We start from the raw sequence: 60,948 nt of genomic DNA on the forward strand, positions 1-60,948 counted from the left end.
ACTCGCGGCATGACGGACTCCGATCCTCTCGAGAACTGGGCAAGGGTCCATGAATGCATCGGGACGTCAGTAAATTAGTTCGAGCAAAACAAATACGTGCATGCTAAATATTGGTTTCCTCACTGGAAAGCCCGAGAACTCGCAAGAGCCTTTTGGAAAAGACGCATTGATATTAGGTTGTTGCACATAAAATGGCCTATTGGGCAATCAAGTGAAGTTAGTTGCCACTTTGCTGTATCAAACCACCACCAGTTGGAGCTATTGGTGTCGGATAATGAAGTATAAATACTCCTACATTTAATCAAGGAGTCATTTCAATTTTGACCATGGTTATGATAACAGTGAATAGAAAGGTAAAAAGGATGGAAAAGAGCCAAAAACATATACTTTTTCAATATGAGTTCAAACTCGGTCATAAAGCAGCGGAGGAGACCAAAAACATTAACAGCGCATTTGGAGCTAATACGGTAAGCGAACGAACCATACGGCGGTGGTTCGAAAAATTCCGGTCAGGCGACGTAAACTTCCAAAGTGAGCCACGTGGATATCCAGGACCATCGATTGACAACGACGAACTGCGTTTGCTAGTCGAATCCGACACACGTCAGTCTGTGAGAGACATTTTTTTTTTCTTTTGGGAGTGGGGTAGGTGAATGCGTTTGCGCACAGAGTGTTGGACTCCCGCAACAGCACGCTGGCGGACTACCAACTAAACACCTCCCTGTCATTAGGGAACTAGCCTGGAACCGTTTGACGCGTTACTTCATGCCAACCCTCCCGTTCTCCCGGCTTTGGGAGCCTTCAAGTCAGGGAATTCCTTTCACCAAAGTGAGGGTAGGGGAGGAAGAGAGTTGTTGTTGCTTCAGGGAACCCCTTACCGTCCGATCTCTCCGCCGGTCGAGTTCAATCTTCTTCGCAATAAGAGGAGCCCGAACATAATGCGCAATACGATTCCAGCTGCCAGCGCTCTTCAGCATCTCTCTGAAAATGTTGTCTGGAGAGAGCTCCCCTGTGTCTGCATAAAGCTGCTGGCGGAGGTCGTCCCACCTCTTGCAAGAGAAAAAGGTGTGTTCAGCGTCATCCGCCACTCCATTGTAGAACACACAATCAGGAGATCGCGCCTTCCCAATCCTGTGCAGGTAACACTGAAAACCTCCATGCCCACTTAGAAGTTGGGTAAGGAAGTAATCAATCTCACCGTGCGTTCTGTTCAACCATGGGTCTAATTTGTCGATGAGCCCCGCAGTCCACTTGCCCCTTGGCTCATTTTGCCAAGAAAGTTGCCACTCGCTAAGGGTGCGTTGACGTTCTTCACGGGCAACCACTTCTCTTAAGTTTTCACCCTTACGGCGATAGATAGCTTTGCGCTCCTTGGCAAGGAGGGCAACGGGGATCACTCCCGCAATCACCATCACAGCCAGTTCGGAGATGGTGCGATAAGTAGACGCCACTCGCAAAGCTCCCCGCCTCTGCACTTGAGCGAGGCGTTTACGATGCACCTCCTTGTCAAGGGCATTAGCCCATACCTCAGCACCATAGAGAAGAACGGACTGAGTTACTCCCATAAGGAGACGTTTCCTAGTTGATATAGGGCCCCGACATTCGCCATTAGTCGACTCAAGGCCGCGACTCCAGCTGCAGCCCTGTCCGCTGCCGTTTTGATTTGCTTGAAGAAGCTCATCTTCGAGTCAAGCATTAAACCAAGTATTTAATCGCTGGTTTTGCCTCTAGAGTCAACTCGCCGATCGACATGGGACGCGGGGTCGGGATTCTCCTTCTGGTTAGGATGACTACTTTGGTTTTTTTCCGGCGCAAGGTTGAAACCGTGAGCAGTCATCCATCCGCTTACCCGTCGCATCAATACGCCAAGTCTGCTTCGCGCCTGTTCAACAGTGCAAGTGCCGCAACGTCGTCTACATAACCGACCAGGCGCGACTTTTCGTGTGCTACTCCCGACGTGATTTCCATCCTCTTCCTCTGGCCCTCTAGCGTCTCATAGAGTAGAGAGCGGTCTTTCAGATAATCCTTCAATATCCGCAAGAGATAGCTTGGCACGTGAAAGGAGTTCTCTAGTGTGCTCAGCATATCTGTCCATCTTACGGAATTGAAGGCATTTCTGACATCAAGCGTTATGAGGAGCACTACCCGTCGAGATCGGCGGCTGTGTGCCCCGGATCGATTAAACGCATCTACGACCTCCATAACAGCATCCACTCTAGATTTCCCTGTTCTAAACCCGAACTGCCTTGCGGATAAGTCCCCGGCAGCACGGATCGCTTCAGCGAGTCTACCCCTGATGAGCTTCTCCAGCACTTTTCCGGCCGTGTCAAGCATACACAGCGGTCGGTATGCAGACGGGAGCTCCGGGTCTCCTTTACCCTTACTGATCAACGCGAGTCTGGCCACTTTCCAGCGACAAGGAAAAATGCCCTCCTTCAACCACGCGTTGAACACTTCAAGCAGCAATTCTGGCCGTTGGCGGAACATCAGTTTGTAAACTTCCGTCGGGATGCCATCAGGACCTGGCGCCTTCCTGTTTTTCATAGTGAGAACCGCTTCTTCAAGCTCTCTCATTGTGAAAAGGGGGCAATCCACGACGCTTTCCGCGCTATTTACATCAACCCGTACAGGGTGTCTGGGGAACAATGCCCGCACAATGCGGTCCATCTAGTCGGTGCTCAGTATGTAAGGCTTGCGCAGAGCCCCAATTTTCCGAGTGACAAGCTTATAGCCAAGTCCCTACGGGTCCTCATTCACCTCATTAATAAGATTCTGCCAGCCGCGAGCTTTGCTTTAATTTATAGCGCTGCGGAGTCTCCTTTTTGCTGATCTATATTGTGCCTTTATGGCACATGCCTCCTCGTTGGCGTGCAAACTTTATGCCAAACGGCGGAGCTTATGACACTCCTTCCGTAGGTCGGCAATTTCTGCCGTCCACCAGTACATAGAGGGCTTGTCGCGCCTTGGGCCTCTCCGGGGCATGGAAGCCTCGCACGCCATCGTTATCAGAGTCATCACTGAATTTACGACGGTGTCAGCTGCGACACTACCACCCCCGGAGTGTCCCCCAACGCAGCCCTACCTGCCCCAAGAGCTTCGACGAACTTTCCGATGTGAGAGACATTGCAGAGAAACTGGGCGTACATTATTTGACAGTTTGCCCGCACTTGCAACAACTTGGAGAGGTGAAAAAGCTCGACAAATGGGTTCCGCATGCCCTTACGGAGCAAAACATGTCGTTTCGAATGGAAATTTGCAGTTCTTTACTCACCCGCAACAGATGCGATCCCTTTTTGCACAGAATAGTGACATGTGATGAAAAGTGGATATTATACGACAATCGTCGCCGATCAGCACAATGGCTAGATGCTGATGAGCCACCGAAGCATATACCGAAAGCGAGCCTCCATCCGAAAAAGGTAATGGGGACTGTTTGGTGGCCTACAGCTGGAGTTATCCACTATTTTTTTTGGCACATGGAGAAACGATAAATGCACAGAAATACTGTGCCCAACTCGAGTAAATGCACCAAAAATTGAGTATTCAACGGCCAAGATTGGTCAACAGAGATGGTGTGATACTCCTTCACGACAATGTACGACCTCATGTATCCAGAACAACGGTTCAAAATTGGAACGAATTGCAGTATGAGACTCTGCCTCATCCACTATATTCACCGGACCTTTCGCCAACCGAATACCACTTTTTAAGCATTTGGATCATTTTTTGGTGGAAAAACAATTTAGGAACGAAGAGGTTGTCAAAGTTGCCTTCGAGGAATTTATCACCATCCGACAGTTGGACTTCTAAGAAACTGGCACATATGTTCTTGAATCTCGCTGGGAGAAGTGTTTTGAATCGACTGGCACCTATTTTGATTAAATAAATAAATTTTTGTAAGCTTTACAGTCGTTGAAAATTCTAGTACCAAAACGGCCATTTCATCTGCAACAACCTAATATTGGGTTGGGGAAAAAGTAGTGTCGTATTTGTGATCGAAATTTCACGCTTTATTTAACATAGAATTATCCGATTTAACTCAAATATGCGCCGTTTTTTTCGCAAACTTGTTACCATTTAGAAGGCGACTCCATTGTCCCCCTTTATAAAGCCCCCCCCCCCCCCTCCTCATTTGCAAAAAACTCAGACAGTCAGTTTTCGCAATCCTCTTTTGAAGCAAATTTAGTAGCACCAAGAGTGTTTTGCATGGACCGGAAGAGATGGTAATCACTTGGTGCCGGGTCCGGACTATACGGAAGGTGCGATAGGATATCCCATCCGAGCTCCTGTAGCTTCTGGCGGGTCATGAAAGATATGTGAGGCCGAGTATTGTCCTGGTGGAGCAGAACACCATTTCTATTGACTAATCCTGGCCGCTTCTGGTCAATAGTCTGCTTCAAACGGTCGAGTTGCTCACAGTAGAAGACCGAATTGAGGGTCTGGCCATAGTTGAGCAGCTCATAGTGGATGACTCCCTTCCAATCCCACCAAACATACAGCAAAACCTTCTTGACCGTCAATCCGGGCTTGGCGATGGTCTGGGCCGGCTCGTTGCGCTTCGACCACGATCTTTTTCGCTTGAGGTAGTCGTACGTGATCCACTTTTCATCACCAGTCACCATCCGCTTCAAAAATGGGTCGAATCCATTCCGTTTCAGCAGTGCATCACGGGCGTTGATTTGATCCAACAGATTTTTTGCGTCAACTCGTGTGGCACCCAAACATCCAGCTTTTTTTGGAATCCAATCTTCTGCAAATGGTTCCAAACGATTTTATGGTCTATATCCAGTTCCTGGCCAATCGAGCAAATGCTCAGATGTCGGTCTACTTGGATGATTTCGACCATTTTATCGGTTTCTACGACGATTGGCCTACCAGTACGGGGTGTATCTTCGACATCCACTGCACCAGAACGAAATCGATCGAACCAACGCTGTGCTGTGCGAATCGTTATAGTATCGGACCCATAAACTTCGCAAATTTTTTTGGTCGCCTTCGTTGCATTTTTACCTCTCAGGTAGTAAAAATGTAAAATATGACGAATTTCTTCCTTGGTGGACGCCATCTTTGACTTGCTATAGCTTGAGACTGAACCCCAACCTAATATTTGCGCTCTACAAGAGACCCGATGGTCTCGTGCGAAGAGGTAGTCATTCACAGCTGAGTCGACTGGTATCCGGCGTAAAATCACGATATAAATCCCACCGCTACCAGTGAGATTTGAATCGCGACATTCCCTATGACAAGCCTCGTACTCTAACCACTCAGCTATCCCGGCATTTATGCTGGCTCTGGCTGGCGTAAATTTGTTATCTTTGTATTAAATTTGAAGTGTCCAAGTTTTTCTTTTCGACCGTACAAAATACTGGTTTTGGTTGTATCACTATTTTTCCGCCCAAAATAGTAATAACGGCAGAAAGTACACATGCAAATGTATTATTTTCTCCCCAATAATTTATCCAAGAATATAGTCTGGCTTTCGAGATATTTGACTTCAAAGTATATTGTACCATCTGTCCAACTTTTTAATTGGTTCACTGTATGTATCTATTAGGTACGTGATAATCTGCGAACCATACCAGGTAATAAATTGACGGCATTTCACAAGAAAAGGGAAATCACTCGCAATTGGCACTGTTGACTGTGTCCGCAAACATTAGCAATTCCAATTGAGTAACATGTCTGTGCATATGTATGTATGGATGTAAATCAGAATGAGTATTCCGACATCTTTAATATTCGATTGGGAAGTCGCAAGTATCGATACTGTGCAAACAACCCTGGCCGCAGCTTCGTGTTGCCTTGACGACAGCAACTGTGGGAAATGTGCAAAGTCGCAAGGCAGACGCAGTTGAAAGTGCTGCGCGGGGATGGGGTGCCTTCTGGTTCGTGATAAGGGTGGCGTGTTGAGCGAGCTCAGGAGCACGATTGCGGAACAGGACACGGAGGAGATACGCCCGTTGTGCGCGGGGCGAACGGCAGAGTCCTTTCCCAGTCCGCATTCGCCCAGTTGATTACGCCGTGATAGTTGCCGTTCGACCCGAGTCCGCTTCAATTGCCCGCGTGACCGCCCTTGCAGTTTGCTGGAGTTGGTGGCGCTATCGCCAGACGGGGTTCGCTCGCCTTCCGCCAATTGACTTCCCACCGTGGCGGAAATAACCCCGGGAGTGATACCGAAAGACGTGTGCGAGTCGAGCGGAAAGTCTTCTCGTTAGCAGAGGCGCGGAGCACGGCACACGAGCAGTCTCGGGTCGACGCCGCGAGTGAATGTGTTATCGGCGTGGCTGCTCTGGAAATTGGTGTTTGGTGGATCTCAGCTGTCAGGCCCGCGTGCTTGCGTCTGGAAAGGAACCTCCGCCGAGCCGAGACTGTGATAAGCTGACCGCGATAACTGGCCCCATAGTGTCCCGCTGGTGCTGTAACAGCTCGACCGGCAGTGAGTGAACCGCGAGCAGAGTGTTTTGCCGGTTTTGGTTTCATGTGTGAAGTGTAAATTGGTTGAGGAGCGTGGTCTTTGGGGGGCTATTCCGCACGGCGTGCATCAGTACCAAAACATCGCCGTCCCGCAGACAGGTGACCTACCACGGAAGTCGCAGAGTAAGAAATCGATAGTTTTAAAGTGTTTCCTTCTCTGTTGCGGTTTCGCATTCTTGCTTCTTCGCTGGCAAGAGCACATTGCCAAGACGGGCGTGCGACTCGTGTATGTGAATCTGCGAGTTCCCCATAAACGCGAGTCCGCTTCCAAGTGCACATAACAATTTAGATGATTTGCAATAACTGCAACCGAAAATAGCCTGGCACATGTTGACCAGGTTCCCCTCGGCGCAATTGCTTCTGCCCGACGGGTTATAAATTACCGATGAATTGGATGCATATCGCCGAAATCATTTGACTTTTTCTTATCGACAAAGTGATAACGGAAGACACCTAAACTGGTGTTAATCGCGGTAGCAGTAACACCCAATTATGTACATACATACATATGTTTGTACACACATTCAATAAGTTATCAATTCCAAGGAATTCCATCTGATATAAACTGAACTGCAAATTATCTCTGGCTTGTTTTGGGGCCTCAGCATTGATAGTGAATAAGGGAAAATAGATATTTTGTATTGGTTATGAAGGTTTTAAACGCACCTTCAACAAGACATAAGAGCGGAAAATTTCTGCCAACTAATGGTTTATAAACCTCAAATTTCCAAGGTTCTCTGGAAAATAAAACGTTATCGGTTCATTGTTTGTTTACTTGTCGGTCGCTCACACTTTGCTGGAAAGTGGTGTACTTATTGGCAGGCAATTTTGTGGAGATTTGGACCTGTTAACCCTCACATATACAATGAACGCTATCATCCTACCTTGTGTTTAATGAAGGGGCATAACTTTCCCCCCCTAATTTAGTCATGCTGGGTATTTCATCTCTCCATTAGTATCTACTTTCTTAAGTAAGTCTTAACTTTGTCATTGATTGTAAAGGAGGAGTGGTTTGGTTGAAAAGTGTACACTTACATCTATCCCCTAATTAACATCTAGGCCTGAGGAGGGTAGAGTACATTCTAGAACTCCTCCGGGTTCCACCCCACGGCGGTAGACAACAAAATCCTGCCTAACACTAGGACAACGGACGGAAGGGAATAAAGGAGAATTGCAAATTACTAAAAGAAATTGGCCCGGAAGCTAGAGTATGATGGGCAGCGGGAACCTTGGGTAGGGTAGGTAGGTATCAATGGCCGCTCCGAGGAGCCCAATTAACGCCGTTATGATGTCACAAACTCCTAAGACCGTGACTTGTTATGGGAGGAGGGAGGCAGAGTGCAGCCGGCTCGGATCTTCAGAGCCAGTCCGTAGCATTCACGAAAGAAAGTAGCTCTCCCACCCTGCAGCTAGAAATCTCTCTGGGGTCTCCAAAGAATGGTTTACCCAGTGTCCGCAGCCTGAATCTAGCCAGAGCTGGGCAATCGCAGAGAAAGTGCATGAGGGTTTCCCTTCCTTCTCCGCAGCTTCGAAAATGGAATTGTAGGGCCGAGCCTAGCGGCATGATTCCCTATGGGCAAGTGCCTCGTTCACAACGCCATAATCTTGAATGCATTTGCCCGCGTCTGGCACAGGAGCTCTCGTGATTGGGCTATGTTATAAGCGGGCTAAAATTTTCTTTGACTTGGCACAGCTCGTAAACCTTCGCTTTCTTAGGTCCGCGGCTGCTAGGTAGTGCGAGTAGACTCGGCCCTCGACAGCCGCCAGCGGAATACCGACTGTATTCGGCGAAGGACTGCTAATAGTGAACCTAGCCTTGCCAATCCATCAGCCCGCTGATTCCCCTCTATGTTCCTATGCCCGGGAACCCAGAGGAGAGTGACCTTGAGCGTGCCGCCCAGACGGTTCAGCGCGTCTTTGCACTGCTCCACCAGTCTGGAAGATGTCGTCGCGAGTACAGGGCCGTGATGGCCGCTTGGCTGTCGGTTAGAATGGCTGTTTTACGCTTGGGGTTCGAATCTCGTTCCAGCCATCGATAGACTTCCAATATCGCTAGTACTTCCGTCTTGGAATACACTGGCGAGACCTGGGAGACCATACGATATGGATTCACCGTGCGTATTCGAGAAAACCCCCGCACCGGCTCTACAGGCCATCCTTGCTCCGTCCGTAAATAATACTGCGTCATAACCTTGCAACACGACGCCGGTCTTCCACTTTACCCTGGCTAGAAAGACCACAGCAAAGTTTCTCGTGAAGTTCAGCTTGCGTGTGGCATAGTCCGTGGGGAATGCCCAGATTTCTCGAGGCACTTCGTCTAGGATGTTGCTGTGCCCGTAGGAGTTCGCTGCCCAGCATCCGGACTCACGTAGTCTGACGGCACTGCACGTTGCAACATATTTAATGTGGAGGTCTAGGGGAAGGAGATGCAGGAGTACATTGAAAGCACCTGCCGGGCAGGACTGCAGAGTTCTAGTAGCACCTGCACACGCGGTTCTTTGAATCCTATTAAACTTCATCCTATTGTATTTTTTTTTCAAAGCCTGCCCCCATACAATAGAGCCGTACGTTAGGATCGGATGCACTACAGTGGTGTACATCCAGGGAACCATCCTTGGCCGGAGACCCCATTTCTTTGCAAAGGTTCTCTTACAGGCAAGATCCTAAACAACAACCTAGCTTTAGCCTTAGTCTAGCTTAGACTACAACGACTGGCGTTTTAAGTCCAATATAACTCGCAACATTATCGTGTTTTTGCGATGATAAAAGGGAGCGCCTTTCCACCTGTTGGCACTTTCGGTCACGCTGCTCCCAGGGCAGAGGTGAGGCAGCGTCTGATGAGTTGCCTCTGCCCTGGACGAAACCGTCAGTCATTTTTGATTTTTTCAATTTTTAATGCTTGGGGTGCTACGCTCCAAACTAGGGATCCATGGACTAAAAAAACGTGGGAGTAAGTTGCTCCTCATTTAGTCCGGTCCACCATCATGTGGATGGGGACTTAGGATCCCGCAGATCCTAAACAACAACCTAGCCTCAGTTCTATGTTCAATCTCCAATGTAGCTTTGGATCCAGGGTTACACCCAGATACTTCACATTAGAGGAAAGAACCAATCTTTGTTGATTTAGCCGTGGAAGATGGAATTCAGGTATCCTTGTCTTGGTGGTGAATAGCATCAGTTGCGTATTGGTTGGGTTTATGTTGACTCCGCATCTTGCGGCCCACAGGCACACCTTTCGCAATGCTCCTTCCATGATGTCACTCATAATAGACAGAAACATCCCTGATATTAATATCACCAAGTCGTCGCTATACGTCACCACCTTCACCCCGTTGCTGTCCAATGTACGTAAAATCTTGTCCATTACTATTAACCAGAGCACCGGTGAGATGGCACCACCTTGGGGCGTGCCTCTGTTCACAGTTCTGGTCAAGTGGTTGCCTCCCAGATCCGACTGTATTATCCTGGTACTTAGCATGGATATGATCCAATGCGTGACATACTTCCCTAATCCAATACCGGTCAAGGTTTCCTTGATGGCGTTGGTACAAACGTTGTTAAATCTCCCTCTATTTCCAAGAAGGCAGCTGGGGTATACTGCTTGTACTGCAGCGACCGCTCAACCGTACCAATTACCTCGTGAAGGGCGGTTTCAGTGGATTTTCCTTTGAGGTAGGCATGCTCGGACTTAGAGAAAGGCGTTCTCTCCATTATCGTCCCTAAGTGAATGTCCAACACGCGCTCTAGGGCCTTCAGCACGAAAGAGGCCAGGCTGATTGGTCGAAAGTCCTTCGCGGACCTATGACCCGTTTTCTTTATGAAAACCACTCGTGCGCGCCTCCAGGACTGTGGTATTTATCTTAAAGAGATGCAGCTCCGGTAAATCTCAACAAGCCACGGCACAACCCTTTCCTGCTGCTTCTGTAGCATGACTGGCATTATGCCATCTGGGCCTGGAGATTTATATGCGGAGAAGCTGTTTATACCCCAGCCGATCTTATCCTCAGTAATTACCGATTTGATAGTCTTGCATAGCTGGGATGGCCGCAAACCTTCCAAGCAAGGTTCTGACTCACAGTCCTTCTCGCTGGCGGTAAAGTGCGTTTGAATCAGCAGCTCCAAGGTTTCGCTAGAAGATTCCGTCTAGGAGCCTTCATACTTTTTAAGGAAGGATGGGCTCTTATGTTCCTTGGACAGAATCTTATTGAGCCTCGCGGATTCCCTAGTGTTTTCGATGTTCTGGAAACCTTGAATCTACTGAAATCATCCAGAGTAGATGGCATTCTTCTGAGAGGCCTAGAAACCATCTTAGGAAGGTGATAGCGGGTGGCATAGCTTTGTAATACATATGTATCAAGAGGGTAAAAAGGATGCTTTCCACTTGAAATCTTTTAGACCAATTTGCCATACATCATTTGCCTCAAGCGGGGTTAGTTCGACGTGATCGGTGCCATTTTATTTTATCAAATCCTTGATCTGAATACAATCGCGAGGCTTTTAAATCCGTATCCAGCTTATCAATCCACCGTTGTTTCGGCTGCCCTTTCGGTCGTTGACCATCGACTTCAATGTTCAGACCAATCTTGGGAAGTGAATTCTCGTTAGCGCGAATTACGTGACCATACCATCGAAGACGCCTCTTCCGCAGTTTTTCCACGATAGGTGCAACTCTATATCGATCGCGGATATCCTCATTTCGGATGTGACCAAAACATCACGCCACTAGTCCTAAGCAACATCTTCGTTTCTGTTACCGAAAGACGCCAACACTCAGAACGGTAGAGGGCGACAGGACGGACGACATTGCGGTAAATTTTAGATTTGAGACGTTCGTTGATACGTCGACAACAAAGAACATCAGTTGTGGAACGCATTTCATCCAGATTGCGTTATTGCGTGAAGCAATTTCATAACGCAGTTCTCCATTGGCTGAAAGCATCCGAGATAATTAAATCGCTCAGTTTTGGGCAGGTCACTACCGCTGATTGTGCCTGTTTGATGGGGATCGGTCGTCAAAAAATCGGTTTTATTTAGATTAAATCTAAGACCGTGTTGCATAAGGCAATCATTTAATTTTTGGACAAGTTGCTCGAGATCATTTTTGCTATTAGACGCTAGAAAAACATCATCTGCATAAAGCAGTGTATAGGTTCGTTTGATGTCCCATGTGACAGTGCCCATAACAAGAACAAAGAACAGTGGTGAGAGGGTGCTTCCTTGATGAACATCAACAGATACACGAAGCGGTTTTGATACACCCGCCACATTTCGAGTTTTACTTTTCGGATCATGGTAGAGCAATTGAACCCTGCGCACGAGTTCTTCTCGTTGTCGTAGAGCATACTATGTAGATGAGTTCGTGTGGCACACGGTGAAATGCTTTCTCCAGATCCAGAAATGCGATGTAAAGATTGGAAGGTAGCCGGATCGGATGGTAATTTGAATATTCTGTTGGACTACCTTCCTTTTTAAGGTTTTGTGTAAACACAAAACCTTATTAAAATCGGTTTACTGTCTGTCTGTCGGTCCGTCTGTCTGTCTGTCCGTCACACGCATTTTTCTCGGAGATGGTTATAGCGATTGACACCAAATTTGGTAGAACGGTGGAAACTGTGAACGCTCACGCATGTAGTGAGCTACATCCTTTTACGACGAATTTAGGGTGGGGTCCCCATACATGCAAAAGGGGGGTGTACATTTTTTTTCATCAAATATAGCCATGTGGGGTATCAAATTAAAGGTCTCGATTAGTACGAAGCCGGTCTTAGTTTTGACATTTGTTGAAAAGGTGGGGAGTACGGGGGGTTGAAAGTGTTGCTGGTCAAATAAAGTTAATAATAGTATATTACTATAATTTTCAGTAATTGACAGGAAAATCCCCCTTAAGTACACCCAAGAATCACAAAATTTTGCAACAATGTAGGCTACAGTATAGAGCATATTGCTGCCAAATTTGGTGACAATCGCACTATTACTAACAAAGTTATACTAGGTCAAAACTGTCGCTCCTTTGCAAATTCAAGACTATGAATGTCAATATCACTAGAAAGTGGTTATTTTCACATAATATATGCATATTTTACGTGCTACATGCTAATGGGACAAATGCACACTCAAATCCCTTTATAAAAGAAATACACAAAACCTTTCATACCTGAAGCGTGTAGCTTCCGGTTTCCCGACTTGTTCTATATTGGAATTGCGGTACTTTTTTGCCAGTCAGATGGTTTTCTACTTTCGTCTTCTATAATACTTTTCTGATTAATGAATTCACTGAACCATGGTGTTGGGTCCCAGGTATTCGCTTTTCAGAGCTCAAATACGATGTCGTCAGGTCCTGTTGCTTTCCCCGATTTCATTCATTTTATTGCTTCCTCGACTTCAGTTGCGTTGACAGTTACGTCTCTGTGGTTTTACGTGGGTTACACGGTCTTCTTAAGACACGAATTGATTTTTTGACTACAATCGGAGCTCCGCTGCGAAAAGCTACAACGGTAGCAGTCTGTACCAAGTGCATAACATTCATACTGGTGGATGCAAGACCTACCGAACTAAGGAGTACCGCACCCGTATTTAGACGCAACACCAGGTCGAGGCCCAAAGGTCTCTGTTCGCTTGAACGTAACCAACAACCCGCATGAATCTCCCACTAGGGTGCCAACCGCAATAACTGAGCTGATCGCATATGCAACAGGAATTTTGCTGAAGTATGTGATGCCAGTATACCCCTGGTGAGGTTTCGTGACCTATTGTGACTTCAAATGAGTCCCCGTGTAGACTCGGGTCTGATCGCCCTAATTAGGCCTTTGGAGCACTCGCGTACTGAATTACGATAGGCAAAATCAAGGCCATTTAAGCGGGCAAAAAAGGTTGTCAACAGGATTGGGTATTATCACCACTAATATAGAGTATGGTAGTTGATAAAATCCTAGGAGAGCTAACAAACCCTAGAATAAATAAATTGTCACGTAAGAGATTTCGAAAAGACTTCGAAATCTCAAAACCACTTTAAATTTTCTGCTTCAGATGAATTAACGGCCAAGTGATTAGGTACTTTTTGAGTTGCTAGCTTCGGCGCCCTCTAAGAAATAGCTAAATAATGAGAAGTAAGATTTTTGTGCTCTTGAATGGTATGGTCAGATTTACTAAAGGAGCTGAGAAACCAATCCATAACAAGTCGGGAAACCGGAAGCTGGACGCTTCAGGTACGAAAGGTTTTGTGTATTTCTTAGCACGTTGCACGTAATATATGCATATATTATGTGAGAATATCCACTTTCGGATGATATTGATATTCATTGTCTTGAATTTGCAAAGAAGCGACAACTTTGACGAATTACCCTATACTGTTGCGAAATTTCGTGGTGCTAGGATGAACATAAAGGGGGTTTTGCAGCCAATTACTAAAAATTGTAGTAATATACTATTATTAACTTTATTTGTAGAGATATCAGTATGGAAGGTATTTCGGAACCCAGGCACCATATAGTGGCAGCCTCCTGATTTTTTTCAGATTTTTCGATTTGGTAGTTTCTGAGAATGGCCCCCTTAAAGGAATGATCACTTTCAACCCCCCGCACTCCCCAACAAATGTGAAAACTAAGACCGGCCTCAAAAAGTAATAACCGAGACTTTTAATTGGACATCCCACATGACTATATTGCATGAAAAAAAAATTTACACCCCCCCCCCCCCCTTTTCCATGCTTAGGAACCCCCCTCCCTTAATTTCAACGTAAAAGGATGTAACTCCCTGTATGCGTGAGCGTTCACAGTTACCAGCTTTCCGCCAAATTTGATGTCAATCGCTGTAACCGTCTCCGAGAAAAATGCGTGTGGCGGACAGACAGACAGACAGACGGACGGACATTTTTTAATAAGTTTTAGCTATCGTCAAGCGACGAGAAAACTGGAACGAATCGAAAGAATGTGTGCGTGGGATATACTGAAGTCTTCTACACCAATGGTTCAAAAACAACAGTTATGGACCAGAAGTCTACCTGCCGAATCAAAATGAGAAGTATGCTTTTCCGTTGATACAATATGCAACGGTTTTTTAAGCTGATATGTAGCCGATACTACGGGTAGTAATCTGGATTATTAACAAGCCGTTAACGGGTAGGCACATCGCAATCTGCCACGAACAAATTGCACTGAGGGCGTTGAGTAGCTCTTTGATCAGATCGAAAATCGTCCATTAATATAGAAACCGATGGTACTTTATTTCTAGGTTCAGTACGTTGGAATTATTCTGGGTACATGGTCACTGTGTTGTAGATGAAAATCAAATCAAAGAGAGGCTTTAACAAAAAGTGGGTTTAATTTCCCCCATGTCTGGGTCGAGACTAATATTGCTATCAGGAAGACTTACACAAGTATTGGTCAGAGGTTATACCTCTCCCCTATCTCAAATACACATGCAGAGTGTAGTAATTTTTTGACGAAGTCAAGAAACAGTGTAATTTGTATCTGTTGCTTCACTCAAACTAGAGCTGGCCAATCGCAAAGAAAGTGCATGGAGGTGCCTATCATGAGGCATGCCGGCCCTGGTACCGGGAATTAACACGAACTCCTCCAGCGAAGAAGCGGAAAAAGGAAATACAGTTGTGAACACCCTTTCCGCCGCTAGTAAAGTTCTTTATTTCGTAAAGTAGAATCCCAATAAATCCTTTCGTCAAGAGACTGTCGGTTTGGTACGAATTAATCAATCAATCAATTTACTTACGGCCGGAAATACGAAAAATCGGGATACGAAATATTGGGATTCCACTGTGCTAGTATTTCGGGGATAAGTTGTTGTATTTGAGAAATAAGAATCTTAACTAGTGAAGGAAAAACTGTTTGGAATTGGTACTCCTTGGATGAAATTAAGGGGAAGGGGGTTTATTAAGGGGGTTATTAAGTTTATTTGAGCAGAATGGGAGGTATTTTGAGGCCTACATTTTATGAATAGGATTAACGTTAATTTCTGCAAAATAAGGCAGAATTTTGTTATTTTTTTTTGACGACACAGTTAAAACCTATTTATTAAAACCAATGATACATTAAAGTATGACATTTTGAAGAATATTGTGTAAAATTTTCGTGAAGAAATATTAACAAACACGGGAATGGCAACAATTATTCGGAAACGTCTCCGAAAAAAGTTGAATTACGGTGCCCTCATAACTTGGTGCTGGATCACCTCAAATAAAAAAATCAAAGTTTTTTCATTTGATAATCACTTTTTCCAGGTAACGCTGGGAGGGTTCCTCGAAATTTCAATTTTTCACTTTTTAAAAAAATTTAGAGAGAAAAACGCGATTTTTGCCAAAAAAAAATTCTGCGAATTTATTATTGCTATTTTGCAATAAAGCCAACAAATTTGAAAAAAAGGGTTATCTCGTGAATTATTTACAGAAATAGTATTCAAAATGTCAAAAGAATCGATGCAGTTATTTTCAAGGTATGAGGTGTGGGTATGAAAACGTGAATTGAGGGAAAAACGCTTTGAAGTTTTGAACACTGAAAAAAATGGAATAAAACGTTCATAAACGAGTTTCATCTGCTTACCTCACACTAAATTATCGATACTAGGTCCATAAGGCATGTTGCTATCATCCATGATGTCCAAATCACCTTTTTGTACTGTCTCCGACGAACCCTGCCTTCTTTAGTCTGTTTTTCAGCTTCTGGTTCCGTTCGGTTTATCGCACCCATTCATAAGGGCTTGGTCCAGTGCTGATTCTCATGTCTTGCATGAAGGTTAGTAAAGCAAAGAATCTCCATTGAGGACACTGGTTCCTATATAAGCTGCAGTCTCAAGAATGACAGTGGTTCCAAATAAGTTGGTTCGAACTCTCCTTGTTGTTCGACGTAACACTTTCGATACATCGCTTCAGTAGTGCATCTGCTCAAATTTTCATAGATAGGCTTGATGGCATCCAAAACATTCTTGGGAAGAGCACTATAAGTGTGTTTGAACGTTTTTTCCTCTACCGTTTTATGGTAATTCCTTTTACCAACGGGAGGGGAGAGGAAGAAGGGAACTGTTAGTTCAAGGAACCTCCTGCTATCCGGCTCCTCCACCAGCCGAGCTTTATCTTCTTTGCAACAAAAAGAACTCGAACTTAATGCGCAACACGGTTCCATCTGTTGGTGCACCTTAGCATCTTTCTAACAATATTGTTTGTAGAGGCCCCCCTGTGTTTGAATAAAGTTGTTGACGAATTCCATCTCCCTTTCAAAAGACAAAAAGGTTTAATCGACGTCGTCTGCAGGAGATCGTGGCTTCCCAATCTTGTGAAGGTAGGACTGAGAACCTTCGTGTCCACTTAGAAGCTGCTTTATAAAATAGTCAGTCTGAACATGCTTTCGATTTAGTCACGTACCTAAGTTCCCAGTGAACAGTGCAATCCATCTCTTTGCCTAGCGAGCTGCCATTGTCGTTCTTTACGAGCAACTACTTCTTTCTGGCGCTTGTACATGGCTTTACGCTCCTTAGCAAGAAGAGCAACGGGAATCACTCCTGCAGAGACAGTGTATAACCAGGCGCCATCCGTAAAACTTCTGTACTTGCACAAGGTGTTAAAGATACACTTCCTTGCCAACAACATTAGTCCATACCTCAGCACCGTAGACCCTCTATTAACCAGAATTGAGACCACCATGTTATGTAAATAACATGGCAGAGTTTTCATTTTAGATTTCTCGATTATTTATTTGGATAAAGGCACAATAATGTTTTCACACAAGCAAACCGTATCGTGGTGGAAACTGTACACTTCATTTAGAAGTTAGATCTTCAAGATACACAGATTAACTATGCTAACTGAGGTAGATGCATGGACTGTACCGAAATACGACGTAGTGCCAAGTTTCTCTTCATCGTCTTCCTACACATATACATGATATTATATGATATATGTATGAAAATCTTACCTGGTGACTTTTGACTTTTGTAAACATCTTGCTAAATGCAATTCAGTATCATTTGCAAAATTGATTAAAAGGTTAAAAACTGGTCGTAGAAAGTTGCATCTCAGCTTATTCCATCTTCTTCAATAAGATCTGTTCTGAAAGCGCTGATGAGGGGGTATCTATTTGTTGTGGCTCGCAGGTATCCGTGCTAAGTCTCATGATTTACTATAAATCTAATAAAATACATTGTTTAGTTATGCATATGTTTGATCAAAACAGATTCAATTTAATTTAATTCAATTGTTTATGTGAGTATTTGTATAACCAAAGAGTTCCTAATTGAACAAAATGGTGCACCTTCTTGTTATCTAATCAGCTTCATTTCCGCAGCTCGGACTATTTAAGGAACTGCCATAGGAGTAAGAAAACAGTCGATACTCCAGTTTTTCATGCTTCGCATCCAATGCAATTGACCTAATTTTGCACTTTAAATAGAAGTTGAAAGGAAACCAGAACGGTCTTAGATACTAGCTATTATATTTGGCCTGGGAAGTTGTATATCTTAAAAGTCCATTGTTCGTGATTGAGGATGAATCTAGTATTTCAAATGTATAGCAACCATATTTAATCGATGAACACACATGGCAAGTCCTTGTTCTCAGCAACAACATTACAAAGATTAATTTTCGATGTGAAGTAAAATATCAAATATGTAAATTATTAAATGTATTTTATAAATGGGGCCGCAAGCGCTTCGAGAGTGCTAGAATGAATAATAAAATAGGATTGATCCTGTGTCATTGAGAATAGCGTGTGTAGCGTGTGTTGCATGTAACACGTGTGCAATGAGGAATCAATTTTTCAGAGGCTTTACCGGGTATTACTATCCAGCCTAAAGGATACATCTATCTGGCATATGCCTTTCGAATGTTCTTGAAAGCAGTATAATTGCCACATATGTTTGTGTGCATGACTTGGCTCCCTCCTTTAAAGGAGTATATTTCCTTTCAAGTTTCGCTATGAAATACAGGTTGTCATTATAGTTTTCTTTTAATGGCGCAGTAGGAGATCTGCTCTTATTATCATTGTGAAAAGACATCGTTGAGTAGGATGTAAACTGGTACATTAAACGAGCTGGAACGAAGCACTAGTTTCAAAATGCTTTATACAAGATAAATACATCATACGTATGTACATATGTATGCACAGAACCATATTATGTTTTTCAGAGCGCGGAGAATTTCGGGAATGAATCAGTGGATAATCTTGGGCTTCCCATGCACATTGATTTCTTTGAATGATTTTGAAATCGAAAGAGATCTAGGGGTTTGCGTGTTATATGATATTACTATGTACAGTGCTCGAAATTTTCTTAGTCGCACAAATGTTTTTTTGATGTATTTCTGCATGAATACCGTCATTATCTTACTGGAATATGAATTCTAGGCTATAATTTATCTTTTGAATACTGCTTAGAATATCGTCCAATATATTTTTCTGAATAAATGTTTCTGCCTCCATTTTTAAGGTTTTGTGTAAAACAAAACCTTATTAAAATCGATTCAATGGCCGTCTGTCTATCTGTCACACGCACTTTTCTCCAAAACGGCTAAACCGATCCGAACGAAATTTGATGGACAGATGGGAACTATGAAATCCCACGCATACAGCGAGTGGCATAAATTTAGGTGGAGTTTAAAGAGGGGCTCCCCATACATGCAAAGGGGGGGTTCAAAAAATTGTTTCACCGGATATGGTCGTGTCAACTGAAAGGTCTCGGTTTGTACTTTCCGAGACTGACATTGGTTTTAGCGTTAATTGCAAAGTGCGTGAGTAAGGAGTCAAAATGTACGCGCTTAAAGTGAGACAGGACTCATTTTCGGAAACTACCCAACCTAAAAATTCGAAAAAACTCAGGGTGGTGCGTTTAGATGAAATCTAGGCCTTAAAATATGTCCCATTGCGATATCTGCTCAAATAAACTTACTAATAGTATATTACTAACTTTTTGAAATTTACATGCAAATAAGTTTCCGACGTCATAATTAACGGGAATAATTGACATTCGTGTGAAATATTAAAGTCGCATTTATGGAGAACCTACTTATCTGCAACCCTTTTTAAGGTTTTGTGTAAAACACTTATGTGAAATCTAATCTTCGGGAGATGTCCCATTCCGGTAACTGCTCAAATAAATTTACTAATAGTATATTATCAAGTTTTAGAAATTGACTAAAAAACTCCGCTTAAGGTTATCCTAGGTGTACTAAATTTTGCACATGCCAAGTTTCATGAAAATCCAACTATTAGTCTCAAAGTTATAGCAGTTCAAACTTATCAATTTCGTGCGAATTAACAGCATCCTAAGCCATACAAATAAGATGCAGACGTCAAAATTAACGAGAATAATTGACATTCAAGTGAAATATTCAAATTCCATTCCAGAAGAATCTAATTCTCCAGAGCCGTTTTTTATATCTGATGTAGGTTAAATTCTTGGCATTTGCTAATAATATTAAACTCAGAGTGTGAAGCGTATGAGGTTGACTATTATCAATACAGGGCTTTCTATCAAATGATTTATTTAAATTGCTTTCTAAAAAATAGGGGACAATGAAATGTTTAGATATGCGACGCGGAACTGTCGTGCACCCGTCGTTCCTCACATCTTCTTTTTCTTCAGCCTTTGTCCCGTTCACAAACGGGGTCGGCTTGTCGTGATCGGTTTCGCTATTTTATTTCATCAAATGCCTGATCCGGATGTAATCGCGAGGCCTTTAAATCCCCATCCATCGTATCAAGCCACCGTTGTTTCGGCCGGCTTTTTGGTTGCTTACCACTGATTTCGATGTTCAGACCAATATTGGTAAGTGAATTCTCGTTAGCGTGAATTACGTGACCACACCATCGAAAAAGCCTCACTCGCAGTTTTTATACGATCGGAGCAACCCCATATCGATCGTGGATATTTTCATTTCAAACGTGATCAAAACCTGTCACCAGTGCAATGCAATATCTTTTTCCATTACTGCAAGACGCCGTTCATTGTCTTTTGTAGTCGGCCAACACTCAGAACTATAGGGAGTGGCAGACGAACGACATTGCAGTAAATTTTAGATTTGAGACGAGCGCTGATACATCGATCACAAAGAATACAAATTGTGGAACCCCACTTCATCCAGGTTGCGTTAATGCGTGGAGCAATTTCATTACGCAGTACTCCATTGGCTGATAGCATTGACCGGAGATATTTAAATTGCTCAGTTCTGGGCAGGTTACTGGCATTGGCAGAACTAAGCGATTTAAATATCTCGAGTCAATGCTATCAGTCAATGGAGAACTGCGTTATGCTCCTCACATAGGGAAACACAAAACCTTTTATACCTGAAGCGTTTCCCGACTTGTTTTTGTTATAAAGCACAAAACCAGTTTTCCGTAATAGTAACTAATGATCGATGCGCCTCCGAAGATGCGGTTCAGTTTTCAGGGATAATGTGCGTGAAAATTCTACCAATAGCAGCTACGTCCGTCGGGTCCGTCTAGATTAATTTTTGCTCTTTTAAATTATGATATTATGTCATTTTTCCGTCCAAGCCATATGATGATGAAATAATCCAATCTGACAACTTTGTGACAAGATGTAGGCTAGGGTTTTTGTCGGTTTTTCCCAACTGGTGTTTCTATGGGCGCTTGAAATCTATTGCACTCGATGTATTCTAGTTGAAAGTTGCAATTTCGACACAATTTGCTTAGTTTATTTTTAGTGACCTTTTCTTGAAAATGTTGATTTTATGTTTCCGGCAAATTTAAAACGGAAATGCCCTTCCCCTAGTCATTTTAATATTCCGCTATTAGGGTTTTGTGTAAAAGAAAACCTTATTAAAATCGGTTATTGTCCGTCTGCCACACGCATTTTTCTCGGAGACGGCGATTGTCACCAAATTTTGTGGCAAGGTGGGAACTGTGAATCCTCACGCATACAGGGAGTTGCATCCTTTAACGTCGAATTTAAGGAGTGGGCGGCTCCCCATACATCCAAAAGGGGGTGTAAATTTTTTTTCACCAAATATAGTCATGTGGGGTATCAAATGAAAGGTTTCGGTTAGTACTTTTCGAAGCAGACCTCAACTTTGACATTTGTTTGAAAGATGGGGAATGCGGGAGGTCGAGGCTGATCATTTCTTTCACGAACCCATTTTCAGAAACTACCCAACCGTCAAATCTGAAAAAAAAACCGGATGCTTAGACTCCCAAAAACCCCCATACCGATACCTACTCAAATAAAGCTAATAATAGTAGTATATTACTATAATTTTGAGTAATTGACGGTAAAACTCCCTTAAGTTTATCTCACATTGAAGATGATTTCATCAAGTTTGGCAGAAATCGCACTACTATTAACAAAATTATAATAAGTCAAAGTTGTGGTTTCTGTGCAAATTCAAGACTCTGAATTTTAATATCACCCGAAAGTGGATATCACATAACATAATATATGCATATATTACGTCCTAAACTCGAATAGGACAAATACACACTCAAATGTCCTTATAAAAAAATACACAAAACCTTTTATACCTGAAGTGCCCAGTTTCCTGTTTTAGTTCATTTCAAGTTATTAGCCTGAAATAATCCTGAGTATTTTGTTATTCCGAAATATTGTCAAAACACGGAGAATTCAAGAGAGCTCGCCGACACAATGTTTAAAATGGCACAGCGGTTAAGCAAATTACCCGATAAAAGGGGGGTTTCGAATGGATATATTGATATTGGAATACCGTTATATTCTTAACTTTGTTATTGCACTCACTATATGAAATGTAGGCTTCAGAAGACAATGTTATGTAAATAAAATTTTAAGTGTCGCCGTTTTCCCGTTACTTTTTTGGAAATTATAGTGTGAAGCAAATTTCGCGCATCTTCATGAATACCATATTACCCGCGTCGTCCACCCCGTAACAGTCACCCCACTATAACACTTCCCTCGCCATGTATTTCACGTATCGCACGGAATAAAACTTATGTTAATGAAGTCAATCGAGTAAAGCGATTCGGGTTTGCTCAAAACTACCTTTTTGGAGATGTACTCTTTCTCGGCAAGTCTAAATTTAATGTTTTCTCCAGCAATGGAAAAGTAAAAGCCTAGAGAAACCCTAACCATCAACTGGAGCCGAGAAATTGGAAAAGCACAGTAAAGTAGGAAGTGTTATAGTGTGGGGCTGTTACGGAGTGATGGGAATATAGATGAGAATATGTACATCGAAATTTTAAAAGAAACTGTATTTCAGCGAGAAATTGGGTATTTGTCAAATATTCAAGATATGCCGAAACAGTGATCCTAAACGTAGAACGCAAAAATACGTGCGTGGTATTGTCCGAAGCTACTCGAAACCGTATATCTGAGTGGTTAGAGCCCAAGGCTGTCGTACGGAAGGTCGCGGTTCAAATCTCGCTGGTGGCAGAGGGATTTGTATCGTGATTTGACGTCGGATACCAGTCGACTCAGCTGTGAATGAGTACCTAAGTCAAATCAGGGTAATAACCTCGAGCGAGCCCAATGCGGACCACATTGCCTCCTACAGTGTACTGTAGTGTACCGTTAAGGACTTGAATGAAGTGCCCTAACACACTTCAAGGCCCAGATCCAATTGGATTGCTGCGCCAACGATTATAATTATACTCGAAACCCCTCTGCAAACTCCGGACTGCAATATTATCCGAGACCTGCGGGATTATGTCGAAGGTAGGGTTTGCAAAAGTCCCATTCCGAGCAAAAAAATATTGGTGGAAATCCTGTTCCAATAGATAGAACAATAGAGAAAAATTCCAGAGGAATATGTCCAACCATGCCACTGGCCAGTGAATAATGTGCTAAAACTCTCCCCACGGAGTATTAACTAGTCATCTCTAAGGTTTTGTGTAAAATCAAACCTTATTAAAATCGGTTTCCTGTCTGTCTGTCTGTCACACGCATTTTTCTCGGGAACGATTATAACGATTGACATCAGATTTGGTGGAAAGGTGGGAACTTTGAACACTCATGTATACAGTGAGTCATATAATTTTCCAACGAATTTAAGGGCGGAGGTCCCCCATATATGCAAAAGGGGGGGGGGGTAATTTTTGTTTTCACCAAATATACTCGACTGCAGCAATGTAGGTTATAACATAGAGCATGATTCTACCTAGTTGGGTGGAAATAGCATTAATACCAACAAAGTTGTAATAAGTTAAAATTGTCGCTTCTGTGCATATTCAAGAATTTGAATGTCAGCATCACCCGACAGTGGATATTCTCACCTAATGTGGGTATACACATTACGTACATTACGTAATGTCCACTCAAATGCCCAGCTTCCGGTTTCGCGATTTGTTTTTTTAGTTTTTAATGTTATTATTACGTATTTCCGCCTATCTGAATTTCAGTTTTGAATATGAAAATTGAGTTTTTTCTCGTTTTCACTCTCGGCAAGGGTTCTATTTTATCCGTAAATACTCTGACATGAAAATTCCATGAAAACTTCTCATATTTGAATTGTAAAGCTTTTCGTTTCGGATTTGTGTATAATTCAAGGAAAATGGATGTTATTCTTTCTCTCCTGTAAATCAAAATCGATAGTTTGAATAGAATGCATTGGTAACTTTATCTGAACTGATGGGTTTCTCGGTTGTACCTTCTAATTTGAATACCTTAAACACCTTCATGAGCTAATCGAATCTGATTTTAACAGATTACACGCTCTATTAAAATTGACATCTATAGCCAGAGTTTAATTATGCCCAATTCTCCTCCAAATCTCCACAAGTCAAGTGTGACGAATGGTTTCGGGTATGCTGAAGACTTCCTGCGTCCTGGGGAGAAGAACCGTCACTATGTCACTATGTCAAAATGTCAGCTTTCTCAGCTTTGTTTTAACCCCGTAGGTTATCCTCCATGGATTTAAATTCTTCTTTGTCCAAAGTTCTTTAAAGCTGGGGCTTATGTTTTACCTAATTACAGTCCGAAGGTTCCTAATTGTTTCTTGTCTGGTCTTTCGGATCCGTGCTGCCCGCAATTCAGTGAGCTTATCGTTTCAACAATATTCTGCCAAGATATTGGTGAGAACTTGCGACATTATGCATCTGGTTACTTGTGTTACCTGTTTTGTAGCCACCTCTTCTAGATCATGATCTGACAGAGCTTCTATGGCACCCCTTTCGGCATTCCAGCAAACCTTCGCATGGATTATTTTAGATTTGATGGAAAATTGCCCCTTGGTTCCTGTGAATATTGTGTTTTAGAACTCATCAGTGGAGATCACACTATCTGCTTTGCCAATGTAATAGTCACATATTTGAGATCGACTACTGAGCCTGAGAAAGTGATCGAAATATGGGAATATTTACGTTGTTTGTAAGCAGCAGTAGTTCCACGAAAGCCGTAAGGAGAAATTGTCCGGTTGGGGTTTCCGGTTCGACTCATTCAACCCCTTACACCCACGGTCCCACATTTAAAGTCACCGGGTATGATTTTGGGCTTTTCATTTCTAATATCCGAATCCAGGACATCTGGATTTTTCAGATATTGTGCCACCGTTTCACTTGGTGGAACCTAATCGCACCACCTATTTTTGCCCTGATGATTAGGTTTGCAGACTATGTCTACTTTGGCTTCGCGATTTAATATATATATAGATAACGAGATATGAACTACGTACAAGTGGTATATGTCGGGTATCCAAATATTTTTACATATATTAAATCGACACACGTGAAGCGCCAATTGTTTGGTTTTTCGATTTCTTCTATATATGTAAAACAGGCTGGATTACCATTTCCTGTGCTCGGCGGTTAAGGAATGGAAAGCTTTTGTGTATTTCCTGTGAAAGATGAAGTGAAAGGATATAAAATACCTAGAAATGCATCTAGCTAAGAAGGCTAAAAGAAATACATTCAAGCCAAAAAGCTTAGATTGACCTGAGAATCAATTATTTGCATCGGATATATTAGAAACTTCAACTCTTCAGTGCGGGTACGTAAGAAAGTTTAGTTTTCACCGCAAATTGAAGATCTTACCTATGAAAAATGAAATTGGTATGCTCAAGGGTTCCTGTTCTAATAAAGTTGCTAGACACTCAAATAGTGTGGTTAAGAGCCACCCACACGAAAATCAGCACTGTCGCTTGAAGAGAAGACACGTTTTGCCCTCCTAAAAAAAGTAAAATAAATGAGCTGTTTATTCCGGAAGGAGGAGGAGTCTAGACTGTTTTTTGTTTCAGATATAAGATTTGACCAGATGACTCAAGTGGTTAGAGGGTTGGGCTGTCGGAGCGGAAGGTCGCGGTTCAAATCTCACTGGTGCCAGAGGGGTTTGTTATCGTGACAGGATATCGGTTACCAGTCGACTCGATTCTGAATGAGTACCTGAGACAAATCAGTGTAATTATCTCGGGCAAGCGCAATGGTGGCCATATTGCCCCCTACACTATACTGTAGTGTACCGTTATGGTTTTGAATGAAGTGCTCTAACACTTTTCAAGACTTTATTATTACATAATTATATAAGATTTGACAACATTTTGTCTGTTTTTATGTAGTGGAGAGGTTCGAAAATAAAAATGACGCACTAAAAAAGGAATTTCCACTAAACTTTCTAGTATCATTTTCTATATTAAGGTCTGTATTGCTGCAAAAAATTATGACCTTTTCATGCGTTTAAGGAAGGTTTCCATTAAATTTACAATTATCGGACTATTATTAACTTTATTTCAGTAGACAAGAAAGAAGGCATTTAGGGCAGCATCATGATTTTTTTTCTGATTTTGCCGCTGAATTGTTTCTGGGAATGTGCCCCCGAATTAAGGGTACTATTTTTACCTTAAAACAATTGTCGAAACTAAGGTTTGATTTTGATTACTTCGAGAATCCTTATATTCGGTGAAAAAAATTTCACTTTCCTGTTTTGCATACATGGGGAAATTGATGCGGTTCACAGTTCGAACGTCACCAATTCTCATCTCAGTGGGTATAATGTTATCCGGATTAATTGCGTGTTGCAGACAGTAAATCGATTTTAATAAGGTTTTGCTTTAGACATTTTAGAACGTTATAAATAAATCAGTTTTGAATCAGTGATTGCAACTGGAAAGTTATCCCGTAGGAGTAATCAAAAATTATGTTGGAGAGGATGTGGTTGAGTGATTCCAGTAAGCTTATTTTGGTGTTGTTTGTCCTACAGGACCGTCTTGTTGTTGTAATATTATTGAACTACAGTTTTTTGAAGTTATCCGTAATGATGTTCGAGCTTGTAGAATTCCAATTGTTGAAGCAAGGAGTCTGTATACAGGAGATTCAACTTCCAGCTCATTATTCGAAATTTTATGGTGGAAATAAATCTTTGCACATCTTCGACCGTCGACGGTAATGACGGGCACATAAGGTCTGGTGTTCGTGCTGTGTATGTGACGCAGTGTATTGGTGTGCGCCCACGTGATTGTGGACATGTGGCATTACACAGCTGTTTATGTCCTATCACATGAGATGGAAAAACACACACAATAAAACCATCTAAGCGCCATCAACACACCGACTCTTCAATACGTTAACTACTCGTACATGAATAACGGGCCAATTAGCTACTTCATTCCTACCCCAAAGATGGATGGATTCTTGAGTTGAAGATATTTGGCTATGTAAGTTGCTGAGATTATTGTTCTTTCCCACATAAACGTGTAATGTATTGGACTGTCTTTCGGGTTTCCACTAGTGCGGGGAAGTTATGTTTTTTTAGACATTTACGCGTGGTACCAGTTATGTCGGTGTTTGGTTTATCATAAAGAATTGACATTTGGTTCTTTACAGTTCCAATTGAAAAAGGATTTGGAGTATGTAGCGACGGGGAGCTACACACATATGAGGTCCGGGTGCTTATATTTATGGAATTGGCGTTTCAGTTTCCGCTGTTTCAATATTTTATGAAAATTGGCTATACAGCGGTGATGAGTACAAGGTTCCTAAAGAGACATACGTGTACTTTTGCTGGTTTTTGGGTTGCCAAAATGTCGTTAGCTAGAAGATAAGGAATAATATATTACCGTATTTTTTATAAGTATATTTTATAGAAATTGATTGGGAACTCCCCTTAAGTCTATCCTGGAATCATCACCTTTTTCAGCAATGTAGACTATACTATATAGCATGATACTACCAAGTTCGGCGGAAATCGCACCATTACTAGCAGAGTTATAATAGGTCAGAGTACTCACTTTTGTAGAAATTTCTTGCATCTAAGACTTTGAATGTCAATATCATACTAAAGTGAATGTTTGACAAACTAAATGCATAAACATTAGGAGCTAGGTACAAATGGAACAAATGCGTACTTAAATATGTTTATATAAGCAATACACAAAACTTTTCATAAATGAATCGTTCAGCTTCCAGTTTCCCGACTTGTTCATTTTTAAAGGCTCGTACTCCCTCTGCTTATAGACTTTGTGTTCTTTCCCATAGAGATATCCTGGCCAATTCAGAATTGATTTATGGTAAAAAACTGGACGCATATTAGGAAAAAGTTATATTCATACAATTGCTAGGTAATATAATTACGCAATACTTGGGAAGTCTTGGTAAAGATTATCCAAGTGGTGTAGAAAAATTAATGTCTTATAGATAGTTCTAAATATATAAATACAATATAAATGTCTAGATTTGGCACCGCTTTGCCTTCTGAATAAATATTTGAAAATATATTTCGATATTCAAACATTTATTTGCTGTTGCGCGAGGGTGAGCCAGATGTTAGTTATTTGCTTTTTATTAATTCGTAAACACTACATTTCTGCGAATTATATACATATTTCCATCAAAAGCTTATATAGTTTGGGTCACAGTATATCTAATAAGCAGTATCTACACTCAATGGATTGGACCTGCGAATGTATTGGGTTAGCTTATCCGAACACATCACAGGTCCTCAACATCTAGCAGTATCTACATGTGGTTTAGTGCCTATGATATGTACGGATAAGCTTCCCCAATACATTCGCAAGTCCAGTCCATTGAGTGTGGTGCATTGTGGTTTGGGTTTGAACTGAGTAAGATAACATTTTTTGATTATGGGACTCAGATTTGTTGTCCATTCATTTTTTATTCACATATCCCCAGTTGCGCAAAATACACTAAATTTTTTTTTATAGAAAAGCAAGTTGTAGTTTCATCTAGAGGAAAGACAACCCTCAAGATGCTACTTTGTCTGATCCCACGAACAAAAAGTGCAATATTTTTCAATGAAAACTGACTTTAGGTGAAATTTACACATTGAATTATCAACGAATTTCGGCATTGCGTATTTGTATGTCTTCACATCCCCTTTCTTCGGTGCTTGGCCTTCAGACTGCCCTTCAAAATTTTCGATCGCGACCTCCAGTTTCTAAATGCGAACACTGATAGACTAGCTTCGCCTATGGGGTCCGCCAAGGAAACCTTGGTTTTGCCATTGCTGTTTTTCCTTCGCGTTTTCTCTTGAATACCTTTTTAGGCACCATTCTAGATATCCGAATATTATCCCTACGTTTCCTGGTTTGCGTCATTGTTTTTGTTTGTTTTCTTTGATCCGTTGGTCAAGATCGTTTGTTGCTTGGTTTGTGAAATATTGTTTGCAGAGGTGGAGGATCGTGTCATGATAATGTCGTCTGCGTAGGTTCTTAGGTTTAACTTGTAGAACAGCATTCCTTTGAAATTTAAAAGGAGCTTCCATATGACGAGCTCTTGTGCCAGATTAAATAAAATTGCCAGTCCCACCACCTTGCCTAATGTCGTTCTTTGTCTCGAATTCGTTCGTCAGTTTGCTGTTGATCCTGGCTTGCGAGGTCGAGTTATTCATAGTCATTTTGGTGAATGTGTTGTTGTTTCTACAGATTAGAACCTTCTCTGGTACTTGCCAATCGTTATGCCGGCATTCATACTGATCAGATATTCTGATATTTTTTTAAGACCTAATAGCACTTGCTCCTCTGTGGAGTTAAGTGACATGACCACCCGAAAAATCTGGAAAAAATCAAGATGATGCTTATATGACTTATAGCTCTGAAAACAAAAATCAAAGAGTTTTGTTTGACGGATTTACATTGACTATAATTCGTAGTCATGTCATGTTGTTTCGCGAATTATGTAAAGTGGGCATTTCACATCTGCGAACCGCTACAGTCACGCTACTCCTAGGCTAGATATGAGGCAGCGTTTGACAAGTTGCTTCTGCCTTGGTACGAAACCGTGAAGCCATCTTCGCTTTTTAAAAATCAAAGCAAAAGCAAAAAAAAAATAATATTTTATTTTGGGAATTTACAGGAAATTTTCCTTAGATCCCCGCAAGAAGTTCATACGTAGCAAATTTTGCAGAAATAGATTACAATGTGTAGCATTATTCAAGGAAGTTTATTGGAACTCCGAATATTATAAACAAAGTTATAGTCGATCAAAATTGTTTGTTTTGCATAATATCAGTGCAATACAAATGTGAATAATTTGACTCACTTAATATATACACACTATATCTGTAAAGAGCCACCTTCGACTTTCAATTAATTTTGACCTATTATTTCCTCTATTAAACTAAACCGAATTGCGAATACATTGTGATACTTTCAATATGTATATGTGGTGTGTGTTGCAATTTTATTTTTATCACCAAATTCTATTTCCGTAGTATTATCGCGAAAAATTTTCACATTGAATGGATTTTATTACTTATAGTTATGCATTCGTTTCACTGCCCAGCACCATTCAATTTTGTATAACTTTATGGGGTTATCGGTTTGACAATCTTCTCCGACATTGTTCATTTCAATATCTAGATAAGGCCGCTAGCAAGGGCAGAATTTGTTTGAGAAACATTTATAACTATATTGAAACTATTTCCAGCCATTTATTGATATTGTTAATTTCAGTATCAAAGAGAGTATACAAAACTTGTCTCTCAAGTAGTACTGTTTTACTATAATACTTTATTATTGAATATTCTGTTAAGATTGCAAAATATTGTTAATTCTTAGTCTGACATATTCCACTTCTCTGCAGTTTTCAGGTCAGGGACTTTTTATTCTTATTATTCATTCGTACGTAGCTAAGAATTCAAAACATTTCTCATATATTTCCAAACTCCAAGATATATTTCCATATTAAAGGCCGATATTGTGTTTATCATAAACAAATGAACATTCCCTAAACCGCACAATTTCACACAAAACCTTAAAAACGATTTAAAGCGGATTTCCTGATCAATTATATAGAAGGGCGACCTCGAGGCATGATAAGGGTTCTGCTAATAGCGGGACCAGTAGTTCTAAGGGCCAATTATACAAATCTGGTTCCCTGAAGTTTGCTGAACAGTGGTAAAAACACTCGGAATTCAAGAAAACAATTATCACAAACGTTTGAGCTGATTCTGTGTACAATAGGAACAGCAACACCTCCTTCACCTTCTATAATCGTTATTGTTATTGAAACTACCTTTTGAGATGTTTTTAAAGTTTTTTATAAACCGTCTGCCTGTCTGTCACACACGCTTTTTCCCAAAAAGAGCTTCATATGAATGAAACGAGGTTTGGTGGGCATATGGGATCCATGTAATTCCACGCATACAGTGAGTGTCCTAAATTTACTTGGAGTTTGGAGGGGGTATGTAGAGCCCCTTTCATGCAGAGGGGGATGTAAAAAATTTGTTCTCATGATGTACCCGTGCATAAGCAGAATTTAGTTTCGACGTAAAGTGCAAAATTGGGGAGTAAGGAGTAAAATTGTACACACCTTAAAGCAAATAGGATGCGCTTATATAATAACTACGCCTAAAAATTCTCAAATAAAATTAATAATAGTATATGACCTTGCTTTTTGAAACTAACCGGAACGCCCTTCTAACAATCAACCTAGAAGTTAATTAACATAGAGGATATAGTCGAACATAATATTGAAAAGTTTCGTGCAAATCGTGCTATGAATGTCAACGTTATAGTAGTTCAAAGTTATCAATTTCGGGCGAATTTACTGCATATTTAACCGTAGAAGTAAGATGCTGACGTTATAATTAAAGTAAAGTACATGTTCTATGTTGAGTTTAACAGGGGTCCCCATACATGTGACTGGCCGCTTCTTCGGTTGATCCACTATGGCGGATCTATATCATAGCAGACATACATTTCCGGGCGGAAAACTAGAGGCAGCCAGTGTTCAGCTTAAGCTCCCTTTAAAAAGAGAATTATTGATGTAGTTGAGCGAAAAAAATTGATGGGTGTATTAGATGAAGAAAGTTAACTACTTTAACAAAAAAACTCGATTGAAGGCAGCAGAGGGTTGCGGATGAAGGCTAGAAAGACGTAACTTATTTTTTAAAAACATAATAAAATTACATTTACAATTTTATTATGTTTTTAAAAAATTCGATACAATTTTAGATGTAATCGATGTACTCCAGTGGGAGTAGTAAGTAGTAAAATCAGCGAAAGAAAACTTCGACGGGGGTTACACAAGGACGCGGGTAGAAAAGTGGCAGCAGCTTATTTTTTGAAAATTATACATTCTCAAGTTTTCATTTGAAATAAAAATTAGCAATGTATTTGATGCATTGGAGTGAGGAAAAAAATTATCAGTGTATTAGATAAAGTAGGATAACCAACCACTTTGGACGAGGGTGGCACCCTGTTGGGTGGTGAAAAGCAGAAGCATCCTATTTTTCTCGATGGGGTGGCAGGGGGGGAATTTTGGTTGACAGCTGTATAAAATCTTGTTCCACACATCGAAATCTATAATTTAATTGACTTTCTATTTATTCGATGACTTAAGATCACCCCCAAGATGAGGGCCAACGAAGATAAGATGCAGGCAAATTTAGCTTAAATAAATGGTGGCTATCTTGAAATCTTGGGTCATACTGGAGACCTTTCACAAGAATATTTTTGATGAAAAAGAATTTTGCACCCCCTTTTTATGAGTATAGGGACCTTCCTCCAAACCCCTTAAGTCCAACATCGAACAATACAATTCACCGCATGTGTGCGGGTTTATAATTCTAACCCTTCTGCCAAATTTCGTGACAATGAGTGCAGCCGTTTCTAATAAAAGTGCGTGTAACAGACAGACAACCAGGCGGATAGACAGATAAACACCGAACCGAATTGAATAAGGTTTTGCTTTTGAAAAACCTTAAAAAAACAAAAGATATATTTTATTAGGTTGTTGCACATGAAATGGCCGATTTGGTACTAAAATTTGAAACGACTGTAAAGCTTATAAAAATTTATTTAATTAATCAAAATAGGTGCAAGTCGATTCAAAACATTTAGATACAAGAGCATGTATGCCAGTTTCGTAGAAATCCTATTTTCAGGGGATGATAAACTTGTCGAAGGCAATTTTGATGACCACTTCATTCCTCAATTGTTATTCCGCTAAAAAATGATCCAAGTGCTTAAAAAAGTGGTAGCCGGTTGGCGAAAGGTCCAATGAATATGGTGGATGAGGCAGAGTCTCATACTGCAATTCGTTTAACTTTTGAACCGTTGTTCTGGATTCATGAGGTCGTGCATTGTCGCGAAGGAATATCACATCTCTGTTGACTAATCTCGATCGTCGAATACTCAATTTTTGGTGCATTTCCTCGAGTTTGGCACAGTATTTCTGTGCATTTATCGTTTCTCCAGGTGCCAAGAAAGAATAGTGGATAACTCCAGCTGTAGACTACCAAACAGTCACCATTACCTTCTTCAGATGGAGGTTCAGTTTCGGCATATGCTTCGGTGGTTTATCAGCATCAAGCCATTGTGCTGATCGGCGACAATTGTCGTATAATATCCACTTTTCATCACATGTCACAATTCTGTACAAAAAGGGATCGCTTCTGTTGCGGGAGAGTCAAGAACTGCAAATTTCCATTCGAAGCGCCATGTTTGGCTCCGTAAGGGTTTGCGGAACCCATTTGTCGAGCTTTTTCACCTTTCCAATTTGTTGCAAGTGCCGGGAAACTGTCGAATAGTGTACGCTCAGTTTCTCCGCAATGTTTTTCACAGACTGACGTGTGTCGGATTCGACTAGCAAACGCAGCTCGTCGTTATCAATCGATGGTTCTGGATGTCCACGTGGCTCACTTTGAAGATTTACGTCGCCTGAACGGAATTTTTCAACCCACCGCCGTGTAGTTCGTTCGCTTACCGTATCAGCTCCAAATACGCTGTTAATGTTCCTGGTCGCCTCCGCTGCTTTATGACCGAGTTTGAACTCATACAGAAAAAGTATAGGTTTTTGGCTCTTTTCCATCCTTTTTTCCTTTTTATTCACTGTTATCGCAACGATCGCAAATTGAAATGACTCCTTGATTAAATGTAGGAGTATTTATACCTCATTATCCGACACCAACAGCGGTGGTGGTGGTGGTGGTTTGATACAGCATAACTTCACTTGACTGCCAAATCGGCCATTTCATATGCAACAACCTAATATATTCTATGTGTAATTCGCTGTGTTTCTAGCTTACAGGTTTAAGGAAGTTAAAATGTAATACCGTTCCCGTCGCTAGTAGTGATTATCTTATTAAGCAAATATCGATATTTCGGAAACAACTTGTTCCCTTCTTCAGTGCACGGGTGTATACTCTACTTTTTTTTTGTATAATATTTTCGCATGCAAAGAGCATGATTTTTGTGAACGAGAATTACTTGTTTTAGAAGTTATCTTTGCTTGACATAATTAAAAGTTTGCCTATCATGCATAAAATCGAAATTATGATCAGAATTACACAACATTACTTATCACAGAAGTAATATCATCATTTATTACATGACAACCCAGTTACATGCTGCACACCCAGATGAAAACATTTGAGGAGAAAGTCGTACCTTTCTTCTTTTTTTTCAGCCTTTGTCCCGTTCATAAGCGGAGTCGGGACGTCGTGATCGGTTTCGCCATTTTATTTTATCAAATGTCTGACCTGCATCCAATCTCGAGGCTTTTAAATCCGCATCCAGCGTATCAAGCCACCGTTGTTTCCGCCGGCATTTTGATCGTTTACCATCGACTTCGATGTTCAGACCAATCTTGGTAAGTGAATTTCCATTAGTGCGAATTACGTGATCATACCATCGAAGACGCTTCTCAAGCAGTTTTTCCACGCTAGGTGCAACCCCATATCGATCGCCCCCAATTTCGGATGTGATCAAAACGTGTCACGCCACTAGTCCAACGTAACATCTTCGTCTCCATTACCGGAAGACGCCGTTCGTTGTCTTTTATAGTCGGTAAACACTGAACCACAGTGTTGGGACCCACTTCTTCGCTTTCAAAAGCTCAGATGCGATGTCGTCAGGTCCTGTTACTTTCCCTGATTCCGTTCGTTTTATTATCTCCTCGACTTCAATTGTGCTGACGGTGAGTCCTGGAGGGTTTTATGTGAGCACCTGTCAGGGAGACATAATCCCACGATCGTCTTAAGACACGGATTGATTTTGTGAGCACAATCAGAGCCTCGCTGTGACAAGCAAAAACGAACCCAGTCTATACCAAGTGCATGGCTTAGCATTCATATTGGTGGATGCAAGACCTGCTTAAGTCTCTACCGAACTAAGGAGTATGACATTCGTGTTGTCTTCTCGCTTGAGCATAACCACCACCCCTTATTAAGCTCCCACTAGGTGGCCAACCGCAAACAACCGAGCTGTACTCACATACAACAGGAGTTCACCAGAAGTATCAGAGTTTAGCGGCTATCCCGGTTCCCAGGGTACTAGTATACCCTTGGTAAGGTTTCGTGACTAATTGCCACTTCAGATGAGTCCCCGTGCAGACTGATCGCCCTGATTAGGCCTTTGGAGCTTTCGTCTACTGCATCTCCCGGTGCCACCACTATGGAGGTTTCCTCGGTTTCCTCGGCAACTTGGTTTTGGTTCAGCTGACAGGGTTGCCGCCTCGTCTTCCTCGTCGCCACCTCTGAGCACCTCATTTCGGATATGATAAAAACGTGTCACGCCACTAGTGCAGCGCAACATCTTCGTCCCCATTACCGCAAGACGCCGTTCGTTGTCTTTTATAGTCGGCCAACACTCAGAACCATAGAGAGCGACAGAACTAATGACATTCCGGTAAATTTTAGATTTCAGATGTTCGTTGGGACGTCTACCACACAAAACACCAGTTGTGGAACGCCACTTCATCCAGGTTGCGTTAATGCGTGAGGCAATTTCATAATGCAGTTCTCCATTGGTTAATAGCATTGACCCGAGATATTTAAATCGCTCAGTTCTGAGCAGGTTACTGCTGCTGACATTGATTGCGTATGTTTCATGGGGATCGGTCATCAAAAATTCAGTTTATTTCAGATTCAATCTGAGACCGTGTTGTATGAGGCGATCATTCCATTTTTGGACAAGGTGCTCGAGAACATTTCTGCTATTAGACATTAGGAAAACATCACCTGCATAAAGCAGTGTATAGGGCGCTGGACGTTGGATGTCCCGTGTGATGGTGTCCATAACAAGAATAAAGAGGAGTGTTGAGTAACCGCGCAGCGTGTATTGCGTCAGTAGTTCCGCAGTTCTTGCCAAATTCGGCTTAATCCACGATTATTTCAACGATTTTGCGAATACGGTTATCAAGAATACGTTCAAAAATCTTCATCGTTTTATCGTAAAGATTTTCGTAATGGCCCGCTCACGTAACAGCGATCGCGTTCTTTGCTTCCTGGTTGGCATTCTTATAAATTTGCCAATTAGCCAGCGTTTTATCGTCGAAAAATTCGTGGTAGAGGCGTTTCTTTTCACGGACCTTCATTGATGTGGTTGATGTACCGCTTACCTGGTTTGGTGACCCCGAGGGTTGCAGAGGCCGCGTTGTGGATCATGTCTTTTATTTGGTTCCACGATTCTTTCACATTTGTAATGGTTGGTAATCGCGCAAGTTAGATCATTTCTTCTTTCTTGTCACGAAATCGCCACTATTTAATGCGCAACGGGCCAGTGCGTTCCTCACGCTATTTTATCGGTGGCTTAATTCACAGGACGGCAGTTAACAGCCGATGTTGAGGTGCGATGGTCTCACAGGGAACGGCTTTACAATCAGTGACGATAGTAAAATGTCGGCGTCTTATAAGAATGTATGATATGTAGTTTCCATTGTAAAATGTGGGAAGATAGACAGTCGTTTGATGAACCATGTATTTATGAGTACAAGGTCATGGGTGCTCACAAAATCGATTATAGGCTCGCCAAACTCATTGCGCGCTCCAAACCCCTTCCCCCCTGGCACCTGTTACCATCTGCCTTTTCACCCACATGACCATTAAGGTCGCTTCCAATGATGATATAGGCGTCAGCAGACACGTGACAAGTCTTTTCATCGGTGTGTACGCGCTGAAGAAGTGAATAGTGCGATCAGCTGATATGATGGTAAGCTTCATCAAATCGTTCGACTTCTTTAATGGCATCATGGAAACCCTCCGAAATGGTAATGCCAACATCGTATTTACTGTGTGGGCTACCAAAATAGAGAATTTTCTAGCCACTTTTACCGCGTTCGCGTTCAATGTCGCAGCTTTTGGCACCAGACCATCGGGTTTCTTGGAGAGCGCAGATATCAATGCGTCTTTTCCGAAGGGCTCTTGCGAGTTCCTAGGTCTTTCCAGTTATGGTGCCAACCTTTAGCGTGCAGAAAGGTATTTGTTTTGCTCGGTCTAACTTACTTACGTCCTGACGCCGTCCATGTGCCAAGAACCAATGCCGATTTCTCGACAGGACCGGGGCCCGTCCTGCCACGTCGACTGAGGTGGACGCCCTAGCATTTTTCCGAGGCTTGTTATTCGATCGGATCATGTTGTTTCTAACGACATTGGATGGATGTTTAAATGGGCAAAATGATTTGCCAAATTTGAATTACTGGCATAGCCGAAATTCGCTTGCTTTCAATCTATGCTTGAAGAGATAATCTTTTGCATATTTTCAAGAGGGCAAAGAATTTCTCGTAAATGAATTCGGCATGGAACTGGCAGTGGCTGCGCCAATAAAGTTGTGATTTGAATATAAGCACACTCATAATTCATTATCCGTTATTATTACACTTTTATATATTACGTATGTGTATGTAAATAGATAAGTTATTATTACTCGTATAAGCTCATATGCTTTGATAATAGATAACTCAATCACAAAGCCATGTTAAATTTGGAAACACGTAGGCAACGTCGCTAACTTTATAGAAAAATGAAATAAAGGCGTATTCGTTTGATTAAAGAATAGGGTTAGTATCATAATCATGAATGCATGTTGCATAATGGATTAAGTTTCATTACGAATCGATTTGAGCCAAACGCACATCTATGGTTTTAGATATCTACATATATGTATTGAATGCTACACAATATTATTTTTAGAAAGAAAGCACACCAGCCATTCTAAGTAATTCATATTCTGATGGAATAATGGTTGTAGTATATAAATTACGTTAGATCGACCACCAATAACAATTGTTGGCAATATACGTACTAGAGACTGAAAACAGTCAAAAGAAGGCTTCTATATAGATAAAAATGCGAACAGGTTTATTGGATTTTATCTACATTGGTAAATATTTATATTATAGAAATTTGTAAAATCGACCTGTTTTTATGCTGGAGTCTTACTCACTAATTGGAAATTAGTAGAACGACTTGGAAAGGTATTCTTGTTGCGAAATAGTTTGTAGATTTAGGTAAATGAGCTACTCAACTGACATAAATATTTTTATCAATGTAAGCTTTCGGTGAAAGTAGAATATCTTGTCAATATTCGGCCACTTATATATGCTCTACAGCGTGGCTTATTTTGGGAATAACTGAATAGATTATCTTCATATTTGAATTATATACTTATATATATCTAATAGATGCTAGCCACTTTACATTTTACGTTTTTTCCCAGAAAATATTTATGAGGTAGTTTACAATTTATTTAAATCTACAAACACAAGGTTATTCGAATGTAGATCACAATCATCCAGGTAGAGACGTTAGTTCCTTGGGACAAACGGTGCAGATAGGAGTACTTGTGGTATGAAATCGGACAAAATTATTTTTTAGTTTATTTTAAGCAGAATAAGAAGTATGTACATAGTTTAATATTTTAAAATATTTGTCAGATAGAAGAAGGTAAAATATAAATATAACAGAAATAAATAGTAGTGAAGCTTTAATTATTTTTATTCACTATCATTATCAGTGGTCAAAGGGTAGTATAGGTCCCACGGCGAAATGTGGATTGGTACCCACGATGGAGCATAAAACCTGGGAAACGCCTGCTGACCAATACCAACAGCTATACTACCAAATCCTATCTCCACCTCCATGTGGTGACCGCTGGGAGCTCTTTCTTAATGAAAAGCTGCAGACGGAGAAGGATGAAGGCGAGTCTCCCGCGCCTAAAAACGGGACAAATTGCACCAACTGGTCCTCCAGGTTGGGGGTTGAATAGGGCTGACAACCGTAAATGGAAAACCGAAGTTACGAAGCCACAACAGGAGCCTCGGACTGGATGTATAACACAACGATGAACCCGGAAACGACAAAGGAATAACGATTTGCCCATTTTCTCATGGAGCGTGCGCTCCTTGTCCAAAGATGGAGCTGCCAAACAACGCAGGAGATGCGTTGGACAGGAATCGGTTTCTTGGAGAAGAGTCGCTACACCATATATTATAGCGGCCATCCAGTAAACCATGTGCTGAGAGTAGGTTTCTTAGTCAGCCAAAAAATGAAACCTACTGTTATCGGCTTTGAAAACATAAGCGAACGGCTATGCACTCTGCGTTTGCGAACAAATTTAGAAATATAACGTTCACGCCCCTACAGAGGAGACTGCAGAGTCGGAGAAGGATACCTTTTACGAGGCAGTAGAACGAACCTTCGACGCCTGTCCCAGATATGATATCAAAGTCGTACTTGGGGAACAGCCAAGTAGGGACGCAACCAGTATTCGGGCGATATGTTGGCTCCCATAGCTTACATGAAAATACAAGTGATAACGGACTGCGGATTATTCAATTAGCAATGTCACACGAAATGGTTGTTGGAAGTACCTGGTTTGCGTGGAGAGCGGTCCACAAACATACGTGAGCCTCTCCAGACGGGACCACTTGCAACCAAATTGACCACGTGTTGATCGAACGCCGCCAACTCTCAGCCTTGATGAATGTCAGAACATATAGGGGGGCCAATGTAGACTCGGATCACTATCACGCTGACAGGGTGCTACGAGCTCGAATAACAACATCATCCAAAATCCCCTCTGACAATCAGGTGAGAGTTAACACAGAAGTCATCTACAAAACAGCCCTGCGCAACACCTATAAGAGGGGAATGGATGCCCCAATAACCGCAGTCAACAAAGATCCTGGAGATGAAGCATCAACAAATGCTCTTTACAATCACCTGAAGAACGCAAAAAACTCGGAACGGCTGGTTTGACGATGAATGTAAGCTAGCAACGGAACGGACGAATGCTGTATACCGAGTAATGTTGAGGAAAAAGGAAGCCTGGGAGAACCAACAAGTCTGTGAACTCGAAAAGTACAGGGAGCAACCGCACCGGATTCGGAAGTTTTACCAACAAGTCAGCAGGATGAAGTCTTGCACACCTCGATGTTCATCCTGCCGAGACAAAGAGAGAAATCTGATTTCCGACATGCGAATGCGCATATTGGAACGATGGGTTGAGTACTTTGATGAACTACTGAACAACCAGAATATCAGCGGGTTGGAGTTCCCGCCAACTGAAGACGACGGACAAATACTGCCACCACCAAGTATAGAAGAAACAGTTCGTGCAATTCATCGGTTTAAAAAGCATCAATCAATTAAAGCTGATGGAATTACAGCCGAATTGGGTAAATATGGAGGCGACCAATTACACTAAGTGGTTCATCAACTTGTGCTCAAGGTGTGGGGCAGCGAATGAATGCCTGACGACTGGTAAAGAGGAATTATCTGTCTCATACATAAAAAGGCAAATATCACGTAGTGCAGCAATTACAGAGGTATCACGTTGCTGAGTACCATCTATAAGATATTCTCCTCTATCTTGCACCATTGGTCCATACCAAAGAAGCTTCATTCCAGGCAAATCAGCAACAGATCAGATTTTCTCTGTGCGGCAAGCGACGGAAAAACTGTTGGAATATGGGTATCAGTTGCACCATCTTTTCATCGACTTTAAAGTCGCCTCTGATAGTATAGCTAAGTTAAAACTAAGTTAAAAAGCCAAGTTAAAGTAAACGGCCATGGGAGAATTCGGTATCCCGATGAAATTGATAAGACTGACTAAACTGACCCTGGCAAATGTTTGAGGACAGATAAAAGCAGCAGGATCACTTTCAAGACCATTCGACATCAACAACGGTCTACGATAAGGGGATGCCCTATCATGCGTCCTCTTTAACCTGACCCTCTAGAAAGTGATCCGTGATGCTGAGGTAAATGCGAGAGGTACGATCCTCTTTAAATCCACCCCACTACTGGCCTATGCTGATGATATTGACATCATGGGAAGAACGACCCGAGATGTACAAACTGCCTTCATCCATATAGAGCAGGCGGTAATCGGCGCGAGATCTTGGGCTGCATATCAATGAAGGTAAGGCAAAATATATGGTGGCAACGTCAGCACCAAAACCTAACCAACCAATAACATCAAACTGCACTGGTCAAATGGGAAGAATAAAGATAGGAGACTACAGCTTTGAGACCGTTGAAAATTTCTCCTATCTAGGATCGAAAATCACAACTGATAACAGCTACGATGATGAAATCCGCGCACGGTTGTTGTCAGCCAACAGAGCCTATTTCAGCTTACAAAAACTGTTTCGCTGGAAACGTCTCACCATAGGGTCAAAGCTCTTACTGTACAAGACTACCATATGATCTTGTCAGTCCTTATGTATTCCTCGGAGACTTGGGTTCTTAGCAAGGAAAATTGCGAACTCTTGGCCGCGTTCGAAAGAAGAATCTTCCGAAGAATTTTTGGCCCCCTACATGAGGATAGACGATTCCGTAGCCTACATAACGACGAGCCGAATTTTATCCACAACTGGAGGGTCATGGTATCGCTCATAGCCACATTGCCTCCTAGTGTACCGTTACGGTCTTGAATGAAGTGCTCTAACACACTTCAAGGCCCTGATCCAACATGGATTGTTGCGCCAACGATTATTATTATTATTCAGTTCACAAGCGGGGTCGGCTCGTGGCGATCGGTTTCGTCATTTTATTTTATCAAATGCCTGATCAGGATGTAATCTCGAGACCTTTAAATCCCTATCCAGCGTATCAAGCCACCATTGTTTTGCCTGGCTTTTTGGTTGCTCATCATTTCTTTCGATGTTCTGACCAATACTGGTTGTTGAATTCTCGTTAGCGTGAATTACGTGACCACACCATCGAAAACGCCTCTCTTGCAGTTTTTCCACGATCGGTGCAAACTCATATCGATTGCGGATATCCTCATTTCAGACGTAATCAAAACGTGTCACGCCACCAGTGCAATGCAACACCTTCGTCCCCAGTACCGCAAGACGCCGTTCATTGTCCTTAATAGTCGTCCAACACTCAGAACTATAGAGAGCGGCAGGCGGACGACATTGCAGTAAATTTTAGATTTGGGACGTGCGCTGATACGTCGATCACAAAGAACACCAGTCGAGGAATGCAATGGCAGTAACCTGCCCAGAATTGAGCGATTTGAATATCTCGGGTCAATGCTATAAACCAATGGAGAACTACGTTATGCTCCTGACGTAGGGAAACACAAAACCTTTTATACCTGAAGCGTCAAGCTTCCGGTTTCCCGACTTGTTTTGCTTTAGTCCAAGTGGAGACTTCAACGCTCTTACCACTTTACCTTTCGATGTTGGGACAGGTGCTTGATTTCGACCATAAGTATGAGTGTCACCGCAAGTTCCCCGCACCTCAGTTCGATGCCTGTCTGTCACACATATTTACTCAGAAACAACTGGCCTTATTGTTATCCTTTTACATGCGGTGAGCGGTATGATTTTGTATTAAATTTAAGGAGGTCAACATATTTGTGAAAGCAGGGTGTATTTTTTTATCAAAATGTGGTCATGTACTTGACATGACTTGCCTCGTACTTTATGAATATGGATTGATTGAAAACGGTTGTTTCACTAAAGTGTTCTATATCTTTGAACCAAAAATGTTCCTGTGGTGTAACTATTCATTCAGATAGGGCCTGTCGATTAGTAAATTAAGAATCCTACTACAAATTTTAGACCATTTGTCTTAGAAAAGATTTGGTCCTATATCTTTGATTTTTTCGTTTGAAGATATCCATCTACCGATAGGCCATACTATCAGTGTGAGATGCCATGCGTCAAACAATAAAATATGACATGAATTTACGAATTAATACAAGCCTTATTTAATGTGTCAAACGAGCGACGAAACAAATGTCACGGATATATTTTTCAGATTGGGCCGATCTCACTTTAGCTGTCTTCAGGTTATTGTTTTTACTTTACCTTTTAAACACCAGAAATGGTTCCAATTATTGTAACTTATCCTTGGAAAAGTGTTCCTCATGTTTCTTGGGATAGAATCCGCAATTATAGTTCTGAATGCACAGAGGGCAATTTCGACATTTTTTGTTGTGACTTATTTGAATTTTTGGATAATAGGATAAGATTTTTCTGATTGCATTAAGCCTTTGGTTCTCATAATTTTCCAACCATGTTTACCCATAAACGCCATTTTTCCTTTGCAGGGTATCAAGGCGAACGACTGAATAAATATATTATAACAGTCTCAAGAAACCCACTTTGGAGAATCATGCTGTAATCATGTGATATAGAACCAGAATGCTACTTCGTTAAAATGCTTAAAGTAAGAAAAATATTTCGCCGATATGTTTATACAATAGCGCTGCTATTTGTTGGCTGTTTCCTGTTGATTCACTATTTTAGTGAACCATCCGAATACCTCGATAGTAAATTTAAGATGTGAGTATACAATTCATTCAATGTTATTCAGTTTCGCAGTCGTAACATGATCTATTTTCAGAAATGTGATTGAAGAGTCGATACGATCAAATCAAAATTATGGCACCTGTAAGATACCTAAGCTGCCGATTGACAATCCGGAGATAATGAAATTTTATAAAAAAGATCCCATCATTGACTGTGGCACTAAAGAAGATGACTGGGTTTATTGTAAGGTAATCACAGGTTTTACTTATTATATTTTCACCATTCAGCGTTTCATTATAAGCATTGCATGATGAGGGGGTTTCATATATTGGAAAGAAGGGGGAGGACTTTCTTTGTATATTAATAATTAAGAAAAATAATTTGTAGTTGTTTTACTACCTCATCATCATCATCAACGGCGCAGCAACAGGTATCCGGTCTAGGCCTGCCTTAATAAGGAACTCCAGATATCCCGGTTTTGCGCCAAGGTCCACCAATTCGATATCCCTAAAAGCTATCTGGCGTCCTGACCTACGCCATCGCTCCATCTCACGCTGGGTCTGCCTCGTCTATTTTTTTACCATAGATATTGCCCTTATAGACGGGGCTGGATCATCCTCATTCATACGGATTAAGTGACACCCCCACCATTGAGCCGGATTTTATCCACAACCGGATGGTTATGGTATCGCTCATAGATTTCGTCCTTATGTAGGCTATGGAATAATCCATCCTCATGTAGGGGGCCAAAAATTGTTCGGAGGATTCTTTTTTCGAACGCGGCCAAGAGTTCGCAATTCTTCTTGCTAAGAACTCAAGTCTCCGAGGAATACATGAGGACTGGCAAGATCATTGGCTTGTATAGTGAGAGTTTTGACCCTATGGTGAGACGTTACGAGCGGAACAGTTTTTGTAAGCTGAAATAGGCTCTGTTGGCTGACAACAACCGTGCGCGGATTTCATCATCGTAGCTGTTATCAGTTGTGATTTTCGATCCTAGATAGGAGAAATTATCAACGGTCTCAAAGTTGTAGTCTCCTATTTTTATTCTTCCCGTTTGACCAGTGTGGTTTGATGTTCTTGCATGGTTGGTTTTTGGTGCTGACGTTGCCACCATATACTTTGTCTTGCCTTCATTGATATGCAGCCCAAGATCTCGCGCCAATCACCGCCTGCTCGATGTGGATGAAGGCAGTTTGTACGTCTCGGGTGGTTCTTCCCATGATGTCGATATCGTCAGCATAGGCCAGTAGTTGGGTGGACTTAAAGAGGATCGTATCTCTTGTATTTACCTCAGCATGACGGATCACTTTCTCGAGGGCCAGGTTGAAGAGGACGCATGATAGGGTATCCCCTTTGATCTGTTGCTGATTTGCCTGGAGTGAAGCCTCTTTGCTATGGGCCAATGATGTTCGGATAGCTCAGTGGTTAGAGCACTAGGCTGTCATACGGAAGGTCGCGGTTCAAATCTCACTGGTGGCAGTGGAATTTGCATCGTGATTTGACGTCGGATACCAGTCGACTCAGTTGTGAATGAGTACCTGAATCAAATCAGGGTAATAATCTCGGGCGAGCGCAATGCTGACCACATTGTCTCCTAGTGTACCGTTACGGTCTTGAATGAAGTGCTTTAACACACTTCAAGGCCCTGATCCAATATGGATTGTTGCGCCAACGATTATTATTATTATTATTATATTTAACCAATTCGGCTGTAATTCCATCATCTCCTGGCGACTCATGATTTTTAAGTTGATGAATTGCACGAATTGTTTCTTCTACACTTAGTGGTGGTAGTATTTGTCCGCCGTCTTCAGTTGGCGGGATCTCCAACCAGCCGATATTCTGGTTGTTGGACAGTTCGTCAAAATAATCAACCCATCGAATATGCTCATTCTGTCGGCAATCAGATTTCCCTCTTTGTCTCGGCAGGATGAACTTCGAGGTGTGTAAGGCTTCATCCTGCTGACTCGTTGGTAGAACTTGCGCGGCTGGTGCGGTTGCTCCCTGCACTTTTCGAGTTCACAGACCTGTTCGTTCGCCAGGCTTCCTTTTTCCGTCTGTGAACTCGCTTGTCCGCTGGCCGGAGATCGTGATAAGTCTCCGCACGTGCCCGCGTTCTTTGAGAGTGCAGTATTACTCGGTATGCAGCATTCTTCCATTCCGTTGCTAGCTTACATTCATCGTCAAACTAGCCGTTCCGATTCTTTTTGTGGCTGGGGCCAAGTATGTTTGTGGCCGTATTTATGATAACGTTCTTCAGGTGGTTGTGAAGATCATTTGTTGATGCTTCATCTCCAGGATCTCTGTTGACTGCGGTTATTGCGGCATCCATTTCCCTCTTATAGGTGTTGCGGAGGGCTGTGTTGTGGATGGCTTCAGTGTTAACTCTCACTTGATTGTCAGAGGGGATTCTGGATGGTGTTGTTATTCGAGCTCGGAGCACCATGTCAACGAGATCGTGATCCGAGTCTATATTGGCCCCCCTATATGTTCTGGCATTCATCAAGGCTGAGAGCTGGCGGCATTGGTTCAACACGTGGTTAATTTGGTTGAAACTGGTCCCATCTGGAGAGGCCCACGTATGTTTGTGGACCGCTTTCGGCGCAAACCAGGTACTTCCAACAAAAATTTCTTGTGACACTGCTAATTGAATGATCTACAGTCCGTTAGCATTTGTATTTTGGTGTAAGCTATGCGAGCCAACGTATCGCCTGAATACAGGCTCCTTCCCTACTTGGCTGCTAAAATCCCTAAGTATGATTTTGATATCATATGAGACAGGCTTCGAGGGTTCGTTCTACCGCCTCGTAATAGGTATCCTTCTCCGACTGTGCAGTCTTCTCTGTAGGAGCGTGAACGTTAATGAGGCTTATATTTCTAAATTTGCCTCATAAACGCAGAGTGCATAGCCGTTCGCTTATGTTTTCAAAGCTGATAACAGCAGATTTCATATTTTGGCTGACTAAGAAACTTACTCCGAGCACATGGTTTATAGGATGGCTACTATAATATATGGTGTACTGACTCTTCTTCAGGAAACCGGTCCTTGTCCAACGCATCTTCTGTAACGCTGTTACATCAGCCTTATATTGGAACAAGGTATTGGCTAACTGTTTGGCAGCTTCATCTCTGTACAGGGAGCGCACGTTCCATGAACGCACGTTCCATGAATCGTTATTCCTTTATCGTTGCCAGGTTCGTCTTCTTGAAATCCATCCTGTCCGAGGCTCCTTCCGTGGCTTCGTTACTTTGGATTTCCGTGTAGGGTTGTCAGTCCTACCCAACCCCCAACCTGGAGGACCAGTTGGTACATTTTGTCCCGTTTTTAGGCGCGGGAGACTCGCCTTCATCCTTCTTCGTCTACAGCTTTTCGTTAAGAAAGAGCTCCCATCGGTCACCACACAGAAGTGCCGATATGTTTTGGTAGTAGAGCGGTTGGTGTTCGTTCAGCAGGTGTTTCCCAGGTTTTATGCTCCATCGTGGGTACCAATCCACGTTTCGCCCTGGGACCTATACTACCCTTTGACCACGTGATGCCCAGCGATTTTGAATCCTTAGATCTTTCCCCGCCTCTATTATCAAACTTGGTGCTTCATGCGGAACATGAAATTAAAATCATTGAAGGACTAACATCAATTTTGTATTATTTCGGACAAAAAGCTACATGTGTACATCACCAATGCCAATATGGGAACTCATAACACTTCTAGTATAGGCGAAAGGTTTGAATTTATGCCAAAGTATCAACGAGAAGCGAAACAAATGATCAAGAGACGTATGATGTAGAAATCATCTTTTTTGCTTTTTAATGTTTCGTAAGACTGTGTAATAATATTTGAATATCACAGTCGTGAAAATCAAGCTGTACAACTGATCTCCAATTGCAAACCAGGCCTGATAAGACAACTGCATAAACTGTTCTTGCTTATCAATAATTGCATTTATACAACTCTTGAAACAGGGCTGCAATAAAATAAGTTTATAAATAACTGGTAGCGTAGCTATAATAGTTTCTAATATAATCACGTTGACTATGTTAATGAAGCAACGTCATCTAAAAACATCTGTAGACCAAAAGTGTTTCGTGAGCCGGTGGTGACATTCCTGAGTTTGTTGCTCGTCTCATATTGTTTTGTTTGTACATAGTACGCCGACATGGTGTGGGTCGGTTCGAAAGATTGATATTGTGGCCGCTAAGTCGTTGACTTTTTTCGCAAGTAGTACTGAAGATGGTTTGATATGCATTCCTAACGTGTGAATGTAATAATAATATAAAATATGATAAATGCAAATTTTAATTTAAAGTTGACTAACTAACCCAATAGGAAAAAGGTTGATCGTGATAAAAGTTAGGTTATAATTGACCTATAATAACGTACAGCCTTGGCCATAAATATTAGTCACCCTATATTTTATGAATTTTTCTTGTTTATCGTAAGAAATGAAACTTTTTTAGTGATTTAATTGGTTGTTTTGTATAATTCATACAATATTATAATATTTTGTTGGTCCACCCTTTTTTTTTTGGCAGTAGGGTAGGTGAATGTGTTTACGCGCAAAGCGTTGGACTCCCGCAACAGCACGCTGTCGGACTACCAACCAAACACCTCCCTGTCATCAGAGAACTAGCCTGGAACCATTTGACACATTACTTCGAGCTAGCCCTATCGCTCTCCCGGCTTTGGGAGCCTTCAAGTCAGGGAATTCCTTTCGTCAATGGGAGCGGAGGGAGGGAGTTGTTAGTTCAGGGGACCCCTTACCGTCCGATTCTCTGCCGGTCGAGTTCAATCTTCTTCCCAATAAGAAGAGCCCGAACATAATGTGCAATACGATTCCAGCTGCCAGCGCTCTTCAGCATCTCTCTAACAATGTTGTCTGGAGAGAGCTCCCCTGTGTCTGCATAAAGCTGCTGACGAAAGCCGTCCCACCTCTCGCAAGAGAGAAAAGTGTGTTTAACGTCGTCCACCACTCCATTGCAGAACACACAATCAGGAGATCGCGCATTCCCGATCCTGTGCAGGTAAGACTGAAAACCTCCATGCCCACTTAGAAATTGGGTAAGAAAGTAATCAATTTCACCGTGCGTTCTGTTCAACCACGGGTCTAATTTGTCGATGAGCCCCGCAGTCCATCTGCCCTTTGACTCATTTTGCCAAGAAAGTTGCCACCCGGCAAGGCAATGGTGCGTTGACGTTCTTCACGGGCAACCACCTCTCTTAAGTTTTCGCCCTTTCTGCCGTCCACCAGTACATAGAAGGCTTGTCGCGCTTGGGGCCCCTCCAGGTCATGGAAGCCTCACACGCAGTCGTTATCAGATTCATCACTGAATTTAAGACGGTGTCAGCTGCGACACTACTACCCCCCGGAGCGCCCTCCAGTGCGGCCCTGCCTGCTCCAAGAGTTTCGACGAACTTCTCGATGTTCACCCTCGCGACATTCCACACGCAGGGGGACCGTCGCGTTGGTGCTCGCCGGCAAGTAGTGTCCGACCGATGATGCCAGAGATTCCGACGCATAAGTGATGTCAGGAATGCTTCTTTCACAGCCTGGGCGCCGAAACGTTGGCGTGGATCCGGTGTTTGAAACTACGAGCCCGGTTCTCACCGCCATTTCCAGAATCCGTTTCCCTCTGGAGTCTGACTGAGGCATGCCCCATTCAAAAGCCCTGGCATTAAAATTACCGCCTACCAGGATTCGTCCCTCCGTGCTCGAAACGGCGTCCTCCAGAGCGTCAAACTGACGCCGGAAGTCCGGCATCAGGTATACGTTATCCCTAAACATCGGATCCAGACAAAGCCGTTCCTCGGCCTTCGCCAAGAAAACGAAGTCGAACGTCGTAGCACTTGGTGGGGACTATCCGCATTCGCACCCTGCATACTACCCATCCGATTTTGATTCTTCTGCTGCTAAGGAGTTTCCTCGCATATTGCTCGGGGACTTCCACCACGGCGAGCTTTTGGTCTCGAGTGTGTGATACCTACCCGGGCATTGGTTACCTCTGCACATTCACGCTTTAGCGCCTCCTCTACTTCGACCTTTTCTGTGAGGCAGTCAAGATCCCGGATTTCTAGAGAGTACATGGGCTCTAGGCTGGAAACAAGAGCGTTCTCCCCCAATAGTCCCTTGACTGCTTCGCAGAACGTACTCTTGTTAGTCATCTTTGGGCCCAGTTCGACGAGAACTCCGCCACTCTTCGTTTTCCGTATGGAAGACACTTCTGCTCCGTTGTCCACCCTTGGCCTTCCATTCGTCGATTAAAACGTTTTTGAGCATTGTTTTGGATGTCATGCTATGCTCCCTTACTTCGCGCTTTAGGGTGCCCCAAAGATGTTCGATGGGGTCTACATCTGGCAAGAATGCCGGCCAATCCAATAAGACAATGCTATTCCCTCTAGATCAACCCATTGCGGTAGCTGATATCAAGTAGAGCGAGTTAACTTGTTAGAATTTAACAACATTTAAGTCGGTGTTATCTAAAATGTGCGTTAATGGAGGCATCAAGCCAGTTTCTAACATATTTATATACTTTTCACTGTTTATCTGAACTTCAAAAAAAATAATTTCTCCTATGCCACTAACCCTCATACATTTTAACAGCATAAAACTGTTTCCTCCATGTATAATAGTGGCCGCCTCACAATCCAGATAATATTCTTCACCAATACGACGTCGCACGAAGGTCACACTCGACGTTTGTTTTTACGCCTGCGAAAACATGAAAATCAGCTATTTCTGAATTTGGTCATCATTTTCATAATTGCAGTTAAAACATTTAAGAGGGCAACCTAATATTATGGAAACGATCGTATGCAAACTTACTCGAAAGTTCATTCGTCGGATCGCAAAACATTCCTCAAATTTTCCGCTGTGCAATGTTGACTTCTTCAAAACCATTCTAAGTGATTCTTTTTGCTCTGTTCCAAAAGTTTCTTTTTGGCTTCATAAACGCCAAGATCTACTTCTATTTTTTTCAGGGGATCTCAATTTGATTTTTTCTCCCCTAATGTACCTGTCTGGGTATCAAATGAAAGATCTCAATTTCATAACCAGATTTTAGTTTGGACGTACGTGGCAAAGTAGGGGAATAAGGAGTCGAAGTGTGGGAAGTTAATGTGAGACAGGACTCATTTTGGGGAATTAGCCAACCCAAACATCATCAACGAAAAATTCAGGGTGTTGCTCCTATATGAAATCTTAACCTCAAAATTCATCCCATTCTTAAAAATGTTTAACTACCTTGAATTTTTTTCCTCTTGCATAGATAATGCGTATAGCCCGCAATTTTTTAACGTTTTGTTGCTTTTTTGGTGGTGGAAAGCTTCAAAAACCACTGCTAACTTCTACCATACGGTTATGTAAGGCTTTTACTCACTAAAAAACCTCCGTCTCCTTCGCTTACCCCGCGGGACTATCATTTCAGTATTACGTCGCGGGGTAGAATCAATTACAAGCTGCGGCTCGTGTCGTCAATTTCCTCCCCAGTTCAATGTGCAGCAAACTCCGGGCAGTTAAAAACAACATGCTCCACATGCTCCAGAATCATCTCGTATGTCGGGCAACTCGTCGCGCTCAAAGTGATAAAGGTATACAGGCACCCTTCGTGTTCGCTTAGGAATTGAGTTAGGTCGTAGTTAACTTCACTGTGCCCTCATAGTGATCTATTTTAAGGGGCTTGAATTTCATCCTTTGGTCAATCATGATTCCTACGTATTTAAGTGTTTGTTGCGAACGTATTATGTGTTCGCCATTTCTGATGTTTATCGACGTTTGCTTCCTTCACTTGGTGATGGAAACCTGCTTTGCAAGCGTCAGACCAGCGTCTTTTAGATTTTTTGGCCTTCATTGCTTCCTCCGCAATTTTCGTCACCGAACCGTTCAGCGAACCACTTCGGGGCTGTTTTGACGGCCACTACTAGAGCTTTATTCGGAATGCCGTGTCGGGAATTTCATTGGGTAGGGCAGTGGGTAGGTTGGATTTATTTGAAACTTGGGGGGGAAGAGGGTACTAATGATATCCCGCAGCAAATCAGGGTTGATGCTCGTTGGTGCTTCCCCGCTTCTTTGGTCTTCTCCTCTTGAAGTGCTCGGTTTTACTTTTAGAGATGGCTGCTTGCAGTTCTTTCCTCTTCTTTTTATATCGGTTATGCAACTTTTCTGATTCAGGTAGCTTCCTGTTACGGCTGTCTCCTGGCTTTAAGGCAAACTTTGCTTTCCTTTCCTTATTCCACCAGAAGTTGGGCATTCATTTCTTGAGCACAGTGCGGCGTGACATGGAAGTGTTACATCCTTTCTGTGTTCTTTCAACAACCTGCATCATCTTTACTTATGCTTTTTCCATCGGTATCGCCTCCTGCAGAAGTATTTCCTCGAACATATGCTTATCAAGTTTCTTGGATGTTCAACCTGCTACTGCAGTTTTCTTGATATGTTTTGCTGCTGTCCCACGCTCCATCAGGATAATGATAGCATAATATTCGCTGTGCGTATATTCCTCGCTCACCTGCCGTTGGAAATCTTTAGATAATATGTCGCTAATAAACGTAAGGTCTGTCACCGACCTCATACCCCGTCTCCGAAAAGTATTGACGCCGCCAGTATCAGCCAGAACGACATTCCAATGCGGAAACACTTTGAGCAATATGCAGCCTCTTACATTTGTTTCGCGATCATTCCAATCTTCGGCCAAAGCGTTAAGTACGTCAGCTATTATTATTGGGTTATGGCGGCTTGCTTCGGAAACTAATCTTTCCACCATCAATACGAATTCATCTAGCGTGAGGCTTGGCGCATTGTAGCAACTGAATATGTGAATGACGCCTATCTTAGCTTGTTTGAATCTCTCTTCTGGACTATAGTCTAATTCTTTTCTCTAGTATTTTCGTAACTATTTTATTGAACGTACAAAGTAGAGAGATGTCTCTGTAATTTTCGCAAGTCGACTTGCCACCTTTTCTGTAGGTAAGGCATATTGACCATTGATACGGAATGTGTTCTTGATTCCAAATGGAGGGAATAAATTATGGATAGCTTTTATGGTCCCTGGGCTGCATGATTTGATGAGTTCAGCGGGGATATCATTTATGTCCAGCGTTTTTTTCCTTTTATGGCATTTGAGGATTGACTCTATGTACTTCTTCCAATGCTGGCGGTTCAATGTTTTAACCGCTCTATCAGTTTTGCCTTGTACTTTTCTGCTCTATCTCAAATTTTCGGTCTACTTTGTATTTTTCCGCGAACATGGTCTATCTGATTGAAGGTAATGCCATCTAGGGACGCCAATGTTCTTTTGTGAATGTGTGGCCAACATTTCGTTTTTATAATTAAATTTTTGTTGCTTGCAAAATCAATGAGTAATTGTCATATGCAACCACATGTCGGTTATCTCGTAATAATTCCGATTCATTTCCTGAACCCTAGACTAGATTTAACAGCATGAGATTTGTTTAGGAATCTAACATTCCAGAGTAGAGTAGTAGTAGTCATTCATTTACTGGGCCGTTTCCGTGGTTTCAATCCTGTCCGAGGCCGTTCATCCTGCCTCTGCAGATGATGTTTCGTTTTTAGGTGGATGACGGGTTGTACGCCGTACCCCCAACCTGGAGGACCATATCAATTGCTTTACACTTCCTTGACGAAGAGTTGTGATGCTGTATGGTAGAGTTATCCCAACTAAGCTCGGTGTCCACAACTACTTTCTCCTCTTTCTCCGATCACGGATTTTTACTAACTACTAAGTACGTTGCCTCAAACCCTCTTCCTTTACTTAGCTTGAAACTATTGGTGGAGTACCCATTGCTAGGGCGGTATTGTCTGTGAAGGCCGTCACACTGATTCCAAATATATCAATTGTAACTGCATGCCGAGTTCCGTTTGTATAATGGCGACGAATTCAAATGTAAGGTCGGGCCGCTGCCTATTTTAAATTAAGTAGCTTCAGCGGTAGCATATATTCCGGTGTTGGCCAGCGTGTTTCTTCTTTTTTTCAGCACCACGTGTCCTATCAGGATTCATAAGATATCATATGATGGTGTTATTCCGTCATTTATTATTCTAACCAGAGCGGCTTTAGTCAACAAACGCAGGAGATTTATTACTCCGCCGTCGCCAGAGTAGTCAGTGTAGGCATTTTTGTCGAACCTTTGTCGTTAGCATCCGTAAAGTTCGAACTGCCATTGGAGGTCAGAAGTAACAATTTTGAATATCCTCTGGATTATCAGAGAGCGAAACGAGTTGAGGCAGGCGCCAAACTGACGATAAATCGCTCACCAAATCCAGATACTTTGCCTTTGTTACCATCCATTCCATATAAATAGTTAAATAAGATGATGTTCTTCCGATAAAAGTAGTCTGCTTTCTTCATTCGTGCTTTCGTGTATCTGTACCCTCTGTGCTGAACACACCCGTTGACTACCAACCTCAACCTGTATCTCTCGACAGCATATAGATCATCACGTTTGATTATGAATATTCACTTATAGTCAGGTCTTCATGGAGGTAACTCCGTCTATTCACGTGTCTTGTTCTCAATTTAAGAGTCTATCTATCGTCCACGAGGTGCACAAAATTTTAAATGGATTCCTCTGTGTCAGGGTCAAGTCCTTCGATTTGTTATTTCTTAAAACTTCCTCGATACTATTTCTTTTGAGGGTTTCGGAAATGCAGCGGATCCGAATACCCGACATTTTTGTAGATTTACTGGAGCATAATTTCACAGGTAGAAGATAGAAAGTATTCTATCTAATTAAGAAGTGAGGCTTCCATTAATGAAGAATACTGTTTTAAGTATAGGTTCCATTGCAAATAACCTTCCGATATTGCAGTTGAGAATCAGCTACAATTGTTTGGCTGTGTATCTGCTAATAAATTGGAACTGAATTCCTTTTTCTTCGAAAAGTAATTCGACATCCTTCAAAGTTTGCAGCTGAACTGGGTGTTGAACATTACTAAGACAGGCTTTTTCAATTGTGGCAATTGTGAAGAAACTGAAGCAGCCGAGTTGTTCATGGTCTCTGTTAATTGTTAGATTGCCTAGTTATTTTTTACCCTCCATATATGTGTTGCTGGATTTCGTGTTGAACACTTGTTTCAAACTGCTTTAGATGCAATTTGGTCATGTTTCTGTATAACTGCTTTTCCGCCCTTCAAGGTTACCTCGAAGTCTGTTATGATACAATCGAGATGACAACTGGTATATAACTTTAGGAGCTTTATTACGGTGGGAGCTTCAGTACAACGCGCTCGTCGGAGTTCTCAACAATCACTTTAACTCTCGGCTCCTTTTCCAGCACTCCGCTGCCATATCTTTGTTCTCAGACAGGTTCTATGCTTGTTATTTGAACAATTCTCTGACTTAATGTGCAGTAAAGATATACTATAAACTGATGTGCGTTGCGGTTTCAACCAGGGCAGAGACAACTCATTAGACGCTGCCTCATCTGTGCCCTGAGAGCAGCGTGGCCGGGTTGGTTACAAAGTGATATTTGCTTCCTTATATAAATTCAAAAACACGATATGCATATGAATTATATCCAGAACAAAAACTGTCAAGTCAAACTCAGGCCTAAGTTTAGAAATTGCGGGACGCCATCAAGTGGATGGCTGAGCGAACTAGTTGGGGTGCAACATGCTCCTGTGGTGATTTTTGCAACTTGGGTGCTTGCTCAAGAATGAGGGGTCCGTGGACCACAACTGTGGAACTATGTCGCTTTCCAACTGACCCGCCATGTACTTAGATCATTGAAGGCTTATCATCAGCGCAACAAGATATTTCTAGTACGCACTTCAATACGTCATTTAAACTTCATTAAGTATAATACAGAATGGGCGTTCCCTGTTACCTCTTAGGTTATTTCCTGTTATTCACTTCGCTTGTCCAATACAGTAGAATCCCTATAATCCGTATGGTCTAAGGGCTGACGATTTGGTAGGAAATATCGGGATTACCTACTATCGGGTGTGTAAAATAAAGAGAATTAACTCTGGGGACCGACAAATGTGTACAAATTAGCTGGAAATACGAATAATCTATGTATAGTCAGTCTCGACTAAGCTCGCGCCGTTGTACAGGTTTGTCATTGTTGAGAGTAATGTGGCTAGTTGGATTTGATATTGACCTTCGATCATTTGCGCTTCTGGCAAATTCTGTATTTAACTTTCAAGTGGAGTAAGGTACCAAAATCAAGAAGCGGACAGGGTGTTGGAACCTATTTGCTGAAATGCGCTTCAATTCTTTCCGGGACCTTCCTGTGTGGATTCCACATCGATGGAATTGTTGCCTTTCCTTAAGGGGTTGTCTAGTGTTAAAGTAATTTAGGAATTCTATAACCTTTTTAGTAACGTTTAAGCAAAATTTGGAATTTTTTTGAAGGCAGTTTATGTTCTATATAAAATAAATGGAGATACACCGCCCAACGGGAACACATATATCAAGTCGGGGAACCGGAAGCTGGACGCTTCAGGTACGAAAGGTTTTGTGTATTTCTTAGTACGTAGCACGTAATATATGCATATATTATGTGGGAATATCCACTTTCGGATGATATTGACATTCATAGTCTTGAATTTGCAAAGAAGCGACAACTTTGACGTATTATAACTTTGTTAGTAATAGTGCGATTTCCACCAAACTTGGTAAGAAGGTGCTCTATGTTAGACCCTATATTGTTGTGAAATTTCGTGGTCCTAGCGTGAATTTAAGGGGGGTTCTGCAGCGAATTACTAAAAATTATAGTAATATACTATTATTAACTTTATTTATGCAGATATCAGTGTGGAAGGTATTTCGGAGCCCAGGCACCATATAGTGGCAGCCTCTTGATTTTTTTCAGATTTTTCGGTTTGGTGGTTTCTGAGAATGGTCCCCGTAAAGGAATGGTCACTTTCAACCACCCGCACTCCCCACCTTTCCCACAAATGTAAAAACTAAGACCAGCTTCGAAAAGTACTGGTCGAGACCTTTAGTTTGATACCCCGCATGACTATATTTGGTGAAAAAAAAATTTACACCTCTCTTTTACATGTATGGAGACCCCCCCCCCCCCTTAAATTCGAGGTAAATGGATGTAATTCACTGTATGCGTGAGCGTTCACAGTTCCCAGCTTTCCACCAAATTTGGTGTCAATCGCCGCAACCGTCTTCGAGAAAAATGCGTGTGACGGACAGACAGACAGACAGACAGACAAACAGACGGACAGATAGACAGACAGTAAACCGATTTTAATAAGGTTTTGTGTTTACACAAAACCTTAAAAAGGGGTGCTCTAATGCTATCATGATTCCGGCCGTCCTGATTATCTGAAATCAAAAATCCAAACGCCATTTTAATCGTGAGGCTTGAGAATCTACAGGGAATTAAGTTACAGCTACAAAAAATAATTTGTTTGTACCCTTTAGAAAAGAGCCGTACTTTTTTGGGGTGTTTTTAGCTGATAAAAAAATTGACGAAGCAATCCAAAATATTCTAGTTTAACTTGTTGTTATGTATGTATTAAAAATGCAGTATAAATTTGAGCAGAATCAATTAAAGTTTTTGAGATTTTGAGGCAGCAGTTTGATAAAATCGTGTTCTGAGAAAAACGCGTTTGAAAGTTGTTATATGCATATAACGCGCGCTCCGTATACTTGACACAGACAAGTGGTCACGAAGACTTTTAGCCTTTGAGTAACAGTACGGGTCACTTTCCCTGTGCTATTTCTATATTGCAAAACAGAAAGTACATTAGCACAAAACAGTCTCAACTTGATCTTGATGTCAAGCTAATTGAATTTCCATATTTTAGACCACACAAATGCTCTGCCCATTAATAGAGATAGAGAGAGACCACGATGACCCGCCAAGCTGAGAACCTTGGTTTTCTTGGTATTTATCTTCGGTCCAACTCTACTTGCCTCTCTTTTCAAATGTAGTACCATTTGCCCAACGTCCGCAACCCAGTGAGAAAGCATACTCGAGGTGTCTGTGGAAAGGTGCAATTTTCCTCGGGGCAAGTAAGCATGAAGAACGTCACCAATAACAAGAAGAAATAATATCGGTGATAAGATTAAATCTGGCGGACTATACATCGGATCTCACTGTCGAGCAAAAGCTCGATTAGAGAAGCGATCGATGTTATCCTTTGTTATCCTTTGACGGATCACCATCCGATAGTCGCTTACTTTTGCTCGTGTGTTGCATCCGCCACTTCCTGCAATGTTGGACAGCTACGACGCCCCCAGTTTAACATCGACGGCTTATATAATCGAGCTGTTGCTCGACAGTGGAAGAGCTGTCTTACTGATATTACGGCAGTCACCCTGAGTAACCCGCCTGAAAATATTAATGAACCTTGGGCCGCTATAAAAAATGCTCTCATCCCGGGTCCTGTGCAAATTGTCCACCACATCCGATGTCGCGCCTCTCTTGTTAGACACATCCAGAAGACAACTCCTAAATCCGCTGCTGGTTGCAAAGTGGTCAATCTGATTGCCCGTATGCCAGTCGGTAGAAACACAACTGAGTTTATGTCAGGCTCTGTGCTCGGAAAATGTGCCAGCAATAAAGAGACGATGGAAGCTGACGAAATTCCCGAACCGTACATCATTATCGTTACCAAACCGAGTTTCTCCTTCATATGCCCGAGTAAGGTGTTATCAAAGCCTGCCTTAGCATACAGATCACCCATCACGATTACAATATCGCCTTTAGGAAGCCTCTTCTGAACTGCGTGTAACTGCTCATAGAAAGGATCTGTATCCACTACACAGAAATCTCCGTTGATGCATAGGACTGTAAACTTCTGGTTCTCCTTCATCTGGGCAGTAATGTTACTGTCAGAAACCGGCTTCCAAGTCAAGAGAGTGCAGCTCGTTTTGCGGTAGCCGTCAGTAGCAATGTGACATCGGCTGCAAGTCTGCTGACAGTAGGTATCATAATCTGTTTGCGATAGGGAAAGGTCGTAGCCCTGAGGTTAGTCCTTATTCGAGGTGTCATTGACGTTTCGGTAGCAAAGAAGTTTTAAAACTTGCAAATTGCTAGCTCACAAATTTCTTTTTTATTTAGAAGTCTTTTACGACAAGGGGGAAAGACCTTCAATTGTATTCTTAAACCCAAACTCGCAAGGCGCTAACTACATTATTATACCTGTGAGCAGACAGCTTATTGTTGTATGTCGGATAACTTCGTTGATGTATAACAATGTACCATTAAAGCACTACTCAAACCGAAATCCTACGACAGTATTGGTCTTAGAGAAAGCTCCCTACGTCATTTAGAATTAATCAGGAAAGTCAGACAACCTACAATCTGTCAACTTTAAAGAAGTGTTGATACTCAAAGTCATGAAGCTGCTTTTTCTGCCCATTTTTTGCTATCAATGTTCTTCAATTTTTAAATGCTGACTTTTTTTTCAGAAATCGACATGTTTAATATCGAAATGGGTGGTGGCTGAAAAAGGAAACGTAACATGCTATTTCACTGACTTAATTCGCAAATCCGATTACAAAGTGAAATATGGGCGAACAACTCGCACATCCTCGTCATATACTTTAGTGGCCTCAGATTTCGCCAAAGCTACATGTAAAGCTCGAAATGGCGACCGATGGTTTGGTATAGTGTATGGGATACGTAATATCCCTTCCCTGCATCGATCTAAGAAATACGCTCAACCACTGCTCAATGTATTAATGTTCGGTTTTGATTCGTTAAGCCGAAATGCCTTCATACGAAAGTTACCGAAAACTTATGAGTATCTAGTTAATCGTTTACATGCTCACATTTTACAAGGATATAATATAGTTGGAGATGGAACACCACAAGCGTTGATACCGATTCTAACAGGCCGAACGGAATTGGAGTTGCCTGAAACGAGAAAGCGTATGAGGAACTCGAACTTTGTTGACTTATACCCCATGATTTGGAAAGACTATAAAAAGAGTGGCTACATGACATCGTTTAACGAGGATTTACCGAAAGTTGGAACATTCACGTATCGTTTGAATGGTTTCGAAGAGCAACCCACCGATCATTATATGCGCACGTACTATCTAGAAATCGAGAATTATTTAAGCAATTTCCAGAAGTTTTGTCACGGCTCTCAACCAGCACATCGGGCTATGCTCGATTATACCAAAAATGTAAGTAGTTGCCGAACTTTTGATCTTTCGCTGAACCACAACATTCTTCTCATTTATTTTAGTTTATGTTAAAGTACAACGGAACGTATCCGAAGTTCGTATTCAGTTTTCATGGCGAGTTATCCCATGATTCGATAAATTTAATAGGGGCTGCGGACGAAGATATGACAAATTGGTTGATGGATCTGAAACGTTCTGGCGTCTTGAACAATACAATATTGATTATGATGTCAGATCACGGAAACAGGTAAGATGCTGGCTTCCAAGAGACTGGGGTCGAGATATTTGAACACTTCAGACTTAATTAATCTTTTCAATGGATAAAGTTTGAAATTTCATATAATCCACAAAGAGAATTGCTAATTAGATATTATTTCTACTGTAGATTTGCAGAAGTAAGGAATACACTGCAAGGGAAACAGGAAGAGCGACTTCCGTTCTTCAGTTTCACTTTTCCGTCGTGGTTTCGATCACGTTACCCAACCCAATACAACAATTTTGCCGCAAACGTCGATCGTTTGACAACGCCATTTGATATCCATGAAACTCTTATGGATATCCTTCGTAAGCGTTCCTTTAAGAAATGTTTATTCGAAAATAATATCACGCTGTGTTTCAGGTATACAACATGTGGAAAATCCCTCACAGAAAGAAGTGAAGAGTCGAGCTATATCCCTTTTTGATGAAGTGCCAAAAGAAAGATCGTGCGCCGACGCTTACATTGAACCACATTGGTGTACATGCCTGAATTGGGAACAGATCAATGATACGACCAGCACGATAGTCGTCCGTGTCGCCAACAGTGTGATTGACACAATCAACACTTACACCAGCCAGCACCGGAATATTTGCGAAAAGTTGACTCTTCATGAAATCAATTGGGCTATGAGAATGGTTCCAAACACTGGATTGCTGAGATTCAGAGGAAACAAGGATATGGATGGTTTCTTGGCTGATTTAACATCTCAAACCAAAGTTGAAACAGAAATGTACCAAGTGAAGATTACAGTTTTGCCGGGCTACTCGTTGTTCGAAGCGAGTGTTACCTATAATTTGGCCAAAAATGAATTCAGAGTAAATATGTCGGATATCTCTCGTATCAATAAATATGGTAGCCAGGCAAATTGCATATACGACACACTCCCTGAACTGAGAAAGTACTGTTTTTGTAAAGCTCAATTGTGAAAGAAGTATTTTAGTCTGATTGTTTTGATCATATCTATTATTTTTTTATAGGAGAGTACAATTAGGTTTTCTATATTTTGAAATTCAATAAAGAAAGTTAACATAGCTTACCTGTGCATTTTCAACTCATATTCCTGCAGTGATTCGTGGTTTCTTGTTAATGCAATCGGCTGATTCTAAGGTAGAGAAAGGAGGATGCAAGTTGAATTCAAAGTAACAAACTTCATCATGTCGGATTTCCCATTAACAGTATGGAGAATATTCCCTTTATCGTTTTTTTCAGCAAGTATTCTGAAAACAGTCGATGGTTGA

At 41.9% G+C, this 60,948-nt stretch overlaps 1 protein-coding gene across 2 annotated transcripts; it reads left to right on the top strand.

Moving 5' to 3' along the window:
• Nucleotides 1–5,901: 5,901 nt before the first annotated feature.
• On the top strand, nt 5,902–60,746 carry LOC119659486. 2 transcript variants are annotated; one of them, XM_038067600.1, is made up of 7 exons: nt 5,902–6,597; nt 43,145–43,370; nt 43,432–43,585; nt 58,729–59,451; nt 59,514–59,698; nt 59,837–60,015; nt 60,071–60,746. In XM_038067600.1, exons 2-7 carry the CDS (start codon nt 43,246–43,248, stop codon nt 60,634–60,636), a joined length of 1,932 nt encoding a protein of 643 aa, XP_037923528.1. In that variant the 5' UTR covers nt 5,902–6,597; nt 43,145–43,245; the 3' UTR covers nt 60,637–60,746. The 2 variants fall into 2 exon arrangements, with proteins under 2 accessions (XP_037923528.1, XP_037923527.1); XM_038067599.1 differs by having other exon boundaries at nt 5,903–6,597; nt 43,136–43,370.
• Nucleotides 60,747–60,948: the final 202 nt, after the last annotated feature.

The sequence above is a fragment of the Hermetia illucens genome, chromosome 6 (genome assembly GCF_905115235.1).
Source record: "Hermetia illucens chromosome 6, iHerIll2.2.curated.20191125, whole genome shotgun sequence".
NCBI lineage: Eukaryota > Metazoa > Arthropoda > Insecta > Diptera > Stratiomyidae > Hermetia > Hermetia illucens.

What these genes read in the sequence shown, in the direction of transcription:
- LOC119659486 (XM_038067600.1), top strand. Translation starts at nt 43,246, where the DNA reads ATGCTTAAAGTAAGAAAAATATTTCGCCGATATGTTTATACAATAGCG. An exon ending in ATGACTGGGTTTATTGTAAG is followed by an intron (nt 43,586 to 58,728) that starts GTAATCACAGGT and finishes CTTTTTTTTCAG; the next exon opens with AAATCGACATGTTTAATATC. An exon ending in TGCTCGATTATACCAAAAAT is followed by an intron (nt 59,452 to 59,513) that starts GTAAGTAGTTGC and finishes CATTTATTTTAG; the next exon opens with TTTATGTTAAAGTACAACGG.